This window comes from Lathyrus oleraceus, chromosome 4 (assembly GCF_024323335.1).
Source record: "Lathyrus oleraceus cultivar Zhongwan6 chromosome 4, CAAS_Psat_ZW6_1.0, whole genome shotgun sequence".
In the NCBI taxonomy this organism is placed as follows: domain Eukaryota; kingdom Viridiplantae; phylum Streptophyta; class Magnoliopsida; order Fabales; family Fabaceae; genus Lathyrus; species Lathyrus oleraceus.
In genome coordinates, this window is record NC_066582.1 from 16,414,110 (window position 1) to 16,475,217 (window position 61,108).

General features: G+C 40.1%; 2 protein-coding genes and 1 pseudogene across 2 annotated transcripts; all 3 read left to right on the top strand.

Annotated features, from left to right (window-relative positions):
- Positions 1-12,745: 12,745 nt before the first annotated feature.
- On the top strand, positions 12,746-13,231 carry LOC127135773 (uncharacterized). The gene has a single exon (XM_051062412.1). It carries the CDS (start codon positions 12,746-12,748, stop codon positions 13,229-13,231), a length of 486 nt encoding a protein of 161 aa, XP_050918369.1.
- A 20,256-nt stretch (positions 13,232-33,487) lies between these two features.
- LOC127135774 (uncharacterized) lies at positions 33,488-34,897 on the top strand. Its single transcript, XM_051062413.1, has 2 exons — positions 33,488-34,325; positions 34,500-34,897. The coding sequence occupies exons 1-2, from the start codon at positions 33,488-33,490 to the stop codon at positions 34,895-34,897; spliced, it is 1,236 nt and encodes a 411-aa protein (XP_050918370.1).
- A 23,484-nt stretch (positions 34,898-58,381) lies between these two features.
- LOC127077152 (uncharacterized) lies at positions 58,382-58,481 on the top strand (annotated as a pseudogene).
- The last annotated feature ends 2,627 nt before the right edge of the window (positions 58,482-61,108 follow it).

The following is a 61,108-nucleotide window of genomic DNA, read 5'->3' on the forward strand; positions in this document are numbered from 1 at the left end:
TCCCGATTCGGGGGTTGATTATGGCATCTAAGTGGTTTAAGCCCCCTCCTAAATTGTAATCACGGGGGATCGAACCGTAGTCCGCCCTACCAAGTTTAGGGCCAAATACCACTAAACCAACTACGATTGGTATTTTTAATTCATATTTCATTCAATATCACTTTTTTTCTTTTTTTTCTTTGGACCAAACACTTATTTGCATCAATCTCCTACGTAAAGCATGACCAAGATGATGTTGGCCGTCTGAACTATTTCATTAGGTAAGGATACAAGGTTTTTGACATAATGAATATTCAAATTAATTTTCATGTTTGGGAGACTCAAGGCGTTAAAACGATACCGATCTTGCACACAAATTTCCCCAGATTTTACAATCAAACCTCAAAGTCATTTGTAACTTAGAACTTTATAATTGTGAAATAATTTTCATGAAAGATTTTTTTTTTTGTTATGGCTCAAGAAAACGGGAAGATCAATAAATAATGGAAACCACACATAAAGACTCGACAACACATGCATTGACTCAATTAACACTAAACAATTAAATAAACTTGGAAATGGATTAAGTAGTAAACCTACATAAGAAAACTGTAAATAAAAGCGATAAAGTTCCTCCCCCACACTTAAACTGAACATTGTCCTCAATATTTCGATAAAAGGAGGAAAAGGAATATAGAACCTGGATGGAGTGCTCAATGACGGCCTCGGCCTCGGCCATACATACCATGGTGAGGAGATGGTATACCTGCGTGCTGTATATACTCCAGCAGGTCCTCAATACCCACATGCATGCCCTGCATTTCTTCAATTAGGACCGCTAAGTTTTGCTCGGTCCTTCCTGTGTAGTCGTGTTGCTGCTCTTGTATCTGCTGGATCTGTTCCATCATATTGATCTGTTGTCTCTGTATATCTCGCAACAACTGGTCGCATTACGGTGTCGCGGCTCACAAAGAACATCGTCAAGTGCGGTCCTGATGCCGACATAATCATATTCCTCTCGGGACTGTTGTTGGGGAGAGGTACCTACAAAAGTGTTAGAAGGGCCAGGTGCGGTGTGTTCACGTGTAGGTATGTCAGAAAAAGTAGGAGCATCTTTCTCCATCTCATCATATTCATTATCGGTCTGACCACCTTGGTTATCTTACACAGGTATCTCGTTAGGGGCAGGATGACCGGGTTCAGGGGCGGTCGGATCATAAAGCCAATTGTTCCTATTACGCAGATTTGTGCGTGTGTGGTTGGGTGGGATGATACTCCTAATCTCGCAGTTGCCAACCATGAGAGAGTATTGTCCTCTCGCCTGGCCTTAATTAAGTGTTGGGCTCGACAGGAATCGATATCCAGGGAGGGCGTCGGAAGGGGTTGTAAAGTTGTAAGCTCATTATCTAAGCCTAGTGTGCGGGCTATAAAGGTAACTAAACCTCATATACAGAAAGGGGTGGCCCCTCTCGCGCAAAGAAACTGCAAATGAGCCAGTATGAAAGGATTCGCATTGACTCGTGTCGATACGATTGCGGCGTGTAAAAAGAAAAGCTCTTTGGAATTCACCTTACTATTGTTTATTCAGACAAAAATTGTGTTGGCTAATATGCGATGCACATAGAGTATGGAAGAGTTATGGATATGTGAAGCCTTTAGACCTTCCCAATTGGAAGTCCTCTCACCTGTCAATTGTTCTAAAAAACGGAACGCTTCATACTGCCATTCTTCTTCCGAGGGACAGGCATAAGTTATATCGTCTCCATGGGGAAAATGTAGCATGTCCCCAAGAGTATCTTGGCTCAATTTGTAATCCCTATTAAACATTCTAAACCTCACCGTGTAGGAAGAGTATTGTTCTACCATAGGTGTATAGTAAGTGAAAGATTTTGAAAATTCCAAAGTCATCCTCTCATAAGTAGCATCATTTAACGAACAAAAATGCGTTAAATCTAGTTTATCTAGTATCCATCGTACACTACCAAATAGTCCTAACTTACGTAATCAAGATTCGTCGGTATACCTTGTTGGAGTTACTGAGCGTTCGTAGAACTTCAAGTACCTCCCCTTTTGTAATTCTCCAACTTCACCTTCTGAAGATGAGGTTTGACAAGTCTGTTGGTGGCCTTTTTGTTCTAGCTTGGACTCTTGGAGACATGATGTGTGTGTGAAGAATACTTTTAGAATGGGGTTCAAATAACATTTTGCAATATGGTTGAATTTAGGTGATGAGAGTTTAAATAAGTGAAATAGATAGGGGATTTGAAAGGTTAAGGATGAAGAGTGTGGTTGTGGAGTGGTTAAGGTGAGTTTATGAGTTTTGGAATTTTAAAAAGTGGGAAAATGTGTGCGTTTAAAATTGTGTTTTTGCGTTTCTGAGGTTTGTGGCGAACGTCATAGGGTTATGGCGAATGCCACAAACCTTAAATAAGGAAATTTCCTTTTGCCTGCGTGGCGCACACCATGAGGTTTGTGGCGAACGCCACAAGCTTCAGAAACATAATTTTTGTTTTGTTTTGTGATTCAGGAAAAAAATTAAAATGCATCAAATAATTCAATATAAAATAATACATGATAGAAATAAAATAAAATGAAATAAAATGACATTAATAAAAATATTAAATATTCGCTATGTTTTACGTCGATAACACGACATAATAAGAAAAAAAATCGACGAAGAATCATAAAATAAAAGTCTTGAAAGGAAATCCTAAATGGAAAGCATGAAATGGTATCCTCCCCACATTTAAACAAAGCGGTGTCCACAGTGCTTCAGTGTCAGGCAGGAATGTCAGAAAAAGTCTTGTAGATCAGCCACTACAATGATCGGTAGGATCAGTAATATGGAGCCTGGAATACACCACTTGGTGAAGATGATCAAATTATTTGTTAACAATGTCCATAAAGTCGTAAATGTCTTGGCAAATGGTAGTAACATCAGTTCTTATAGCATCTACTTCGGTCTGAAGGGTTTCTAGTGCCAGATTATAGTTGTTACTAGAAGTGGCATGAGCAACGGAAAAACAAGCGTAGGTGTATCAGAGAGAGGGAGAAGACTACGATATTCATAAATAGGAGGTGTTCTAGGAGGTGAAGGTGACTCACCATGGCCTTCTAAATTATAAAGCCAGTTGTTACGGTTGTGTACACTGGTTCGCTCAATGTTGGGCAGGGTGAAGTGGTGAACTACCCCATGGCTGATTAACATATGGAATTCCCTAGGTCCAAGGTTTCTTATTAATCTTATATTAAAACAAAAGGTAATGTCCATTGGTCGGGTGCCTCCTAGAGGGGTTATGCGGGATAGTGTTGTTCTTAGGGCTAAGGCTGCAACAACCATGGTGACTTATCCACCAATCAGGATGGGACCATGAGTAGCATGGGCAATCTTATTTAGGTTTGCGAGCATGAAGGTTGCAACATTAACTAGCCTGGACTAAAAAACACAGAAGAAGATGAACAATTCATCTCTAGACACATTGTTACTGCTTTTCGGTTTTCCAAAAAGGGTGTAAGCTAAGATCATATGGAAATAGAGGATAACAGGGCTATGGATTTGGGCGGAGTGTCTGGAATCAGATTCAATTTGTGTCTCTCCAGAAATTTTGGTCCAGTAATAGTCAAGTTCACGGGGCATGGATGCATCCTTTTATGTTATAGCGAAAATGTCGGGTCCATTAGGAAATCCAAATAGATCATCCATTTCACGATGGTTAAAATTATAGGTATACCCAAAAAGCCTAAAGGACACTCATCCTCTATTGAATCCCCTCCATTGGTTAGGTTCATATAGAAAGGAACTTAGGAATTCTAGTGTTAGCTTGTGGTACATTGAAAATCTTCCTAGTAAAGCTCTCCCACCAAAGTTGGTTGAACATAAAGTTGATGCTCTCTCCTATACTTAAGGTAGCCATGGTATGTCCATCAGGGTATTTGGTCAGTGCCACCTACCTCTGAAAAAGAGTTTCATAACGTTGCATTTGTGCCACGTTTCTAAAAGTAACAACCATATTATCTACTTTCTCCATTTCTAAAGTTAGTAGCCTGGAAGGAGACATGAAAATAGTTAGTACTGATCAAAACAAGTAAACCGCTTATTGGGGAATTAGTAATTAGTAACTATGGGTTGCCTCCCAGCAGCGCTTTTTTTAATGTCGTAAGTTCGACACAAATTAACAAATCATTAAGTTGTTGAGAGAGACAGCAGCTCGGCTAGCTTTAGACTAGTATAAAAATCTTTATTGTTAACATAATGATAGTGTTTCAGACGTTATCCCTTCACGACAAAGGCTACATTAAATTTATCTTTTATTTCTATAGCTCCATTTTGAAACACTTTGCTAACTTCAAAAGGGCCGGACCACTTAGAACGTAATTTTCCTGGAAAAAGTCGTAGTCGGGAGTTAAATAGCAAGACTAAATCCCCCTCGTTAAACTCTCTCCTTGAGATACGTTTATCATGCCGTTTTTTGTTTGTTTCTTATAGATTTTGACATTCTCGTAGGTGTCCAATCTCAGTTCCTCGAGTTCATGTATCTCTAAGACTCGTTTTTCACCCGCGGTTGCATAGTCCATGTTTAGGGCCTTAATGGCCCAGTAGGCCTTATGTTCTAATTCAACCGGGAGGTGGCAAGACTTACCATAGATTAGTTTAAACAGTGTGGTTCCTATGGGGGTCTTATAGGATGTACGATATGCCCATAGAGCTTCGTGAAGCGTGGAGGACCAATCTTTCCTAGAGGTTGCAACTGTTTTTTCTAATTTTTATTTGATTACCCTATTGGAAATTTTGACCTGTCCACTAGTTTGTGGGTGTTATAGCGTTGTTATGTCTAACTCCATATTTAAGTAATAATTTTCGAAGATTTTGGAAATGAAGTGGGAGCCTCCATCACTAATGACGAGTCTCAGTATACCGAATCTAGGAAAGATTTGATTCTTAAAGAGCTTTATCATAACTCGCGCATCGTTTGTAGGTGAAGTTATAGCTTCAATCCATTTTGACACATAGTCTACAGCGACGAGCATGTATTTGTTACCAAAAGAGGATGGGAATGGGCCCATGAATTTAATTCCCCACACATTGAAAACTTCTACTTCCAAGATACCTTTTAGAGGCATCTCATCACGTTTAGAGATGTTCCCAGTGCGTTGGCACCGGTCGCAGTGTATAACCGCATAATGGACATCTTTCCACATATTAGGCCAGAAGAATCCAGATTGTAAGATTTTTGCGCAAGTTTTCGACGTGCTAGCATGCCCCCCATAGGGTGCAACATGGCAATGATGTATGATGTTGTCGACTTCTTCCTCTAGGACGCAGCGATAGAAGATACCACCAGCGCCTCCTTTGAAAAGAAGTGGTTCATCCTAGTAGTAGTGTTTCAAGTCGTGGAAGAATTTCTTCTTCTGTTGGTAAGTTAGCTCTGGAGGAAGTACTCCGGTTACTAGGTAGTTGACAAAGGCAGCATACCACGACACGGTAGTTTTAGTAATTATGGCCTCCACAACCTCATCAGTTTCTGCGTCTTTAAAGGTTAAAGGGTACTCAGTCGTGTTACTCTCGATCTGAGCTATAGGTCGATCATATGGGAAATCATCGTTGATTGGTTATTACTCGATTTTCATATTCTCGAGTCTAGACAGATGATCGACAACAACGTTCTCAGTTCCCTTCTTGTCTTTGATCTCCAAGTCAAATTCTTGCAATAGAAGAATCCATCTTAAGAGTCTTGGTTTTGCGCCTTTTTTATTCAATAGATACCTGATTGTGGCGTGATCAGTGTAGATAATTATTTTAGCTTCCACTAAGTAGGAACGAAATTTATCTAACGCGAAAATGATGGCTAGGAGCTCCTTTTCAATTCTGGCGTAGTTCATTTGTGCTTGGTCCAAGGTTCTACTTGTGTAATAGATCGCACGAAGCTTTTTATCAGTTCTCTGACCCAAGACCGCGCCTACAATATAATCACTCATATCACACATTATCTCAAAAGGTTTGCTCCAATTAGGTGGTTGCATGATGGGCACAATTATTAGGGCGTGTTTCAATAATTCGAACGCCTCCAGACATTTTTCGTCAAAGACAAATTTTGTGTCTTTCATTAATAAGTTGGTTAATGGTTTTGTTATTTTATAGAAATCTTTAATAAATCGGTGTTAAAACCGGCGTGTCCTAAAAAGCTCTGTATTTCTCTAACAGTTTTCGGGGGTTGAAGGTTTTCTATAACCTCTATTTTTGCTTTGTCGACTTCAATCCACTTATCGGACATTATTTGTCCAAGTATTATCCCTTGTCTAACCATAAAATAACATTTCTCCCAATTTAGCACGAGATTAACCTTCACACATCTATCAATTACCATTTCTAGGTTTTTTAGACAACCTTCAAAACTCTGCCCACAAACAAAAAAATCATCCATAAACACCTCTATGATGTCGTCTATATAGTCTACGAAAATTGACATCATGCATCTTTGAAATGTTGCGGGAGTATTACAAAGTCCAAACAACATTCGTATGTAGGCAAATTTACCATAAGGACATGTGAAAGTTGTCTTTTCCCGGCCATCAGGATGGATGGGAATTTGAAAGAATTTTGAGTAACCATCTAGATAGCAAAAATGAGAGTGCCTAGCTAATCGTTCCAGCATTTGATCGATAAAAGGTAAGGGGAAGTGATCCTTGCGAGTGGATTTATTTAATTTTCTATAATCAATGCACATCCTCCATCCGGTTACTACACGTTTAGATACAGTCTCTCCCTTTTCATTATTGATAACCGTAACACCACCTTTCTTAGGTACTACATGCACTGGGTTGACCCATTTACTGTCAGATATGGGATATATAATACCTACCTCTAATAACTTCAACATTTCTTTTCTTACAACATCGCTTATAACCGGGTTTAGTCGCCTCTGGTGTTCTCTAGAGGTTTTCGAGTCTTCTTCTAGCATAATGCAATGCATGCATAGAGAGAGACTAATTCCTTTTAAGTCTGAGATGTTGTAGCCTAAGGCATTAGGGTATTTCCTTAGGATATGTAATAGTTTTTTAGTTTCTATTTGTCCTAAATCGGCCTTGACTATTACTTGTTGCTTAAGTTCTGTGTCTAGGATTTCATATCTCAAATTTTTTGGTAGTGTTTTAAGTTCTATAGATGGTTTCTTCGGGCATGGCATTGGATTTGGAGTTAATGCTAGGCATTCCCTTAAGCTGTCATCTATGTATGTTTCTCTGTATTTGTCGTCCTCAAGAATGGGTGGTGCTTGGATTTTTAGGATTTCAGTATCCTCGGATGGTTCCATTTTTATTTATTTTATACACTCATCAATGATGTCCATAAAACAACACATGTCGTCTATGGCAGGTGCTTTTAGAAATTTTGATAAAATGAATTCGATCTTCTCCTCTCCCACTTCGAAAGTCATTTCTCCTCTTTTCACATCTATAATGGCCCCGGCAGTTGCTAGGAAGGGTCTTCCTAGGATAATTGGGATGTTAAAATCTTCTTTGATGTCCATTATTTTGAAATTGGTAGGGATGAAGAATTGACCGACTCAGACGAAAATGTTCTATAGCATTCCTATGGGATACTTAACAGAATGATTTGCTAGTTGAGAGATATTCTCGTTGGTCTTAACTCTCCCAATTTGATTCTTTCGTAGATGGAAATGGGCATCAAACTCACACTAGCTCCTAAATCGCAGAGGGCTTTGTCTATTACAAACTTCCCTATTACACTGGGTATGGAAAAACTGTCAGGATCTCTTAGTTTAGGTGGCATGTTATTCTGGATGATAACACTACATTCTGCGTTAAGCGTCACTGTCTCATCATCCTCAAGTTTCTTCTTGTTAGATAAGATTTCTTTTAGGAACTTGGCATATGAGGGCATCTGTGTAATATCTTCGATGAAAGGGATGGTAATATTAAGATGTTTCAAGAGTTCGACGAACTTCCTAAATTGTCCTTCGATTTTGGACTTAGCTAGTCTTTGAGGGTAAGGAATTGGTGGTGTATATGGTGGTAGAGGCACGTATGGTTTCGCCTTCTCAACTTCCTCTTTGGTTTCATATTTTTCCTCTACTTTATCAGGTTGGCCATTTTTCTGAGTCATCGGTGGAATTTGTGTTCTGGGATTAACTGGTCCGTCTAACTCCGTCCCACTCCGCAATGTGATAGCATTAGCTTGACCTTTCGGGTTAGGTTGAGGTTAACCAGGGAAAGTTCCAGCTGGAGCTGTGGTAGTTGCTTGTTGCTGGGCTACTTTTGAAATTTGTGTTTCCAACATTTTGTTATGAGTAGCCAAAGCATCTACTTTAGTTGCTAATTGTTTCACTAATTTTGAGGTATGGACGTTCTGGTTCATTAACTCCTTATTTTGTTGCATTTGAGAAGCAACCAAGTTTTCCATCATTAACTAAAGATTATATTTTCTAGGCGTTTGAGGAGTGGATTGAGGTGCACTCTGACTTGGATTCTGACTAGGAGGTGGTTGATTTGGAGCATACAAAGCGTTGTTATTCTTATAAGAGAAGTTATGATGATTTTTCCAACCTGGGTTGTAAGTATTGGAGTACGAGTTTCCTTGAGCATAGTTTAAGTGGTTAGGTGTGATGCCTGCTAGTAATTGGCATTCGGAAACGCTGTGTCCAGGTACTCCACATATATCGCAGCTTAGGGCTACGGCAGCCACGGTGGCCGCGGGAGTTATGGTTAAACTTTCAATCTTTTGAGTCAGGGCGTCTACCTTAGCATTGACGTGATCTATGCCACTAACTTTGTACATGTCTCCTTTTGGTTGAGGTTTCTCTATAGAAGTGTGCTCTCCTCCCCATTGGTAGTGATTTTGTGCCATATTTTCTATGAGTTGATAAGCCTCTTCATATGGTTTGTCCATTATAGCGCCGCCAACTACAATGTCTAAGTTTAATTTGGTGTTATAGGAGAGACCACCATAGAAGGTATGGATAATAAGCCATTGTTCAAGCCCATGGTGCAGGAAAATTCTCAGCATGTCCTTATATCTCTCCCATGCTTCGAAAAGCGATTCGTTGTCTTTTTGCCTAAATCTGTTGATTTGGCTTCTTAGCATAGTCGCTTTAATAGGTGGGAAATATCTGGCTAAGAAGACCTTCTTTTAATTCATCCCATGTAGTTATGGAATTGGACGATAAAGACTGGAGTCATGCTCTAGCTCAGTCTCTTGAAGAAAAGGGAAAAAGACATAATCGTATTACTTCAGGATTAACACCATTAGCTTTTACTGTATCTGCATATTGTACGAACACTGACAGATGGAGATTCAGGTCGTCTATAGGACTGCCAAAGAATTGGTTTTGCTGTACATCTTGTAACAGCGAAAGTTTCAACTCGAAATTATTTCGGTCGATGGCAGGGGAAACAATGTTGTTGTGTGGTTCATCCTGAGATGGGGCAACATAGTCCCTTAAAGGACGGTTAAAGGGGGCAACCATATCTGGTTCAAGTATATCAAGATCAGGAAGGTTGTACTTTAAACAAAATTGTTTAAGTCGGCGTCTTAGTCTAATACAACGCTCGACTTCGTCTACCGGTTGTTCTAACTCGTCTTCTTGTGAGCGAGTGTTTGGCATGCAACAGAAACAAATAAAAGTAAAATAGTTACCTTAGTCTATACCGTGCAACAGTGAAGTTACGATATTGACTTAATTGGTCCCCGATAACGGTGCCAAAAACTTGATCGCGACTTAGTATGTCTATCGAAATGGCTAACTACAAGTGCACGGTCGTATCGCATAGTTTTAAAAAGATATCGAACCCAAAGGACCAAAAATCAAACTATAGTTATCTAAAGTTACTGTGTTAAGCTAAGGCTAATGATCACTTTGTTATTCTTAGATTGATTAAGAGAGATTGGGAAATAAGATTTAATCGGAAATAATAATATAATTAAAATATTCAATAAAGAGGCATCGATATGTAAATCACATCATTCTTCGAGGCATCGGTAAACAATTCACATTAAAATAAAGTAAATCACTTTTCAGTAGAAAATATCAATTTAAAAGACTTTGCCTCACACTCTCGTGGTCTTGGCTCAAGCTATACTCTTAAGACAAAATGTTTTTCTCTCGCTTACCCACCTGAATTAAAAGTAATTTTTCGAAATTAATAAATCCTAATTAATCCTAAAGAGATCTCGATGTGTTTAGGATTAATGCCTAGAAACCACTATCCAGTTAAAATCTCAAACTCTCGCTCTGTTGATTTATAACCTTATTGACTTTTCACTCTCGTGCAAAAACCTTTTTTAAATTAGAATTGGAAACCAGAGTCAGAAAAATAACTCATAAAAATTACCATTAATTATTACCGAATCCTATCGAAATGACGGTCCTTACATACCGATGTAGAAAGGTTTAGCCGGACATGGTTTTAAACTTAATCATACACATACAATTATTAACATAAACATAATCAAAATTCAAAATTGGAAATTAAAGCGGAAAATAAAGAATTAAGAAATTAAAAGAAACCTGATGAATAATAGTAATTGGATTAAACTTCGGAGGATTCTTTGAGTACAAATAATAACTGCAAAATTATAACGATGTCGGCACGCTTGATCCAAGCAACTTGTAAAAGTAAAAACAATGGTGCAATAGCCTCCCGATGTGAAAGAACTATCACTATTTAGAGTGTTTCTGCTTAAAGCTAAAAATAAAATTACACGATGAAAAACTTGGATCCAATTTTCTTTTGATTCAGCCTTTTTATAATGGTGAAGTAGGGTTGAACTTCCCTAAATTCGTGTGGAAGTGGTTGAGAGAAAATAGGGAGCATTCTTGACCATATTCTGTGCGGTTGGTGAAAAATAGCATTGCGTGTTCGTGGCGAACGCCACAGAGCCATGGTGAACGCCATGGTACTTAAACTCTGAAGTGACGTGGTAAGGGGCGTGGCGAACGCCACAAGCCCAGAATTTTCATTTTCAGGATTTTCTTCTTTTCTTCCCTTTTTCGTCCCTTTTTCTTCGTTTCTTCTCTTTTCTTTACTTTTTTCTCACACATGAGTTTTGCATCAACAAATATCTGAAACAGGGCACCAACACCGACATAATACAATAAAACATACACAAAATAATACTAAAATGCATGCGAATCGAGTAAAATAAATGGTATGGTTTCACGTTATCATGGCCCAATTAGTAGATCGAGTTCGAAAGATAGAGCGTTTATAAGTTGAAAAGGCTAGGGCAAGTAAGAACAACAGAAGGGAAAAGGTAGCATGCGTAGAAATGGATGAGGATAATCAAAAGATATATAGTGATCCTATAGGTTTTGGCGAAAGCAAAATCGATTTAGCCGAGTTGAAATAAGGGTCACCTTACTCTTGCAAGGTTCTTGCACCTTCGAATGGAAAAACCCTATCGAAATAGAAAAGAATGATAAGTTCCCTAAGAGAACATACACGTTCTATGTGACTAAGTGTGATGATATCTTAATTTACTAGTCAAATATGGACAAATGATAGTGCCACCCGGTGCTAAAACACCACCGTTAGAATAATGGAAACGTCAAGGGTTTTGCAAATATCATGATTTTTTAGGCCACAAAATCTCACAATATTTTCTTTTCAGGGATCTTGTGCATAATGCTATTAAGGACGGAAGGTTGAAGTTTGGTGACAAGGGAAAGTCCCAGATGAAGATTGACTCGCATCCCTTGCAAGTGGTAGATGCACATTACGCCGAACCTGCCGATGTCAATATGTTCGAGGCTACTGAAGGTCTTCATAATAAGGGCCCCATGGTTGGAACTACTGAGGGTTTCAAACAAGGTGTCAAAATGATTGAGGCTATTGAAGGCCTCAGAGTGAGATTGCAAAAGATTAGGATTGCTGATGATCCCAACATGCAAGTCAACATGGTCGAACTGGGTGAAGATGCTAACATCAGGAAAGATGAGGAAAGCACCCAACGAAGTGAAGGTCAAGTGAAGATTGCTTATCCTAAGAAGTATGAAAGCTTAGTCGAATTTCTCCACCATTTATAGAGGAAGAAGTCTAAAGCGATGTTATGCCCAAGGTGCAGTTTCGTCTTCGACAAAAAGGCTGTTGAGAATATAAAGAGAGTTCGAATTGCCTATCACAGGGGCAATTGGAAGGACGCTCAAAGCCAGTGTGTCTTCGATAAATAGGGAATCCCTCGAAGACAACAACAAGGAGGCCAAAATCTCCATACGAATAGGCAAGCCTCATTCAAGCCCACTGTTGATTCCCCTTGGGACAAATGGGTGAGGCCCGCAAAAAAAGGGCCAAGGTAAGGATAAGTGTATAAGCTTTGAATTCAGTCGAGGATCTGCCATTGCTTATCGAAAAGAGTTCCAGGTGACAAAACAACAGGTTTATGGATATGGGAATTACAAAGGAAAAAAATCTTATGTCAAGATCCCAATTGAGGAGACAACAAAAGAGAAAGAAAGATGAAAGAGATGTGGCTAAGAAAGACATGGCAGATTATAGCACTAACCAACCTCAATTTAACAATGCGACCGAGTACAAAAAGCTAGTAGGAAGAAGGCTTTTCTCTCATAGAGTGAAGAAGCCCAAACAGAAGACGTTGGAGCAACCCCCAAGAGATGATGATATGTTAACTAATAAATTTGACTTAAGATCATAATCATCTCTGAACATCAATTGCAAAGTGGTCTTTGTGTTACCTATAGAATATGATCAGGTAATAGAGGTCGAAGAGACTGAAGCGATAGATGAAGCAGAAATGGCCAAACACAGGCCAATGTGCTATTATATGATGAATAACGATTGTGTTGAGGAGCAAAATGCATTCTTCGAAAGTTCGGACGAAGGATTGAAAAACCATCTAAAGCCTTTGTTTATTAGAGGAAAGGTGGAAGATGTTGGAGTCAACAAGATTCTAGTAGATGGTGGGGCGACAATTAACTTAATGATGCAGTTCATGTTAAAAAGGATTGGTAAATTCGACACTAACGTGAAACCATATAATATGGTTTTATCGAATTATGAAGCACAAATTGGTCATACTCTAGGAGTAATTCACGTTGACCTAACAATTGGCTTTATTATAAGGCCAACTATGTTCATTGTCATAACATCAAGGGCCAATTACAATCTACTCTTGAGTCGTGAGTGGATTCATGAGATTGGAGCGGTACCATCTTCGCTCTATCAAAGGATTTCAATATGGAGAGATGACGACATTGTGAAAAACATTGAGGTCAACTAAAGCTATTTTATGGCTGAGGTTAACCATGTGGATAAATGACATTTTGACAGGAATTTGGCAAATAATGCACCTTGCAGCCCTATTGGTTTCCCATGCATGCCTTCTGATAAGGCATTTTATTCTCTAAATCTACACCCAACCCATGGTTTCAAATGGGATAGAGATATCATGGGGGAAGTAGACGAAGTTGAAGGGGTTCCAGGACTCCGACCTACTGGTTAGGGAGACAAAGACAATGATTATGTCTGAATCCAGCACACTGGAAAAGATTTCGGCTTACATAGCTGAAAACAAGTTAAAAGAGTCCTTAAAGGCCAAAGTAAAGTACATGGCATCAAAGTTGATGGTGTTTTTGTTCATATCGTTTGGGTCAAAGACTTCTCCAGTTGGTCAAAAACTAGCGATAACAGCAATGTCGAAAAGGGTAGGAGTCAACATTTTGCAAGGGAAATGGAAAGTAATGTGAGTATTATCCCAAAAATATAAAGAGGCTATTAACATGTGTTTGACTATATCCTGACCCTACTTTCGATAGCTGAATCATGTCATAAATGCCCATTTCTTTCCAAAATTGGGCTTTCTCCTTCTCAATCTTGGTGAGCCAAGCGAGATAGGGTTCAAGGTCTTTTGACAAGGGGCAAGAGTGAAACGCTCTAAGAGCGTCACTCATATAGTTTAGATGGATAGGCTTTTCTATTTTTAAGGATTCAGTCAAAGACTTTGCCTGATTATCACCGACGATTTTCACTTGGGAATTAGATTTAACATTATCTTCATCATTAGTTTCTGGCTTACTAGCTAAGGGGTTTGTACGATGATAAGTAGGGAAAAACTTTTTGAGTTCTTTAGCATCAACATTAGCGTCAGGCAAAGGATCCATATACGCATGAGTTTTACCAGCAATAGTGAGAGGAATCAATACCTGGGATTGATAAATTTTTTGCTTTTCTACAAGGAGAGGAGGCTCAAGAACGTATTCCTTATTTCCTACTAGTGATGGTTTTGCAATCTGGTTTATAGGTGATAAGAAATCCTTATGTTGCTTGCCAACTTTGTTATTCTTGGTTTTTGAAGACACCATTGTTGAAGATTTGAATTGTGGAAGAGGAAAAGCTTGTGTGAGTTATTTCTGAGAAAGAATCACAAGAGAATCAAAGGTTATAAGCTCAAGAATGGAAAAGTTTTCAAAGGAGGAAGGTGAAAAGTATTTATAAAGGGAGAAAAAGTTGTTCATATTTCCTAATTAATGACAAGTGGAACGAGTAGTGGAACACATGTATGCTTTTCATTGGTTGAGCAGGTGGTTGCCCTTTTAGTTGTTACACTACTCCTACAATATAGGAATGGTGATGGTGTTTTCAGTTCACACGTCCGATGAGACGTTTTGTAAAAGTGGTCATGATGACCATGATGTCACAACAGTAAGTCTTGTCGTGTCAAAGCTTTCAAAAAATGTATATTTCTCCATTTGGTCGAAAAAGACATTTTTTGGGCGCAATTTGTTAGTTGTAATTTCGACGCTCAAAAAGATATAAGAAGTCAAGTATAAAACTTAAGTAAATATTTGGAAATTCCAAACTGACTTCAACGGGAAGTTAGGCAAAACCTTTCAATTGGGACTTGGCAAAGAAGTTGTCATACTGTCGAAATAACAATATAATAGGACTTAGAAGTTTCTGAAACGATTCGAAGATGTGCTCGACGAAGATAATTTAAAATGAGGCTAATAACCATATTTTGTCCTTATCAGTTCCTTTAAAGGACGCGTAGAGGTCTATGAAAGACGAAACACATGTAAGCGAGAACATGTCATTTTTTGGAGAAAAAACCGTTTGTTACCGTTATTGTCGACCTAGTATAAATACGAGTCTTAACATTATGATTTAGGGTGTTCAATATTGTACCAAACTCAAAATTACTCAAAGTATCTAGTGTTATTGAGAAAATAGTTTCTAAGGTTATGTACGTATGAAACACCATATTTTCATTCAATGTCAATCTATTTACATTAAATTCATTTTCATTCCATTGACATTCCTGTCGAAATTACTTTCCTTCTTTATAATTTTCATAAATCTTCTTTGCATTACTTTTAAATTCAACATTATCGTCGAAGAATTTACCAGTAAGAAAAACTTTAAACAAGAATTATACACATATGTCCTAGGATCAATCTAGTTAATCCTGTAAGTAACCAAAGTATCAATTTTGGAAGACTAGCGCTTGTTTACCAAAATCTAAGGTAAATAGGCATCTGAAAGGAACAACTGATATAGAGTTGCTTTATAAAAAATCCCTAGATTACAAGCAAGTTGGATTATATGATGCTGACTATGTCAGCGATATAATTGAAAGGAAATCCACTAGTGGAAACAGTCAATTCATATGATAAAACATAATATCTTGGGCTAGTAAAAGACAATAAACTATTGCTTTATCCATAGCAGAAGCAGAATACATCTCAGCTGCTAAATGTTGCACATAACTCCTCTAGATGAAATATCAGTTGTAAGATCATCATATTAGTGGAAACGATATTCCCATCTTCTGTGATGAGACTGCTACCATCTATTTAACTAAAAATCCAATTCAACAATCTAGAACCAAGCACAGAGAGATAAAACATCATTTTATTAGAAATTATGTTCAGAAAGGTGTAGTAGATATACAATTTATTGATACATATCATCAATGGGCTGATATATTTACCAAGCCTCTTACAATAGAAATATTTGATTTCATTAAAAAGAATATGAACATGCATTTTATGGAAGATTAGTGTTTGTTTCTGAATGAAGGATCAGAAGCTACTATGTTTAGAACCTTTTAACCAACTTCTGATGTGTGGAATCCTCTGAAGCATCTCAGCCTCTGATGCTCAGAACTTGATTGGTAGTTTCTGTGGCATATAAGCGATTTTCCTGCTAAATTTTTTATGTTGTCCATTTATGTGTCACAAATCTGAAACAAAATCATATTTTAATTATGGTAAAACAAAATCATGTTTTGATAATCCTCAGTGATTATGCTTATTTGCTCATACTCTGAGCTATATTGACAAGGACTTCATATTTTAATTATGGTAAAACAAAATCATGTTTTGATTCTCCTTAGTCAAAAATTTGTGTTTCATTTTTTTTTCTGGCTAAAATAGTTGAAACTGCTCTAAAATCTTAATATCAATGGTTAAATAAAAGTTTATTATTGTCTAACAAGCATTAATATAATAAGCTTTGAGAAAAGAATATGTTATATTGATCAAAGTAATTAAGTACAAGATTCAAAATCAGTTTGTCGAGACTACAGATCCATGATAAAAGGGTACAATCTTCAATGGGTAGTTCTTTGGTAGTCAACCCAGTCCTAATCAACATCTGAGTTGTATTCAAATTCTTTAGCAGGCTCCTTTTTCATTTTGGTATTCTTCATTGTTGTCTCTGAAGTTTCCCTTATCTTGAAGGCCTGCCAGATGTGCTTGAACCTTCTACTTCGTCAACTTTCTGAGCTTTAGCAGATCTTATTTTCTTTTCCTTCTCTTGCTTCTTCATGAGCTTGATAATCTCCATAGTAAATTCTCTCCTTAAATTCCTATCCTACTTTGGACTGCCCATACCGGTTGAAAAGAGGAGTTTGGAATAAAAGGAAACTGATCTTGTTGATAATGCAAATCTGTTCTATCATACAGTGAACTGACTTTGGTGTGTTTTTGCTTTGGAAAACAAATGTCGCGGTTAGCAAGAGTCGCCACCGACTTTTCTTTTATCCCATAAGGAAAGGTGGAAAAGAACAGGAAAGACCTTAATTAGATTTTGGGTTCGGGGGGTACATTATACAAAGGGAAGGTGTTAGCACCCTTTGTATCCATGGTTATCCATGGGCTCTTAATTGCTTGATCACTTATGTTTGTCTGAAAAAAGTGTTTGTGAATGGCTTAAAAAATGTTTTGAAAAGAGAGTTTAACTTTGTAATGATTCTTGTACGAATGTATACAAAGTATTTATCTCGTTTAATTTTGAAAGCGGTTTAGAAAAATATAACTTGGCAATGATTCTAGTACGAATGTATACCAAGTGGTGATTTTCTAGTATTTGCAAAGTGTGAGGCATGAAAAATGTTTTAGGTTGTGAGCCAGCAATTAAGAGTTATACCCACCCAAGGTCTTTATGGGCATTCCTTATGAGGGTAAAACTGTCCTTACTATTGAGAAGTAAGTAGTTTTATCCTTTGGATGTAAAAGGGTCATCGTAGGGTCATCGATTGGTCATTGAAGGCAACATTTGCAAGGATACCTTAGCATTCGAAGGGACGATCATCATTAACCGTAGGCTACAACGACGGGTCATCGAGGGACAAAATCATATATTCGTAAGCAACATCCGAGGGACAATGATTTATTTTATAGGGACATGATGATTTAATCGAAGGGTCTTTGCTAGGTGTATCCCCACATTCACGGGACATGACCGTAATACCGTAATACCGTAAGGCAACAAAGAGAGGTCCAAGATCACATATTCAAAGGCAACATTTTACAATCAATTAGGTAGTTATAATTAATTAGGTAATTAGGTCCACATTATAATCAATTAGGTAATTAGGGTGAATCTCCACAAGGGTATCCCACAAATAAAGTGGAATACCTAGCAAGCTACTTTCTCCGGGAGTATGTGAACCCTTACAAAATTCAGCAAACAGGTCAGAATACCAAATCAGGGTGCAATCGAGAATTATACCACAAAAGAAACACAGCGGTAGGAATGTCAGGCAAAATAACGCATGGTTAGAATAAAACAGATCAGATAAGCATATAACAGAACAGAAAATCAGCGACTGTCGCGTTCGCCCCTGCCTCGCCTAGCGAAGGCTTAGCGAATACTCGCTACATGCTCGCTTAGCGATGTGCTAGCGAGCGGCTGCGAATTCTGGTTTTGGTAACAGTATAATTCCATAAAGCTCCAAACCCTATGGCATCCATTACAGAAATTACATGGTTAAACGTTCAAGATATTCATACATACTTAAATTCACATGCAAAAACTTAAGATATTTTTATGAATTCAAATTATGATATCACATGTAAATTAAGAATATAAAGCGGTAATAGTAACGCAAACCTGTTTGCAATTGAATTGCAACCTTGAATTGGCAAGTCGTTCTTGGAGTTGGCTCCGGATCGAATTGGGCGGAGGTAACCTTTGTGCAGATGAGTTTCCTTCAGGGTTTCCTTTAGGGTTGCTCTGAGTTCTCTGGGTTAGCCTCTAGGGTTTGCTGTCTGTGGGTGTTTGCCTTTCTCCTCTGTTTTTTTCCGTCCCCCTTTTCTGACCGATGTGCTGGTATTTATAATGCTTTTTGTGACCTAATGGGCTCAGAATGAAGCCCAAAAATTATGGTATTCGCAAGCTTCGCTAGGCGAAGGATTTGCTCGCCTAGCGAGCAAGCCAGTTTAGGCCATTTTCTGGATTTGGCCACCTGTATGCTGGGTCTTTGTTCCCTTAAGATCAATGTCTTGAAAAATAAGTCGGAGTGCTTTGAAAAATGCCTTGTAACATTAATGGGCAAATTTTGGGGTATGACAGCTGCCCCTGTTCAATATTCTTGAACCGAGAGAGTTAGAATGGTATGTACGCCATTCGTGGTCTGGAGGTGGAAGATTATTGAACACTTAGAATGCCCCAAAAATTTGCACTTGTCAATTAGTCTTGACGGAGATGGGCTTAAAGATGCCATCCATGAGGTTTGATGAGGAGAGTTTCAGAGTGCGTCGTACATCAGACTAATTTGAAGACATGGGTGCCACACCGGGTCGTACGCTAGACCGTATAGTGAGTCATTCGTTAGGCGATATTAGGGTGAGCTGAACCTGATGAGATAAGGATCCGAATGAGTCATACACTGCTGGGGATAAAGGATCAGAATGGATCATACGCTAGATCGTATCTGAATGGCAGAATGAGTGGTCCATTAGGCGGGTGACTTCACTGGGGATGAAAGATCAGAATGGATCGTACGCCAGATCGTATCTGAGTTGCAGAATGAGCCGTCCGTTAGGCCGTATCTGACGAAATAAGAATCAGAATGGATCCTACGCTAGACCGTATCCGAGTTGCAGAATGAGTCGTACGTTAGGCTGTATCTGACGAAGTAAGAATCAGAATGGATCGTACGCTAGATCGTATCTGAGTTGCAGAATGAGCCGTACGTTAGGCTGTATCTGACGAAGAAAGTAGTCGTGCGCTAGACTACACCTCGGAATGTACCGTACGCTAGGTAGTATCTGAGGATTTGAAGATCAGAATGGATCGTACGTTAGATCGTATCTGAGTTGCAGAATGAGCCGTACGTTAGGCTGTATCTGAAAAAGAAAGTAGTCGTACGCTAGACTACACCTCGGAATGTACCGTACGCTAGGTAGTATCTAAGGATTTGAAGATCCAAATGGGTCGTACGCTAGACCGTATTGGAGTTGCAGAATGAGCCGTACGTTAGGCTGTATCTGAAGAAGAAAGTAGTCGTACGCTAGACTAAACCTCGGAATGTACCATACGCTAGGTAGTATCTGAGGATATGAATATCCAACTGGGTCGTACGCTAGACCGTATTGGAGTAATTGAAGGAATCATATGTTGAGCTGAATCAGAATGAACCGTACGTTAGGCTATATCTGATAACATTTGTATATGTTGTACTTGCAATAAATGTCTGGGATGGGCTTAAAGATGCCATCATTAGGAGGATATCATAATGCTTGTCAGAATGAATATTCACATGGATTATATCTGAAAGATGTATCTGAATCTCGAATGTAACCGCTGAGGGTGTCTGTCTGAATGAACCTTTATTTTGACTATATCCGAAGGATAATTAACCTGAAAAATAAAGCTAGCTTTATGCCATGTCATGATGCATGAGATGTTTTATGCTTTTGAAAATTGTATGCATGCGTATGCTATGAAATGGTGTAATGAATGAATTGTGCGTCTGAAAAGTTTTTCCAGGGAAGATAAATCCCGAGATTCCGGTCGGAGACATTTGTGTTGATGACCCTTTCTCAACTTGGGGTATTTGATTTCTGTCTGATGGTAGAAATACTTCAACAGAAGCCTGGCTGGGGATGGAAGAGATGACCAGTCTGTCTAGTAATGCCAATTTTTCTGGGGAATAACTGGCTTTGCTGGGGAACAGGATTTGTAACCGGACTTGTTGGAAAGCATGGTTAGACCTTATCCTCGATCCTGAAGTCTTTTAGTAATTGCTATTTCCGTTTTGTGCATGTATTTTGATAAACATCGATCATATTCAAATGCATATATCAATTCAAATTAAATCAATGGACGTTTACGCAAACAAAACAGAGAAAGTAAAAGCATCTTTTTGGGAGTAAAGTTGTATTGATTTTGAAAGAGGGCCTATAAACAGGCAATTTGAATACACGGGGACAGAAATCCTAGTAAGAGGAAATTGTCGAGAACATAAAGAAAAAGCTATGAAGGAAAACTCCTATTGATTTTAATTCTGCTACTGTCATTATGTCTTCAAGCGTCTCATCTCCTGCTGTCGGATAGAAGTGATTGGCTTGTTCAGTCCCTTTGACTTGGGTGAAGCTGACTGAGAATGGGACATAGTCATACGCTTTTAATCCCTAATTTTTGCCTGGACCGCCTTTTCAGGTTTTCAGTCCACCAGGATACCCTTTTTTGCCCAAGCCGCCTTTTCAGGTTTTCGACTTGCCGGGTGTACATTTTTATATGTTTATCCCTAATTTTTGCCCGAACCTTTTTGGTTCGCCGGGATGCCCTTACTTTTGCCTAGGTACGTCGACCTAGCGGGTCTCTTTTATGCGTAGTATTTTTTAACTATGTTTGCGTTCACGGGATGTGGGAAGTCCTCGCCATCCATTGTAGCGAGTATCATGGCTCCACCAGAGAATACCTTCTTAACTACAAATGGCCCTTCGTATGTGGGAGTCCATTTGCCCCTGGGATCACTTTATGGTAGAATGATACGCTTGATCACCAAGTCGCCGATTTGATACACCCGTCTCTTGACCCTTTTGTTAAATGCCTGGGTCATGCGCTTCTGATATATCTGCTCATGACAAATAGCCGCAAGTCTCTTTTCATCAATCAAATTTATCTGATCGAGTCGAGTCTGAATCCTTTCATCCTCGTCTAAACCTGCCTCTTTCATGATTCTTAGAGAGGGAATCTGAACTTCCACTGGTAAAACAGCTTCCATTCCGTAGACCAAAGAGAAAGGAGTTGCCCCTGTCGAAGTGCGCACCGAAGTGCGATAACCATGAAGAGCAAAGGGTAACATCTCATGCCAGTCTTTGTATGTTACTGTCATCTTTGGGAGAGTACTGTTCATTCTCATAATCTTCATCTTCGTCCTCCTGGCTGAAAGGATCAACATTCTCATCTTCTGAATCTATCCCCTCTTCTTGATCCTTCGGAAGTCTAATCTTGACTCCTGCAGCCTGTCCTTTACGCCTTCTTCCCGGGTTAATGTAACTCACAGGCTTCTTGTCTTTTTTCTTCTCGAGCAATAGAGCCTTCAGTTCCTCCTGCCCCTTGGATAAGTTCAAGATCATCTCCTGGAATTGAACATTCTGAGCCTGGAGATCTTTGACAGTTTGTTCGAGGTCCATTTTTCTGTTTGGAGGAAAACCGTGAGAACATTGATCCCTTTAGAGTACCTGTTATGCAATGTGATGTTATGCTATGCAATGTATGAAATGTTTTCAATGTTTAAAGTCCTTGAAATGGTTAGTACAATGCCATGATGTCATGATGTCATGATGTTATGATGTTAAATAAGTAACAAGCACAAACAAGTCACACAACAATCATTCTTAGGTTTTAAGGCCTGCATGAGTTCCATAGGTAAGTACCCTCCCCACTGAAGTTTGGTTGGTTCCACCTGTCCTAGAATAGTAACCGGTTTCTAGAAGGATCTCAAATCATTGACTTTCCTTTAAGTCCACTTCAGTGCAACACCAAGTGGTTGACCGAAGCTTCCCTAAAGTCCAATCTCAAAGAGTGTAGTATCGAGTCTCAACTAACCCTAGTCGGAATCGAAGTCAGTTATCTCACTACTTTCTAATGGCTAGGATGAGTCAACTAGGGTTCTAAAGGTCTGGTTAATGCTTTGATGACACCACGCGGAAGCCAAATTTTTCCTCAAGTAAACATGAGGAACATCAGGACATCCAAAGTGTCACATTAACCGTAGCCATCATTTTGACCATTCCAGTATACGCCGGATAGTCGCGATGATCTTTTGCTACTTACCTAAGGTACACTAGATCCGGGTGTAGGATCTTTCACTCAAGCATAAAATACCCAAGCAATCCCTTAAAAGTAAATCAGACAATTTAAATAAGTGATCTTGTTTTTAAGGTAACCTCTCTTTAACTTTCCCCAGCAGAGTCGCCAGTTTTGTCATACGGTGAACTTTCTTTGGTGTGTTTTTGCTTTGGAAAGAAAATGTCGCGGTTAGCAAGAGTCGCCACCGACTTTTCTTTTATCCCATAAGGAAAGGTGGAAAAGAACAGGAAAGACCTTAATTAGATTTTGGGTTCGGGAGGTACATTATACAAAGGGAAGGTGTTAGCACCCTTTGTATCCATGGTTATCCATGGGCTCTTAATTGCTTGATCACTTATGTTTGTCTGAAAAAAGTGTTTGTGAATGGCTTAAAAAATGTTTTGAAAAGAGAGTTTAACTTTGTAATGATTCTTGTACGAATGTATACAAAGTATTTATCTCGTTTAATTTTGAAAGCGGTTTAGAAAAATATAACTTGGCAATGATTCGAGTACGAATGTATACCAAGTGGTGATTTTCTAGTATTTGCAAAGTGTGAGGCATGAAAAATGTTTTAGGTTGTGAGCCAGCAATTAAGAGTTATACCCGCCCAAGGTCTTTATGGGCATTCCTTATGAGGGTAAAACTGTCCTTACTATTGAGAAGTAAGTAGTTTTATCCTTTGGATGTAAAAGGGTCATCGTAGGGTCATCGATTGGTCATTGAAGGCAACATTTGCAAGGATACCTTAGCATTCGAAGGGACGATCATCATTAACCGTAGGCTACAACGACGGGTCATCGAGGGACAAAATCATATATTCGCAAGCAACATCCGAGGGACAATGATTTATTTTATAGGGACATGATGATTTAATCGAAGGGTCTTTGCTAGGTGTATCCCCACATTCGCGGGACATGACCGTAATACCGTAATACCGTAAGGCAACAAAGAGAGGTCCAAGATCACATATTCAAAGGCAACATTTTACAATCAATTAGGTAGTTGTAATCAATTAGGTAATTAGGTCCACATTATAATCAATTAGGTAATTAGGGTGAATCTCCACAAGGGTATCCCACAAATAAAGTGGAATACCTAGCAAGCTACTTTCTCCGGGAGTATGTGAACCCTTACAAAATTCAGCAAACAGGTCAGAATACCAAATCAGGGTGCAATCGAGAATTACACCACAAAAGAAACACATCGGTAGGAATGTCAGGCAAAATAACGCATGGTTAGAATAAAACAGATCAGATAAGCATAGAACAGAACAGAAAATCAGCGACTGTCGCGTTCGCCCCTGCCTCGCCTAGCGAAGGCTTAGCGAATACTCGCTACATGCTCGCTTAGCGATGTGCTAGCGAGCGGCTGCGGATTCTGGTTTTGGTAATAGTACAATTCTAGAAAGCTCCAAACCCTATGGCATCCATTACAGAAATTACATGGTTAAACGTTCAAGATATTCATACATACTTAAATTCACATGCAAAAACTTAAGATATTTTTATGAATTCAAATTATGATATCACATGTAAATTAAGAATATAAAGCGGTAATAGTAACACAAACCTGTTTGCAATTGAATTGCAACCTTGAATTGGCAAGTCGTTCTTGGAGTTGGCTCCGGATCGGATTGGGCGGAGGTAACCTTTGTGCAGATGAGTTTCCTTCAGAGTTTCCTTTAGGGTTTCTCTGAGTTCTCTGGGTTAGCCTCCAGGGTTTGCTGTCTGTGGGTGTTTGCCTTTCTCCTCTGTTTTTTTCCGTCCCCCTTTTCTGACCGATGTGCTAGTATTTATAATGCTTTTTGTGACCTAATGGGCTCAGAATGAAGCCCAAAAATTCTGGTATTCGCAAGCTTCGCTAGGCGAAGGATTTGCTCGCCTAGCGAGCAAGCCAGTTTAGGCTATTTTCTGGATTTGGCCACCTGTATGCTGGGTCTTTGTTCCCTTAAGATCAATGTCTTGAAAAATAAGTCGGAGTGCTTTGAAAAATGCCTTGTAATATTAACGGGCAAATTTTGGGGTATGACATGTTCTTTATAGACTGTCCATGATAAAAAGTATTTAATTTTTATCTATGTGCACCAATGGATGCAAGAAAGAGAAGTTGATATTGGTCTTCAGGCATGTCTTCATAGTTCTGATTCTCGCTTATCTATGCTCAGTTGTCAGAATAGAGATTTGACCTTCTTGAAAATTGAAGTTACTTTTAACAACCATACTAGCCTAATTTTTTTTCAAAAGCTTCTTTGACTAACTAGAAGTAAAGACTGATTTTACCTCATTTTATTCATAATTTTTTTTCTCCCATACATTACTTCTATTCAGTCTCTTTTCTTTCCCTTATCTTTTATAACTTTTTTTTACGACAAAAAGGTAGAGAGATAAAAGATTATTTAAGCACCTAAACCTTATGATTATTCTACTAATGCTTAATTTAATTATGAAGATTAATGTTATTTTGTTGCTAAAATAATTTAATTAACCTGGATAGTATAGTCGTAAATTCATGACCATTAGGCTATGGATAAACTTAACGTCAATAAAACCAGAGTCGCCACCGCGTTTTTATTGTTTCCAAAGGAAAAAGGGAAAAGTACGAACAAAACCCAAAGATGAGAAGTTTTCAAATCAAAAACTAATAAAATACCAGAGATTACAGGTAAGGGGGTTGGTTACACAGAGGGAAGGTGTTAGCACCCAAAGTGTCATAGGTACTCCTAGGTGTTGTACCCCTAAATTTGCCCTCCCCTTTCTCACCTATGCATCCAATCACTAGATCAGGAGATGACTTGCACACATTCATAATCCATCCACATGCATCATCCATCATGGATTCAGAAGAAACTTGGGCTCATAAAGCTAGGGTTTACACAGATATCAAAGTCCAAAGGCATGGTTTGATCACATCATCAACATAGGGGATGTGAAACCCTAATGATAATGGTAAAGGTGATTTCAACAAAGGTGTGGCCAGACAATCTAGGGCCTTCAAAACCCTAATTCCTCAAGACATGATCTCATGAAGCTTCCCTAGGCCTTGTCTTGGTCTTCAAAACCCTAATGCAGGTTCACACACTAGAGGACTGATGGTTGGAGCTTATGGCTTGATTCAAAAGACTTGCTTGAGGGGTAAGCGTCAGGGAAACCCTAATCTGGGAGATGGTGAATCAGATAAAGTTGATGGCCTAACTATGCATCCATGACCCATCAATCTTCACCCTTTACCAATATGTTTGGCCTAACCCTACTTTGGTCTTCTATGGGCATGGGTCTTGGCCTAAAGTCATGGCATTGCTCAGGTGTTTGTTGATACACCTATGGCCTTGGTCATCTAAACAACCAGTCTTCTTGTGACACATGCCCATTTCTAATCATGCCATTTGATTCATGGACATCCCATTCAAACCCTAATCTTATACCCTCATTTCATGGCCTTATTAACATATATTGTCAGGTAAGTTATGTTCTTTTTCAAAGTCAAGCATTCAAGTAAAAAAAATCTTTTGTAAAACCAATTTCAAATCATTTTTCAAACAATTTCAATCCATTTCACATCATTTTAAACCAACACATGTGATTCTACACAAAAAAGTACAAGTCTTAGCATTTTTGACCAATTGTTGACTTTGGTCAACAGTTGACTTTTTAATCAACTTTGACCAAAGTCCACCCAAAATCCTAAAACCCTAAATTTCACCCTAACCATTGATTCAATGTCCATTTACAAATAAATTACAAAGAAAATACAATTTTGACCATTTGTTGACTTTGGTCAACAATTGACTTTTTGGTCACTTTGACCGAAGTCAACTTTCACTTGCTCTTGACCATCAAAACTTGACCTAGCCTTTTGCTTTGATGTGTCACCCAATCTTCATGCTTGGTTGTGCTTTCTCTCGATTGCTTCATTTCCAAGTAAATGACATTGTGTATACCATGCTTATTTTGACATTTTGACTTACTAACCCTTGTCCTTGGTCTGCCCCAAATCAACTCCAAAGAGCTCTAACACATCACAACGCTATCCCTTGTGATCCACCATTCATTGTTCAAGCCAAAGACCACAGGAAAATCCAATGGAGTGCATGATTTCACTACTTGAGAATCCATGGCATAATAGTTCTGGCCCTGCTACTGCAGCAAGCCATTCAACATCTTGCAGCACACCATTACCTTGCTCTGTTGCCACTGAACAAGGTCATGAGGAACTTGTAAAGGACCCTGCAATGGACATTAGCACCAAGCATCATCAAGCATAAGCTGAGCCAAAATCTGAGTAGCAGCCTGCTGCATAAATACACCAATGCGCCTATGAACCAGCTCACCTGTTACCAAAATGGCCATCAAAGCATTAGTGTCATGTACTCTTTGCAGCACCACATCATGCTGCAATAATCCAAATGAGACCACATCAAAGAAGTGAGTTTACAAGACTTGCTACCATGTTGAGCATCCAATGCATTGGCCATAAACCTACCGACAACCAAGCCAAAATCATAATAGGGCGGCAAGACTATGATTAAGGAATTTGGAAGTGATTTATGAGCATTACCCTGCAAACTGGTATAGCAAGGTGCAATTGGCAATACACTGATCCTACATCCTGCAATAGTCAAAGCAGCAACATCACAAACTATCAAATCACCATGAGCTTTACACAATCAACCAAGCATCCAACCATAAACCTACTGCAGTTGTCCTTTGACCAAAGCCAAAACCAGCCTGCTATAATGGTCCTTCTTGGCCTGTACCAGTTCATAACACCAGACCTGACACTACTTAATATGGTCCTTAATCCTGCCAGCCAAGAACCATCATGAACCTACAGCCAACACACTTGGAGCCATGCCTAACATAAGCAGGAAACAGAGCCATAATGGTATAGGATAAAGGGGAAATACATGTTACAAATCCAGAGTTGGAGCTAGCTTCATCATGCTACAGGTGCACAAGTCTTGACATAGCAGACCTGTGAGAGAAACAAGGTCATACATGCAAAGTCATCCAAAAGTTAACACTGAAAACATCCTGCAATGCAAAAGCCAACCAGCAATTAACTGAAAGCTCACCACAAGCCAAACAAGGCAGTCCTATAACATGAAGCATGTCAACCCATGAGTGGAACTAGCTATGCACAACATCAGACATGAGGCAAACCAAGACCATCCTGCAGTGAAGCCAATTATAAGTCAGTGGCATCATGACCCAAAACCAGTCCACAAAACATCAAACATAACCACCTGCATGATGCCTATCAAGCTTGTACATCAGAGTTGCAGACCTATTGCAAAACAAGACCATAAGAAATACATAGTTGTCACATACCTAACTTGGTCAATGCAACTCAAAGCCCATTCAAGTATGCTGCAACAAATCCAATGAGGCCAAGGTAAGCAAAGCAATCGATTCTATAAACCATAATTCATTTCTCAACAAACATCAATTCAAAGCAAACAAAAATCTGCAACCACTCTACAAGTCAGAATACAAATACATAAACAATTCTACAATGCATATTATGGTTCAAAACATGGTCAACACGAATATATACAAGGCATTAATCACATAAACCCAATTGTAGAACCGTCCTGCAACAATGTGAAGCTTGCATCAAGCCACAAAAACCTGTCATCAAGCAATGCCAACCACAATTTCACAAACCAGCACAGTGGACTTGCAATGAATTTGCTTGTGTTGCAACAATGTACATTGGTCATGACATTACACCAAACTGAATACAAGTCCTGCACCACCAAACCCATAACACAATGTCTAAACAAGTCACAACAAGCTAATGTTGTTCAAAGGAAACAAAAGCAAGCATATGAAAAACAGTGGAGACCTAAACCTGTATGGGCTTGCAATGTATACCAGCCAAACTAATAACACTTGCCTAATCCAATTCACTAACCAAGTCGGAACCTGTTCTACAAGTCACCAACTACGTTGCAAGGCCAACCCAAATCATAATGTAACCTGCAATAGCCAGTCATAAGCATAATTGGATTTAACACTCAATGAGCTAACCAACTAATTTGGATTCATTAACTAATTCCCTAACTAACTGAGTTTGGAGTTAACTCAGTGAGTTCATTCTAACCAATTCCAAGCCAACACTAACTAACTCCAAACCTGAGTCAGAAGCTACCAAATTCCCAAACCTAAAACCTATTTAAACAATGCATCACTCTCATTTTCAGAACCCTTGGAACCCTATTGAATTGGTGCGAATTCTCTCTGCAACTTTTTCCCTCACCCTCACCAAAGCTCTCTCATTCTCTCACAAAAGCCATTGAAGCTTCACATTGAAGCTTTAATTTTGCTTAAGCTAAGCCACACTGTTCTTCATTTCCGTTGTTCTAAGCCAGAGAAAGAAAAAGAGACGAAGCAAGGAGAAGAAGAAGAAATCAAGGTCAGAAAACTCACCGGCGAATTATTCTGATCGTCTTCTCTGGTATGTAATTTCAGTTTCAATCGCATTTTCTTGATTTGCGCTCACCAATAGGTAGTGTTTGGAATAAGGAGTGAAATCCCCATGGTTGTGATGTTTGATTCGTAGCATACGCCGTTTAATTTAGTTCATAACCTTTAGGGTTCTTCCCTTTAGAGGCGCGATTTGGCCAGTGCAAGGAGCGTCTCTCCGATTCACCTCCATTTCTGTGTTCAGCATGACTCAGTGATTAAATTGAGGTAGGAATTAGGGCCTTACGCTGACACCGGCATCGGCGACGGCCGCCGGTGCAATGAACCAAGGCGGAGAGCGGCGGTAGTTGAGCGCGCGTTTGCTTTGGGTTTAAATTCTGTTGACTTGTACAAGTCAACAGAGGTGAATGGTTTGGGCTCAGCCATTGAGGCCTATAGTAATTCATTCCTTACACCATCCAATATTCTTAATACACCCCCGATAGTTTTTAAAGGAATTGAAAACGGGCTTCATGAGGCCCATTAGTGTTTTCACTAATTCACCACAGTTTCACTACTACACCCCTAGTGCCTGTTAGAAAGAAAGTAGATTTGGGCTCAACCGAGCCCATTAGCACCTTTTACTAACGTCGCGGGTGTTCCTAATGCACCCCCTGTAAACGATAGAGTTGGCATTGGGCCCAGACGTGGCCCATGTTTGTTTTTGTTACATACACCATTTTTTGGGACTTTGCTACCTGCACAAAAAAGGTATTGGGCTCTTTCTGAAGCCCATCAACCCAATTCTGTTTTACACTCCATTTCCAGTTCCACACCCCCTGTTATTTTGTTTTCTTAATTGTTTTACATAGAATATAATTAGGATATAATTAGGATTAATTCATGTTTTAGAATATAATTAGAATATAATTAGGATTAATTCACATTTTAGGTTTTAATTAGGATTTAATTAGGACTTTTTATTAGAATTTTAATTAGGACTTTTAATTAAATTTCTATTAAAGACATTTAGGTTTGATTAAATTTAGAATTACCTCATTTTCTAAACATTAGGTTAATTTCTCAACTTTAGGCCATGAATAAAATTAGACATATTTTAGGAAATGACCATTTTGCCCCTTTTAGGCTTACTTTGGTATTTTTGTGTTAAAATTGCATGCTCCCCTTAAGAGTAGAATTCAATCATTCCCTAATAATTGTAGGGCTTAACATAAATTTTTAATCATGATTTTAATCAATATTTTGACATGCTCCCTTAGGATTTCCAACTTCTAATTTAGAATATTCAATCAACTCCTAATGCATGATCCCTTAGGATAGTTTCTAACAAGTATTAACTTCAATTAGATCCAGAATTAGTTCCCTTCAAAACTAAAACCAAACCCCCGACTAAATTGATCAAAAGCAATTTTGATTAATTAAATCCTTTGAACTAGTATAATCCCCCAATCTAAATTGAGTGACCGAAAGACCCTTGGTCACTTAATAAGACTTTTCTTCTAAGTTGTGGAGCTCAAGGCCTCAAGACAGGATCTTCAATCAAGGCATCCTCAGTCATACCAAGCAGCGGATTATTCAAGCACATCAAAGGTGGCATCTTCAACACTTGTTAAATCAAAGTTAGAAGAGTGTGACACGAGCCTTAAGCAGTAGAGAAGGAGTGGAACTGGAGTATTCCTACCCCCATTCTGAGTATCTTTGGGTATGGGACGTATGACCCAGCGCTCATCGTATTCACTTCTACTCATAAAATTTAGCACAATTCTAATCATACAATTGACAAGTCTCTCTTCACAAAGGAAAAAATAACAAAAGCAAGGACAACGTCAACAACTTATCAATCATGAATCAAATTGTACGATACGAGCCTTAAGTAATGGAGAAGGAGTGAGACTGGAGTATTCCTACCCCCATTCTGAGTATCTTTGGGTATGGGACGTATGACCTAATACTCATCGTATTCACCTCTATTCATAGACTTTAGTGCAATTCAAATCTAACGATTGATAAGGTCTTCATCATCACTACAAGAAACAACTACAAAGACTATTCTCTCTCCACTTGAAAGTTAGTGTGATTCTCAATCATGCCATTCTAATCATTTCAATCTCAATCATTCATTTCTTCTTGCCTCCAATCAATTTCTTTTCAGCCCTAGTGGGCTGAACTACGAAAGCTCTGATTTCCTCATTGCACGACGAGGGTACGTAGGCAGGAGAACCCGGTTTCTTCGCGAGCTATCTTATTTATCCAATTCAATATATACCATCTTTTTGAGATCAATCATACTTCTCCTTGGACTCTTTGTCCATCCTTTTAGGACGTCCTAATGACAGTTCACCTCCTCAATCGAGAGTTATTTGGGCAAACAACCCCACACACTTAATTGAGTCTTTCTTTTTGACTTTACCTTATAGTGGCGGCCTGCTAGTCCACATATTGGTAAATGCCTACCTTGCTCTTAAATTAAGAGTCTATCCTTCTCTTGGATCCAAGATACTATCCTTATTTGATCTCGAACTGTTGATTCCCCAGCAAGTGACCCACAACTCCTTGCACTCTAATACTCCAATCATTCCTTGACTTAGTGTTTGTCTTGTGAGACCCTGTTGTTTAGACAAACATATCTCTCCCTTTATTCTCGTAGTTCCGAACTACGATTGCTCTGACTTTCTCAATGCACAATGAGAATACGTAGGCACGAGGATGCGAATCCTTGGCGAGCATACTCCTAATTATTCCTCCTTCGCCTTAGGGCATCATTCATATCTTTCATGATCCATTATCTTTCCTTCGATCATAAATCATTCATCCAGTGACATATTGTCTCTTTGACATCAAAATACACCTTCTTTGGAATTCCATATACATCCTTTTAGGACACCTGATGTAGTCCGTCTTTCTACCTAGAGTTGTTTGGGCAAACAACCCGAAACACTTAATTCCTTCCTTTTTAGCCAAAACCCTACAATGGTGGCCTGCTAGTCCACGTATCGATTAGCGATGTTTCCCTCTATGGTAGAAACTCCATTTCTCTTATGGATTCCAATACACTTTCACTTTTCGATTTCAAACAATATTTCTTCAGTCACGTATCACGAGATACCCAATTCTATGACTTTAGTCACTTCATTCCGTTCATCCCATGATACACTCATACTACTTTCTTTCACTCCATGTGATACCTATTCTTTGAGCCAAATACACTATACCTTTGTGCTCTATCTTGATCCCTTTTTCTAAACCAAGAGCCGATTTGTTCGTCTTGTCAGACCATGTAGCTTAGACAAACATCTCCTTACTTACTTTGCAGCCGTACTTAGGCAACCCCTTTCTTTTCGGTTATTCCAATACAGTGATACAAGTGTTATACGCCCTCACTTGTTGGTTCACACCAATTTTACTCTTGGGTTCACATTTTCTCCCCTTGTTGGAGTTCAAACAGCATTATCCTTTGGCTCAAATCATACCTTCTATCACACTTCTTTCCACCTCCTGCCTCTAGTTCCTTGAACTACGAAGCTCTGAATTCCTCATTACACTATGAGGATACGTAGGCATGAGGGCCCTAATCCTCACTGAGCACTTTATCCATTTCCTTTCCTTTTCCCATTCTTTTGCAAGTAATATTTAGTTATAATACCTTTTCAAGCGAGAACAATCCAAACGGTTCCCATGGAGTACCATGGATGTTTGGGGTTCTAATACCTTCCCCTTGCATAACCAACTTCCTTACCCAACATATCTCTTTTCCCCCAGGTTTTATCGATGTTTTCCCTTCCCTTTGAGGATAAATAAAGTTCGATGGCGACTCTGTTGTATATTCGAGCGTGCGATAAGTTCGGGTATATTTCTGCTAGGGACACTTCGTTACTGGGAGTATTTCCTAGTCGCTAAAAGGAGTCGAGCCTAGTTTAGGTTGTTCCCTCGCTAGTTTAGGTGCTTAACTCTTAGCTTTACTCGCTTTTATTTATCGTAGTTCGTATTCGCTTTATATTATGGATATATCTGTTACGTTGTTGTTGGGATGGGTTAGACTACATGAGAGGAAAACTCTATACCCAAGCTTAGTATACACATAGGTTAGACTCGTGGATAGTTGTGTACACCTGCGTTTCGCGCGTTGGGTGTCACGAGAATCACACCCAGACTAGATTCACTTGGAAGTACTTTTGTCCTGTGAGTATTCACTACGGCAGGGTATTTTCATTTCGAGTCGATGACTCTGGGAGACCTTCTAGGGACCACCTTGGAGCATAGTCCACACCTGTGAGGGGGATATGGGTTTTTATTGCAGGAAACCATAAACTCTACCTACCTTGATACTCATGTTACGTCGAACTTTTGAACTTGCAACATGTGGCACTTACAGATTGTCCAAGACTTGCCAGAGTTTCGAGTCCATGTGACTTATTATCATCTCATCATTACATTATCATGCATCATGACCAAATTTTTGCATATGCATGTCTTTTCCAGGAATCCAAGAGTCCGGTCTATTTACCAAGCAATTGAAGCGAAGCATGAATCCCGAGAGAAAGAGCATCCACATTTACAAGTTTGTGGAACCTCCATTGGCTGTATTGAGAGGACTTGGGGCATGTTTAGACCTGACTCACAAAGACGCCTTTAAGGAAGCGTATGGTAACCTGTTGGGTATTCTGAACACCGAGGTCAACATCACTGTTGTGCACACCTTGGTGCAGTTCTACGATCCACCACTAAGGTGCTTTACTTTCCAAGATTATCAGCTAGCGCCAACATTGGAAGAGTACTCTCATATTCTGGGTATTAGGATTAAGAACCAAATGCCCTACATCCGCACTAAGGAACTTCCTGAATATCGAGAACTTTCTGAAGCTCCACATATAGGAGAGAAGGAAATAGAATTGAAGCTGAAACCAAAGGGTGGAATCGATGGCTTCACCTCTAAGTTTCTCGTAGATAAAGTTATCACCTTCGCTGAAGCTGGAAGCTGGACGGCCTTCAACGCCCATCTAGCTTTACTTATCTATGGGATGGTCTTGTTTCCGAATATGGAGGAGTTCGTAGACTTGGCTGCCATTCACATCTTCTTGACTCAGAATCCGATTCCCACTCTTCTTGCTGATACTTACTATTCCATCCACGTGAGAACCCAAAAGAAGAAAGGGACTATCGTCTGTTGCACCCCTTTACTGTATAGATGGTTTATTTCGCATCTACCCAGTGAAGGTCCTTTTGTTGAGAACAAAGATAACTTGAAATGGTCCCAGCGGATCATGTCCTTAAAAGTCGAAGACATTCCTTGGTATTGTCGAGTATACGATGGTGTCAAGATCATCCTCAATTGTGGAGATTTTCCTAATGTACCTCTTCTTGGTACAAAAGGAGGAATCAACTACAACCCGAGGTTAGCGTTGCGACAACTTGGATATCCTATGATGGACAAACCAGATCTCTAAAGTGTAAAGGGTTTTGTTTTATACGAAGGGGTCGAAGAGCCAGAGTTGATCAAGAAGATTGTCAAGGTTTAGGGGTCAATTTATCCTTAAGGAAGAGCAGAGATGGGTAAGAATAACGATATCGCCAAAGAGGCTTACACCAGTTGGGTCAAGAGCAGAGTTAGTGAGGTCTTATTATCATTCCCGCCCGAACCATCCATGAACCTCCAACCTCCTGAGCCAGAGAACCGGTCAAATTCTGAAGTAGATGAATTGAAGAAGGTTGTCAAGACTCTAGAGAAAGAGAATGTCGGTCTCAAATCTAAGCTTGCTAAGATCTCATTGGAGAAAGAAACCTTGAAGTTCAATCTGAATCAGAAGAGAGACCGAGTTCGTCAAGCAGATGATGAGGTACAGACAGAGGTTTTCAAAAGACTCAAAGTGGGTAACACCCTCAAAGGGACTTATGCCAGCCTGACAACCAAAAAGAAACAGTTAGCCGAAGCCTAATACCGAGCCGGTAAAGCAGAACTAGAACACATGGAGCAGATGAAGAAACTTCAAAGCTTGCTAGAAGCTTGTAAGAAAGAGTTGAAGGATGAGAGAATCCGCAACAAACAGCTAGAAGTCACTCTTCTCCAAAACCAATACGAGCTGAATCAGAGACTAGAAGAGATCTAAGAGCTGAAGGAACAACCACATGGGAACTTGAAAGATAACAACATATAGTCGAACAAGCATCCTGAAGACCCCTCCGACCGAGGGAAGACAATTGTGAACAACATTCCAAGCAAGCCAGATCACAACCCCCCACCTGAAGGGAGCGCGATGTTAGGAAAGTAGGGCACTTGCTTGTCCCCCAAATCTCAGGCTTACTACGAAAAGTTGTTATCCAATTGCTTCTAGTCGCTTGTAATTCACTAGATTAAGGTCTGATAGGACTAATGTGATCTTCTTGTAGCCGATGGGCATTTCCTTGATGTATTCTGTTTTATTGACATTGGATAAAAGAGTTTCTCGATTATTGGCTTCTTAAACTATCTCTCTTTATTCGCTTCATAATTGCTTGTGTTAAATGAACTCGCGGATTCCCTGGAATTGTTTCCTTTACAATAATAATAATAATAATAATGTTGAATGCACATATCAAATCTTTTTGCATACATACATGCATCCACGCATTTACTTGCCAAAAGCCGTTAGAAAACAAAATGCTTACACTCGCCATTTGCTGCAACAACAACGACGACTCGTCATCCGTACTACACACGTTCCAGCAAATCCAGAATCATGGCCGAATACGAAGTCGACAACACTGTTGTCCGTGAATCCCTTGCCCAGGTGCAAGGAGAGATGAATCTGTTCAGGGGCAACATGGAGACCAACCTCGAGATCCTCCTACCTCAGAGGAACCATGCCTTTGCTGCTGCCAACGTCACCCGTGCTGCTGGGGTGACCATTTCTGATGCTGCTACTGGAACTACCGTCGACACTCCGGCGAAAACTGTGGTGCCTAACTCGGGGAACCGTCAGGTGGTCCCCACGGACCCTGCTAGGCTTGCTGCTACCTACCCGTGGAGAATGCCCCCATATCTTGCTGCTAGCCTTGCCAATGGGGGAGCTTTCTTCCCTCACTCGACTCTTGTTGTTGCTGTTGGAAACACTGGTTTCCCCTGGGTTCTCCCCACTATCCAAACTACTCCGGTTAATGCTGTTGATCCGGATGACAACCAGGGTCAGGTCCCTGACGACCTCCCTAATGATGAAGAAGACTACCAAGACCCGCGCCTCCACTTTCAACTTCCCAATCAGACTGCTCAAGCTGCGAGCACTGGTCAGGTCCCGACCATTCCCTTCGGTTACCCAGGGGCAACCTCTGTGCCCATGATGACGTACCTTGCATCCCAGTACATGAAAGCAGGGGCACCTCAGGCCCCCAATGCTCAACCTGGAATGCAATACTTTCAGCTTGCTACTGCCGCTCAGACCGTGCCACCGGGTTTCTCCTACCCGCCAATGTGGTTCACTCCAAACATGCCCGCACCAATCGCCCCCGAAGCCTCTCGACCGACAAGTCAGGTCGCTCCTCCCGCTGTTGATCCGGCTAGACCTGCGGATTATCATCTCTTGGACGACAGAATAAGGGCCATTGAGGGCTTCTCTTCCTTTGGCATAGACGCTCGAGACCTCTGCTTGGTCCCGAACATGGTATTGCCCCAAAAATTCAAGGTGCCTGACCTTCCCAAATACAAAAGCCTTAGCTGTCCCCGCAGTCACCTCACTATGTACTGCAGGAAGATGGCTTCGCACATTGATAACGACAACCTCTTGATTCATTGCTTCCAAGATAGCTTGACTGGGGCTTCCTTGGATTGGTACATGAGTCTGGAGCGCCCAAAGATTCGGTCATGGAGGGACCTCTCTAAGGCATTCTTGAAACAGTATAAGTACAACCTTGACATGGCTCCAACAAGGCTTCAATTACAGAACCAGTCGCAAAGATCTAATGAAACTTTCAAGGAGTATGCTCAACGTTGGCGCAAAATCACATATAGGGTTCGGCCAGCATTATCTGATAATGATGTGCTAGACATCTTCATGGGTACGCTGCAAGGGTTGTATTTCGAAAAGATGATTGGCAGTTCATCAAAAAAAATTGCAAACATGGTTACTATTGGGGTACGTGTTGAGAGTGTGCTGAAATCTAGGAAAATAACAGACACGACCACACAACAGACAATCAACAAGAGGCCGTATGGGGGCTTCACTAAAAAGAAGGAGGGGGAGGCAAACGCTGTAATGGCGAAGGCTCGCCCCTGATATCAATATCCGACAACCCTTATGCTGTATTATCCGTATGTTTCCGCAGCCCAATACCAACAGCCGCCTTTCCAGTATCAACCGCAGAAAGACAATCGACAATCAACACCTGCTCAGAAAAATCCAAACCAACAATATAATCGAGCACAGAACCGAGGAAACAATTTTGGGAACCGACCCCAAGTTGAAAAAATCCCGGTGTCATACTCTGAGTTAGTCCCCTATCTAATTCATATAGGTGCGATCATACCCAAAAAATTGCCCGCGACCACTCCTCCATTCCGCACCGACCACGATCTTAATGCTTTGTGCGCGTATCATGCCGTGTTCATAGGGCACTCTACAGAAAATTGTTGGGCACTTAAATACAAGATTCAAGACTTAATCAACCAGAACATCCTGACCTTCTCCGAAGAAAAACCGAATGTAAAGACAAATCCTTGGCCAAATCATAGTGGCGCGTCAGTCAACGTCGTGATTGAAGAGGCAAGTACCGAAGTCATACTGAAAGTTGAAGAGGTGAAGACTCCGATGTCCGTTGTATTACAAAAGCTTGAACAATTTGGGTTTTTAGAAGAGGTGCATGATGATTGCACATTATGCGAGTTCGATCCAGATATTTGCGAGTAGTTGAAAGGGTGCGTGCAGACACTAATGGACCAATGGTTAATACAGTTCTCCAAATCTCAAGAAGTAGAAGAAGTAGACGTGATTGAACCAATAACAATTGTATATAGGAAGAAGAAGGTTGAAGCTCCTCCCAAGAGGATTCAGCCGATTCATTTCCATGTTCCAACTCCGTTTCCGTATCAGAATACTAGGGCAGTGCCTTGGAATTATGAGACCACAGCGTATTTTAGAGGGAAAGAAATCTGCATTCTTGATACAGAAATTGTCAACATCGCTAGAGCGGGAGGCATGACTCGAAGCGGCCGTGTATTCGCTCCTAAATGCACTCCTAGGGTGTCTCTAGCACCCACAATTGTCTCGCCTAAAGAGAAGACAACTCTTACGCCGACTCCGCAGACAGGGGCAACTGTACTCGCCACTCCAACCGTGACGACTGCTCCAGTGTTGACGAAGGTTATTGACAATGATAAAGTTGCCGAGGCCGAAGCATCCAAGGGTAAAGGGCCGATGGTTGAAAAAGAACAGTCTGATGATCACAAGAAGGGTATCACCTTTGAGGAAAGTCAGGAATTCCTCAAACTGATCAAGAAAAATGACTTCAAGATTATTGAACAGTTGAACCAGAAGCCTTCCGAAATATCAATTTTATCTTTGTTGTTGAGTTCTGAGGCTCACCACAAGGCATTGCTGAAAGTTTTAAATACCGCTCATGCGATGCAAGATATCACGGTCGATCAATTCTACGACGTGGTCGCCAACATCACCGCCAGTAGGTATCTGGGATTTAATGAAGCACAGTTACCCCCTAAGGGAAAATCCCACAACAAAGCACTACATATTTCGGTCATGTACTGACTCTCTCTTATCCCGAGTCCTTGTTGATACTGGATCCTCGCTTAATGTACTACCAAAGTCCACATTAAGCCAGTTATAGTTCAAGGGGTCTGAAATGAGGACCAGTGCATTGATTGATCGAGCTTTCGATGGTTCCCAAAGGCAGGTAATTGGGGAGGTCGATTTGCCTATTTGTGTTGGACCACACCAGTTCGATATCACATTCCAAGTCATGGATATCAACCCAGCCTACAGTTGTCTGTTGGGTAGACCATGGATTCACGCCGTTGGGGCAGTCACTTCTACTTTACACCAGAAGTTGAAGTACTTGATAGATGACAAACTGGTGATTGTGTGTGGGGAAGAAGATTTGTTGGTTAGTGAACTCTCCTCCTTCAGATATGTTGAAACAGATGAGGGGATCATCGAGGTTCCGCTCCACTGTCTAGAATTTGAAGATGTCAGTTCCGCCTCCGCCAATAATAATCAATCATCCGCTACCATCCTATCCTCAGCGAAGAGTGCCAAGCAGACATTAGAGAAAGGTCCGCTTCCCGGTTGGGGTAAGGTCGTCAATGTGGCAGAAAAGCGCGACAGGTTTGGTATCGGTTATCACCCGGTAACACGCAAGGTGAGTCCGAAGAAAAAGCAATTCAACCCGATCAAGTTCAGCAGCGCCGACTATCAAAGTGAGCATACCGTGGTAGTCACTGGAGAGTCCAGTGGTAATAAGCCAGGGGCATCCAACCTCGTTCGCAGATGTCCTCCAGGATTCAAGCTTCCCAATTGGACGGCCACCGTGATCCCTATGGTGTACTCGGAAAAAACATAATACATTTTGTTTTCTTTGTCCCTCAACCCTGCTCGAGACGAGAGGATAGCTTGTAAGGGCCCCCATGTTTAAAAGTATTATTTGAATAAATAAAAGTACTTTTTGCATGCAAAACCGATGTTCCCTTTCTTTCAGTTATTTTCCGTTTTCACTAAAAACAACGAAATGGAAAAAGTTTTCTCTTTCTTTTTCCACTTTTTCTCAAAAAAGAAGCATACTAAAATAATCTCATCATATGCAGAGCAAATAAAACCATTGATTACGACATGGCTAAAATCAACTATGAATCTGGACTTCCAATCAACCAAGCTGAAGACAGCAGTGAGGAAGATTGAGAATTACTAGTTGAACTAGCACGACTCCTTGAGCACGAAGAGAAAGAGATTCAGCCATACAAAGAACCAGTGGATGTCATTAACTTGGGTTCTGAAACTGACAAAAAAGAGGTAAAAGTTGGGGCATCTCTTGCCAAGCATGTACACTCCGAGTTGGTAGAATTGTTGCGTGAATATGTTGACGTCTTCGCTTGGTCGTATCAAGATATGCCAGGGTTAGACACCAACATTGTTGAACATCACCTACTGCTCAAGCTCGAATGTCCTCCAGTCAAACTGAAGCTCAGAAGGACCAGACCCGATATGGCACTCAAGATCAAGGAAGAGGTTAAAAAGCAGCTAGATGCTGGCTTCTTAGCCATTTCTGAGTATTCGCAGTGGGTTGCTAATATCGTTCTAGTTCCAAAGAAGGATGGTAAAGTCAGAATGTGTGTATACTATCGAGACCTCAATAGAGCCAGTCCAAAGGATGACTTTCCTTTGCCTCATATTGACGTTTTGGTCGACAACACAGATCAATTATCCGTCTTTTCTTTCATGGATGGGTTCTCCGGGTACAATCAGATAAAGATGTCACCAGACGATATGGAGAAGACAACTTTTAGCACGCCTTAGGGAACTTACTACTACAAAGTCATGCCATTTGGCTTGAAGAATGCAGGGGCAACATATCAGCGCGCCATGGTAACACTCTTTCACGACATGATTCATGAAGAGATTGAGGTTTATGTCGACGACATGATTACCAAATCCAGAACTGAGGAAGATCACTTGGTAAATCTGAGAAAGTTATTTGTCAGACTCCGAAAGTTTAAACTGCGTCTGAATCCGGCAAAATGTACTTTTGGGGTCCGATCAAGTAAACTTTTGGGTTTCATAGTCAGTCAGAAGGGTATTGAGGTTGATCCCGTCAAAGTTCGAGCCATCCAAGATATGCCAGCCCCCCGAACAGAAAGAGAAGTCTGAGGCTTCCTTGGGCGACTTAATTACATCTCCAGATTCATATCTCACCTGACAGCTACCTGCGAACCGATTTTCAAATTGTTGAGAAAGAACCAATCGATTGTGTGGAACAACGATTGCCAAGGGGAATTCGATAAAATAAAAAAGTACCTGCAAGAACCACCAATCTTGGTGCCACCGGTTCCGGGTAGACCGCTCATTATGTATCTCACAGTGCTGGATGAATCCATGGGTTGCTTTTTGGGTCAACACGACGACACAGGCAAGAAAGAGCACGTTATTTACTATCTTAGCAAGAAATTCACTGAAAGTGAGACCCGATACTCACTTTTAGAGAAGACTTGTTGTGCTTTGACTTGGGTTGCTCGACACCTGAGACAATATATGATTTGCCACACTACTTTGTTGATATCCAAGATGGATCCAGTAAAGTATATATTTGAAAAGCCTGTTGTTACTGGAAGAATTGCCCGATGGCAAATGCTGCTAACTGAGTATCATATACAGTATGTGACCCAAAAAGCAATAAAGGGAAGTGTTCTGTCTGACTATCTCGCTCACCTTCCTGTCGAAGGTTATCAACCGTTGAGGTTTTACTTTCCAGATGAAGACATCATGTTTATCAGAGACTTTACTATGCCAGGCTTCGAGGTAAGCCCTGAGGAAGGCCCCGAACCAGGATCGTGATGGAAGCTCGTGTTCGACGGTGCTTCCAATGCCCGAGGTCATGGTATAGGTGTTGTTATCACTTCTCCAACTGGTTTCCATATTCCCTGTACCGCTAGATTGTGTTTTGACTGCACCAACAACATGGCAGAATATGCAGCATGTATCTACGGTTTAGAGGTGGCAATCGACTTGAGAATTAAAATACTTGAGGTATTCAGTGATTCAGCTCTGGTAATCAGTCAGGTGAAAGGCGATTGGGAGACTCGAGATAGTAAGTTGATACCTTATAAAGGGTATATCAGAAAACTGATACCCTATTTTGATGAAGTCTATTTTCATCATATTTTTAGGGAAGAAAATCAGTTAGCAGACGCTCTAGCCACACTGGCATCTATGGTCAAAGTCAAATGGAAGAGTGAAGCGCCATCCATCCAGATTGACCACTTAGATGAACCAACACATTGGCTAGCTGTCATACGGTGAACTGACTTTGATGTGTTCTTAATCGCAATGTCGCGGTTAGCAAGAGTCGCCACCGACTTTTCTTTTATCCTATAAGGAAAGGTGGAAAAGAACAGGAAAGACCTTAATTTAGATTCTTAGGTTCGGGAGGTATATTATACAAAGGGAAGGTGTTAGCACCCTTTGTATCCATGGTTATCCATGGGCTCTTAATTGCTTGATCACTTATGTTTGTCTGGAAAAAGTGGTTATGAATTGTTTAGAAAATGTTTTGAAAAGAGAATTTAACTTTGTAATGATTCTTGCATGAATGTATACAAAGTGGTTATCTCGTTTAGTTTAGAAAATTGTTTAGAAAAATATAACTCGGCAATGATTCTAGTACGAATGTATGCCAAGTGGTGATTTTCTAATGGAGGTTTTGAAAAGTGTGAGGTGTGAAAAGTAGTTTTAGTTGTGAGCAAGCATTTAGGAGTTATACCTACCCAAGGTCTTTATGGGCATTTCCTATCCTTATGAGGGTAAAACTGTCCTTACTATTGAGAAGTAAGTAGTTTTATCCTTTGGATGTAAAAGGGTCATCGTAGGGTCATCGATTGGTCATCGAAGGCAACAGTTGTGAGGATACCTTAGCATTCGAAGGGACTATCATCATTTAACCGTAGGCTACACCGAAGGGTCATCGAGGGGCAAAGGCAACATTCGAGGGACTATGATGATTTAACCGAAGGGTCTTTGCTAAGTGTATCCCCATATTCGCGGGGCATGACCGTAATACCATAATCGTAGGGTAACAAAGAGAGGTCCGAGATCACTTATTTAAAGGCAAAGTTTTACAATTAATTATATAGCCGTAATCAATTAGGTAATTAGGTCCGCATTAAAGTTAATGAAATCAATACATTAAAATCAGCTAGGTAATTTAGGATGAATCTCCACATTAAAATTAATTGAGTAATTCAGGGTGAATCTCCATAAGGGTATCCCACACATAAAGTGGAATACCTAGCCGGCCATTTCCTCGGGAATATGTAAACCTTTACACAATTCAGCACACGGGTTAGAACATCGAGGTAAAGTACAATTGAAAATTGCACTACAACACAACAGTCATAAAGTCAGACCAAATAATGCAGAATTATAATAAATTATGATTAGATAAACATAAGGTAGAACAGCAAAGAAACAAAACAGCCACTGCCTCGTTCGCTTCTGCTTCGCCTAGCGAAGGCTTAGCGAGTGCTCGCTACGTGCTCGCTTAGCGATGTGCTAGCGAGCGGCTGCTGGTTTTGAGCTTGATAGCAACATGATCTCCGGGACCCTGAACTTTGTGGCATTGAATTACAGGAATAGCATGGACAAACATTCAGGATATTCAAGCATATTTAAATTCGCAATTGAAATCAAATTACATATCCGAAAATTTAATCATGATGCCTTATGTATGTAGAGATTATCGATTAAAAGCATAAAACATTAGAGATACGCAAACCTGTTTGCAACCGAGCTGCGATGTTGAAGGGACTGACCACTCTTGGTATCGGATGGAATTGGGCGGCGGTAGCTTCGGAGCGGAGGAGCGGAGGAGCGGCCTTCAGGGTTTCTTTACTCGGAACTCTCTAAGGTAGCCTCCAGGGTTTCTGTGCCAGGGTTTCTGTCCGTCTTCGTCTCTGTCTTCCCCCCTGGTTCCCCTTTTTCTGACTGAAGCTTGGCTATTTATAATGCTCTTGTTGTGACCTAATGGGCTCAGAATGAAGCCCAAAAATTCTGATGTTCGCAAGCTTCGCTAGGCGAGGGAGTTGCTCGCCTAGCGAGCAAGCTAGTTTGGGCTTTTTCTGGATTTGGTGCTTCGCTGGGGCGAGTGTCATGACGAAGGGTTCGCTAGGCGAAGGAATTGCTCGCCTAGCGAGCGAGTTAGTTTGGGCCATTTTGGATTGAGTCCGTTGTGAGCTGGGCTTTTGTTCCTTTAAGGTCAATGCCTTGCAGAATAAGTTGGAGTGCTTCGAGAAATGTTTTTGCGAGATTAATGGGCAAATTTTGGGGTGTGACACTAGCAATTGAGGCAGATCCTGACGATAAGCCTTGGTTCTACGACATAAAGACGTTTCTGAAGAAACAGCAATATCCCGAGAGTATATCCATTACCGATAAGAAAGCTCTGAGAAGACTCTCTTCCAAGTTCTTCCTAAACGATGATGTACTATACAAGAGGAATTATGATTATGTACTGCTCAGATGCGTGGATAGACACGAAGCTAGTACAATCATAAAGTCCATACATGATCGCTCGACTGTGTGAGTCGAGAATGGGATACAAACTGCAAGTGCACAGTTCTATCGCGTAGTTTTAAAAGATATCGATCCCACAGGGACTTATGAATCGATATACCGTTATCTAAGGTTACTACGTAAAGCTAAGGTGAAAATGCTTGATTGTTTGGGGAAAAACTAAAAGCTAAACTAAGATCTAGATTAAATATTAATAAAACGGATATCGGTATGTAGTTCGTCAAAACTAGGGAATCAAGTCTTTGTCGGTTTCTTGGTTTTAAAATAAATCGTTTCAGTTAACTTTATTGGTTAAAGGTTTTATCTCAAACTCTCGCTCTGTTGAATAAACCATGATTTTATATTAATGTAGCTGTCACTTATAATTAAGTCAAAAACCATATTTTGAAAGCAATAAAGTTGCAGAAACTCTTTTTAAGAAAACACTGACCGTTTTAAACACCCTTATCTCAAACTCTCGCTCTGTTGACTTAGGTTATATAATTAAATCCAAATGCTTAACTCTCGTCCTCACATTCAATCTTTAAAAATACTTTTTGGAAAAGGTCAGAATTTAATTAACTCTAAAACTTGCTCTCGCCCTGATCTAGAATTAATGCCTAACTTACACTGTCCAGTTAAAACCTCAAACTCTCGCTCTATTGATTTTAACTTCTTTATGTCCTTTACTTTTGTAAAAAATCTTGTTATTAAACCTGTAAGTTGAGACCGTAAAAAGATTGATTTTAATTTTAAGTTTAAATAGACCGACTCAGTCTTGATCCCTTATTCTGCTTACTTTACATACCGATATCTAGGCGAATTAGCCAGACATGCTAAATAAACAAGAATACATATCATGCATAAACAGACTCATTCCAGGCAGATAATATAGATAAATAATAAAACAAAACATTAAATAATGATTAAAGAACCTGAATGCGTAATACAATAGTCTTGAACACTCCACCACAAGCCGGTAGGATTTGTTCTTGGAATCTTCAATTAAACAATAAATTAAACCAAGGAAATAAAACTAGAATCTAACGTAAGGTTAGATCCGATAAAAAGTTGCACAATAGTTTCCGGTGTAGAAACTATTATGCGAAAAATATCTAAATGCTAAAAAGGGAAAGGTAAATTGCAAGGGAAAAAAAAGAATGTAGAACTTGCAAAAGAAATAAATAAACAAGGTTAAGTTGCTGGAAAAGAAAATAAGCAAAAGCGTGAAAAGAAAGAAAATTGGCAAAGCTTCGGCAATGTGAGCGTGGAAAAACCGAGGAACCTTTTTAGGTTTTTGAAGTAGCTATTTATATTGGTGCTGGTAACTGCTTTTCGTTTCCCAAGGTCTTCAACGTGGCTAAATGCACGGCGTGGATATAGGACACAAACTCCTCAACGTCTCTTCAAGTCTTCTGAGGGCGTTACTTGCGCCAAAAAGGTAGTGGAATGGTGTGACGCTCGTCACACCATGTGTGACGTCCGTCACAAGGCTGTTTTGCGTGACGCTCGTCACGCACCCTGTGACGTCCGTCACAGGCACAGCATTGGTGACTTGTGCGCTTTGGGCTGGGCTTTGGCATTTGGTTCCTTTTCTCTCCTTTTTGCACCTCCTTTTCTTCCATTTTCACTTGTTCTTCAAAATAGACTACCTGCGACAAATAGGAAGAAAATACCACGTAATATCTCATAAAATGCAGTAAACCGAAATAAATAGTCATAGAATTTAATGGAATTAAGTCCTAAAATATGATATAATTTCGTGTTATCAATACACGAGGGTTGCGAGGGTGTACATGCGAAGGGTCCTGCTATGGCCAAAAAGATTCTTCGGGCTGGTTATTATTGGACGACAATGGAGGTTGATTGCTACAACTTTTTGAAAAGATGCCATAAGTGCCAGATATATGGTGATAAAATATTTGTGCCACCAACCTCGTTGAATGTTCTAACTTCTCCATGGCCCTTTTCTATGTGGGGCATCGATATGATTGGGATGATAGAGCCCAAAGCTTCCAATGGGTCGAGGCTGCTTCATATGCTAACGTCATTCGACAAGTGGTTACCCGGTTTATCAAGAAAGAGATAATTTGCCGCTATGGGATACCTAGCAAGATCATCATTGACAATGCTAGTAACCTCAATAACACTATGATGAGGGAGTTGTGCAAAGAATTTAAGATCGAGCACCATAACTCTTCACCATATCGACCCAAGATGAATGGCACCGTAGAAGCAGCTAACAAGAATATCAAGAGAATCGTCCAGAAGATGGTCAAGACATACAAGGACTGGCATGAGATGTTACCTTTCGCTTTGCATGGTTACAGAACCTCAATCCTCATATCCACTGGGGCAACTCTGTACTCTCTGGTTTATGGGATGGAGGTCGTCCTACCGATCGAAGTCGAGATTCCTTCACTCAGGGTCATCATGGAAGCAGATCTTGATGAAGCTGAATGGGTTCAATCTCAGTATGACCAGCTGAATCTAATTGAAGAGAAGTGTTTGACGGTCGTCTGTCATGGTCAGTTATACCAAAGACGTCTCAAACAAGCTTTTGATAAGAAGGTTCTTCCTCGTACGTGCCACGTTGGAGACCTCGTACTCAAGAGGTATTCCGCCATTCACTCAGACCCACGAGGCAAATGGACTCCCAACTATGAGGGACCTTTCGTAGTCAAAAAGGCCTTCCCAGGTGGGTCTCTAATTCTCACAACAATGGATGGGGAAGATTTCTCGCCAGTGAATGCATACATAGTCAAAAAATATTATGCCTAAAAAGAAATGATGCAAGCCCGCTAGATTAACCGCCGCAAGGTGAATCTAGGCAAAAATGACCATCCCGCTAGATTTACCTCATTTTATTCATAATTTTTTTTCTCCCATACATTATTTCTATTCAGTCTCTTTTCTTTCCCTTATCTTTTATAGCTTTTTTTTATGACAAAAAGGTAGAGAGGTAAAAGATTATTTAAGCACCTAAACCTTATGATTATTCTACTAATGCTTAATTTAACTATGAAGATTAATGTTATTTTGTTGCTAAAAGAATTTAATTAACTTGGATAGTGTAGCGGTAAATTCATGACCATTAGGCTATGGATAAACTTAACGTCAATAAAACCAGAGTCGCCACTACGCTTTTATTGTTTTCAAAGGAAAAATGGAAAAGTATGAACAAAACCCAAAGATAAGAAGTTTTCAAATCAAAACTAATAAAATGCCAGAGATTACAGGTAAGGGGTATGGTTACACAGAGGGAGGTGTTAGCACCCAAAGTGTCCTAGGTACTCATAGGTGTTGTACCCCTAAATTTGCCCTCCCCTTTCCCACCTATGCATCCAATCACTAGATCAGGAGATGACTTGCACACATTCATAATTCATCCACATGCATCATCCATCATGGATTCAGAAGAAACTTGGGCTCATAAAGCCAGGGTTTACACAGATATCAAAGTCCAAAGGCATGGTTTGATCACATCATCAGCATAGGAGATGTGAAACCCTAATGATAGTGGTAAAGGTGATTTCAACAAAGGTGTGACTAGATAATATAGGGCCTTCAAAACCCTAATTCCTCAAGACATGATCTCATGAAGCTTCCCTAGGCCTTGCCTTGGTCTTCAAAACCCTAATGCAGGTTCACACACTAGAGGACTGATGGTTGGAGCTTATGGCTTGATTCAAAAGACTTGCTTGAGGGGTAAGCCTCAGGGAAACCCTAATTTGGGAGATGGTGAATCAGATAAACTTGGTCGCCTAACTATGCATCCATGACCCATCAATCTTCACCCTTTACCAATATGTTTGGCCTAACTCTACTTTGGTCTTCTATGGGCATGAGTCTTGGCCTAAAGTCATGGCATTGCTCAGGTGATTGTGGATACACCTATGGCCTTGGTCATCCAAACAACCAGTATTCTTGTGACACAGGCCCATTGCTAATCATGCCATTTGATTCATGGATATCTCATTCAAACCCTTATCTTATACCCTCATATCATGGCCTTATTAACATATATTGTCAGTCAAGTTATGTTCTTTTTCAAAGTCAAGCATTCAAGTCATAAAAAAAATCTTTTGTAAAACCAATTTCAAATCATTTTTCAAACCATTTCACATCATTCTAAACCATCACATGTGATTCTACACAAAAAAGTACAAGTCTTGGCATTTTTGACCAATTGTTGACTTTGGTCAACAGTTGACTTTTTGATCAACTTTGACAAAAGTCCACCCAAAATCCAAAAACCCTAAATTTCACCCTAACCATTGATTCAATGTCCATTTACAAATAAATTACAAAGAAAATACAATTTTGACCATTTGTTGACTTTGGTCAACAATTGACTTTTTGGTCAACTTTGACCAAAGTCAACTTTCACTTGCTCTTGACCATCCAAACTTGACCTAGCCTTTTGCTTTGATGTGTCACCCAATCTTCATGCTTGGTTGTGCTTTCTCTCGATTGCTTCATTTCCAAGTAAATGACATTGTGTATACCATGCTTATTTTGAAATTTTGACTCACTAACCCTTGTCCTTGGTCTGCCCCAAATCAACTCCAAAGAGCTCTAATACATCACAACGCCATCCCTTGTGATCCACCATTCATTGTTCAAGCCAAAGACCACAGGAAAATCCAATGGAGTGCATGATTTCACTACTTGAGAATCCATGGCATAGTAGTTCTGGCCCTGCTACTACAGCAAGCCATTCAACATCTTGCAGCACACCACTACCTTGCTCTGTTGCAACTGAACAAGGTCATGAGGAACTTGTAAAGGACCCTGCAATGGACATTAGCACCAAGCATCATCAAGCATAAGCTGAGCTAAAACCTGAGTAGCAGCCTGCTGCATAAATACACCAGTGCGCCTATGAACCAGCTCACCTGTTACCAAAATGGGCATCAAAGCATTAATGTCCTGTAGTCTTTGCAGCACCACATCATGCTGCAATAATCCAAATGAGACCACATCAAAGCAGTGAGTTTGCAAGACTTGCTACCATGTTGAGCATCCAATGCATTGGCCATAAACCTGCCGATAACCAAGCCAAAACCATAATAGGGTGGCAAGACTATGATGCAGGAATTTGGAAGTGATTTATGAGCATTACCCTACAAACTGGTATAGCAAGGTGCAATTGGTAATACACTGATCCTGCATTCTACAATAGTCAAAGTAGCAACATCACAAACTATTAAATCACCCTGAGCTTTACACAATCAACCAAGCATCCAACCATAAACCTTCTGCAGTTGTCCTTTGACCAAAGCCAAAACCAGCCTGCTACAATGGTCCTTCTTGGCCTGTACCAGTTCACAACACCAGACCTGACACTACTTAACATGGTCCCTAAATTCAACCAACCAAGAACCATCATGAACCTGTAGCCAGCACACTTGGAGCCATGCCTAACATAAGCAATAAAACAGAGCCATAATGGTATAGGATAAAGGGGAAATACATGTTGCAAAGCCAGAGCTGAAGCTAGCTTCATCGTGCTACAGGTGCACAAGTCTTGACATAGCAAACCTATGAGAGAAACAAGGTCATACATGCCAATTCATCCAAAAGTTAACACTGAAAACATCCTGCAATGCAAAAGCCAACCAGCAATTAACTGAAAGCTCACCACAAGCCAAACAAGGCAGTCCTACAACATGAAGCATGTCAACCCATGAGTGGAACTAGCTATGCACAACATCAGACATGAGGCAAACCAAGATCATCCTGCAGTGAAGCCAATTATAAGTCAGTGGCATCATGACCCTGAACCAGTCCACAAAACATCAAACATAACCACCTGCATGATGCCTATCAAGCTTGTACATCAGAGTTGCAGATCTATTGCAAAACAAGACCATAAGAAATACATAGATGTCACATACCTAACTTGGTTAATGCAACTCAAAGGCCATTCAAGTATGCTGCAACAAAGCCAATGAGGCCAAGGTAAGCAAAGCAATCGATTCTACAAACCATAATTCATTTCTCAACAAACATCAATTCAAAGCAAACAAAAATCTGCAGCCACTCTATAAGTCAGAATAGAAATACATAAACAATTCTACAATGCATATTGTGGTTCAAAACATGGTCAACACGAATATATACAAGGCAGTAATCACATAAACCCAATTGTAGAACCTTCCTGCAATAATGTGAAGCTTGCATCAAGCCACCAAAACCTGTCATTAAGCAATGCCAGACACAATTTCACAAACCAACACAGTGGACTTGCAATGAATTTGCTTGTGTTGCAACAATGTATACTGGTCATGACATTACACCAAACTGTATACAAGTCCTGCACCACAAAACCCATAACACAATGTCTAAACAAGTCACAACAAGCTAATGCAGGCCAAGCGGCTGGATCGACAGTAGCTGATATCCATAGATAGGGGAGGTAGGGATTCTAAAGTTTGAAGTTTATCCCCTAGGTGTAGGCCAAGTCTATGGTGGTGATTAATCCACCGATTATAAAAGGTTGCCTGCCTCTAGCACATAAGGTGCGGATATGATGAAAGAGAAAGGAGGCGGCGTTTACCTGAGTATCTGGTTCGAAGACGCACTGGAGGAAAAATAGTTCCTTTGAGTTGACCTTGCTGTTGTTTGGCCTTCCAAAAACTGTGTTTTGCAAGATGCGGATAAAGTACCGGATAGTGGGGTTATGTATATGGGAGAGAAGGAGCTCTTCCCAGTTGTAGGTATCTATACCGGAAATTTTCTTAAAAAGGCCGAAAACACCAACTGTGTTCCAGTTTGAGGTTGGAGGGATTCTGGCGTGCAGCAGACCTTCTGTGGGAAATTGTAGCATGGTACTCAATTGGTTTTGGGTTAGGGAGTACTCGGTGTTAAACATCCGGAAGGTTGCGGTACCGGTTAAAAATTCGTCTTCACCGGCGGGAGTGGTGTAGTCGTATGAACTTAAGAATTCTAAGGTTAGGGATGGGTAGGTGGGTTGATTATGAGTGCAAAGGAAGGTTAAGTTGGCTTGACGGAGCATCCATTCGATACCTTGGAGTAGGCCTAATTGTTGTAAACAAGGTAAATCGGGGTACCTGGTGGAAGCGACGCCTCGCTGTTGGAAACGCTCGAATTGCTCCCTTTGATAATTGTCATCTTCGGATCGGAAGATGATATTTCCGAAATTCTGATTTCCCGCCATTGTGATGAATGAATTTTGAGGGGGTGATTTGGAAAGAAGAAAAAAAATGTATTTGATAGGAGAGAATTGTTTGTGGTGAATGAAGGAAGGTTTGGTGGGTATTTATAGGAGAAGAATTTGGAAGGTGGAAAGAAAAAGTGGTTGAAAAGTAATTAAGTGTGGTTAAATGAAAAATGAATGGGGAAGGTAAAAAGTTAAAGATGTAACGTTCGTCTCCAACGGCTCCTTAACGTTCACTAGTCTGAGTAGTGTTACGCTCGTCACAGGGGTGTGACGCTCGTAACAGGCAATAGGCGTGCCGTCCGTTATGGATAGTGTGACGCTCGTCACACATTCCTTTTTGGAAAGGCTTCAGTGGCGTTTCACAAAATCACTTTGGTATAGGATTTAATTTTTGTTATTTATTTTGTTTTGTTTTGCTTATGATCAGTTTAGTCTGCAGTTTAATTTATTGTGCACGCTTAATCTGCTTTGTATAATAATAATTCATAGGTAGCAACAGTAGAGCATAATAGCTATTGCATAATAAAATTAAATAAACAGCTTCAATAAAAATGATCATAATGTAATACAGGAAAGGAAAACAATGAAATGAAAGAAAAAAATAAATGCGAACACGAATTCAAATAACATTAATGAAAAATCTAATTTAAAACTAAATAACTTAGAAAAATAACTAAACTCTATCCCTCTGTACGATCTCTGGCCGGAGGAGCAAAAGAGTTAACATGATGTAGCAACTCGTGAAACTGATTCGTCATACTGCTCATGTATCCTAGAACTTCGTGTCTCATGTTAGTAAATTCTCCTCTGAGGGCGTCTTGTTCTGACATCAAAGCTTCAATGGCGGTGTTATAATCAGTTCCGGGCATATGATGTCGGAGGTCAGGTATGGCTGATTCTTCGGTCTGAACAGGCTGAGGAGGAGGGTCAATATCATGATAGCCGGATGGTGTCTGAGGGTCAGATTCAGCATGAGGGATCTGGTCAACATAATTCTCATAGTCATTACAAATCTCATAATCCTGGATGGATTCAGTGGATCTAGCAGGAGTTGGGGTTTCATTCAGGTTATAGAGCCAGTTCCTTTGGTTATGAACACTAGTCCTAGGATCGGGCATGGTGAATAGGCAGAGAACCTGGTTATCAATAATAAGCTCAAACTCATCAGTCCCTAGGTTTGCTATAAACATAGTGTTGAAGAGGAAGGGTATACTCATAGTAGTAATGCCACAAAAAGGGTTTAGGTCAAGCATAGGCTGACGTAATCCAATAGCATTACCTATCATAGTTATCAAACCGCCTATTCTAATGGGTGCTCGCTCATCCTGGATAAGGTGGTCCAAATTAGCTAACATAAAAGTGGCACCGTTTACTGGACGGTTCTGGGAAGCACAAAATATGATGAAGAGTTCATCACGTGAAACTGAAGTACTATTTGGCTTCTTCCCAAATAAAATGTGGGTCAGGATCTTATGGAAATAGCGAAAGGTCGGGTTGTGTATGTTTCTAGAGAGAAACTCATGTTCTTCGGGCTCATCATTTCCAGTCAGCCTACCCCAAAAGTGTTCAAGCTCTCTATATTCAAAAAGTTCTTCCTGGCTTACAGTGAATGTATCAAAGGAGGTAGGGAAACCCAAAAGGTTGGTGAAGTCTCTAATATTAAATTGGTACTCCATATTGAACATTCTGAACTGGATAAAACCTCTGCTAATTCCTTTTCCATGGCTGGGTAGATAGATTAATGAGCTAAGGAATTCTAGTGTGAGTCTCCGGTAGGTGGTGAAATGTCTCAGGATAGGGGATGTCTCCCATCCAATCTGATTCAGCAAATACAGGACACTCTGTCTCAGTCCAAGGGCAGTCATAGCCCAATCATCAGCATATAAACTAGGTAGCATCTCTCTAGCGGCTAGTTCTTCAAACTTTTGTTTCTGAGCCATTCCTCTGAACTTGATACCCATACGATCAATATGTCTCATCTGGTTAGTGTTAGCTAGAGAAAAGAAAACATGAGTTTAAGTCAGGATTTGGCCAAATGCCGAAAGAAGAAAAAATTATTATTATTATATTTTTTTTCTTTTTGAATAAATCAAGAATGAATGCTAAACAGAAATTAAAAGAATAATTAAGAAAGAAATAGGGAAATGATAATAATAGAATAATAAAATAACAAACTAATTTGTGGGTTGTCTCCCACTAAGCGCTTTGTTTAAATGTCGCAAGCTCGACAAAGAAACTGTTAAATATAATCTATAGGTCCTGGGGGCGTTTCGTCTAAGTGTAGGATTTGCGAGTCCTCGTTGGTTTCCGCATAGTGATAGTGTTTCAGACGTTGCCCGTTTACGGTGAACGGTTCTGTAGATTTTCCTTTTATTTCTACCGCTCCACTGGGAAAGATTTTAGTGATATGAAAAGGCCCTGACCATCTGGATCGTAGTTTTCCCGGGAATAACTTTAGTCTAGAGTTAAATAAAAGTACTGCGTCGCCTTGCTTGAAGATTTTCCTCGATATACGCTTGTCATGCCATTGTTTTGTTCTTTCTTTATAGATTCTGGCATTTTCATAGGCGTCTCTTCTGAGTTCCTCTAATTCGTTTATGTCAAGGATTCTCTTTTCACCGGCGGCTTTATAATTCCAATTTAGATTTCTAATAGCCCAATAGGCTTTATGTTCTAATTCTACCGGGAGGTGACAGGATTTTCCATAAATGAGCTTAAATGGGGTCGTCCCTATGGGGGTTTTATAAGCAGTTCGGTAAGCCCACAAAGCTTCTGGTAATTTCAATGACCAATCTTTCCTTGAAGTGGCGACCGTTTTTTCTAGTATTTGCTTGATTTCTCTGTTAGATACTTCCACTTGTCCACTGGTTTGAGGGTGGTAAGGTGTTGCTATCCTATGTCTTACTCCATACTTAAGTAGTAGTTTTTCGAGTACCTTGGATATAAAGTGTGATCCATCATCACTGACTACTATTCTTGGGATGCCAAATCTCGGAAATATTATATTTTTAAAGAGTCTAGTTACTACTCGGGTGTCATTTGTTGGAGAAGCTACAACTTCGATCCATTTTGATACGTAGTCAACTGCCACGAGTATGTATTTGTTACCGAAAGAGGATGGAAAGGGTCCCATGAAGTCTATTCCCCACACGTCGAAAATCTCTACTTCCAAAATACCTTTTTGTGGCATCTCGTCACGTCTAGATATGTTTCCCGTGCGTTGACATCTGTCACACTCCTTAATAGCCGCATGTACGTCCTTCCATATAGTTGGCCAATAAAAGCCGGCTTGTAGGATTTTAGAGCAGGTCTTGGATGTACTTGTGTGTCCACCATAAGGAGCGGAGTGACAGTGTTGGATTATATTTTCTACTTCTTCTTCGGGTATACATCGACGGAAAATACCATCGGGGCCTCTTTTGAAAAGTAAGGGATCATCCCAGTAATAGTGTTTTATGTCGTAGAAGAATCGTTTCTTCTGCTGGTAAGATAAAGTAGGTGGAACTATTCCGGCAGCTAAATAATTGACTAGATCAGCGTACCATGGTGTGACGGATATAGCTAAGGTGGTTTCTACTTGCATGTCGGAGTTGCTCTCTTCCAAAGTAGCTATAAGTTTGTCATACGAGAAATCATCATTAATTGATGTTCTTTCCGGTTCAAGGTTCTCAAGTCTAGAGAGGTGGTCTGCTACTACGTTTTCAGTTCCTTTCTTGTCCTTGATTTCTAAGTCGAATTCTTGTAGCAACAAGATCCATCTTAGGAGTCTAGGTTTAGCATCCTTTTTTGTTAAAAGGTACCTGATAGCAGCGTGATCAGTGTAGACTATTATTTTGGCTCCTACCAAGTAAGAACAAAATTTATCTAGCGCAAATACCACTGCTAGGAGTTCTTTCTCGGTAGTGGCGTAATTAATTTGCGCTTCATCCAGGGTTCTGCTTGCGTAATATATTACGTGAAGCTTTTTATCCTTTCGTTGTCCTAAAACAGCACCTACAGCATAATCACTGGCATCGCACATTATTTCGAATGGTTCATTCCAGTCTGGTGTCTGCATTATGGGTGCGGAGATCAATGCTTGTTTAAGTGTTTGAAATGCTTTTAAACAGTTATCGTCGAATATGAATTCGGCATCTTTCATCAATAGTCCGGTTAAAGGTTTAGTTATCTTAGAGAAGTCTTTGATGAATCGTCGGTAAAAACCGGCGTGTCCTAAAAAGCTTCGTACTTCTCTCATGGTTCTTGGGGGTTGAAGATTTTCGATTACCTCTATTTTGGCTTTGTCTACTTCAATTCCTCTGTTCGAGATGATGTGTCCTAAAACAATTCCTTCTTGTACCATAAAGTGGCACTTTTCCCAGTTAAGTACTAAGTTTACTTTTACACATCGCTCAAGGACTCTTTCTAGGTTTTCAAGGCATTCTTCGAAACTTTGTCCGTATACAGAAAAGTCATCCATAAATACTTCCATGATGTTTTCGAGAAAGTCGGCGAATATTGCCATCATGCATCTTTGAAAGGTTGCAGGGGCATTACACAGACCAAACGGCATTCGTCTATAAGCGAAGGTACCAAAAGGGCACGTGAACGTTGTCTTTTCTTGGTCATCAGGGTGAATTGGTATTTGAAAGAAGCCTGAATAACCGTCTAGATAACAGAAATGTGAATGTTTTGCTAATCGTTCTAACATTTGGTCAATGAATGGTAAAGGGAAATGATCTTTTCGGGTTGCTTTGTTTAGTTTCCTATAATCAATGCACATTCTCCATCCCGATTCGATTCGTTTAGTTATAGTTTCCCCTTTTTCGTTTTCAATAACGGTTATGCCTCCTTTCTTTGGTACAACGTGTACAGGGCTAACCCATTTGCTATCGGATATAGGATATATAATACCTGCTTCCAATAACTTGGTTATTTCTTTTCTTACTACCTCACTCAGGATCGGATTTAGTCTTCTCTGGTGTTCCCTAGAGGTTTTACAGTCTTCTTCTAACATGATGCGGTGCATACAAATAGAAGGGCTTATTCCTTTAAGATCGGTGATGTGGTATCCTAGTGCGGTGGGGTACTTCCTTAAGATATGTAGGAGTTTTTCTGTTTCGAGTCTTCCTAGATCTGCATTAACTATCACAGGTCGTTCAAGTTCTAAGTCTAGGAATTCATATCTCAGATTTTTGGGAAGTGTCTTCAGCTCAGGGGTTGGTTTGTTAAGACATTGCGTAGGGTCCGGTGTTATTGCTAAACATTGGTTAGGTTTGTCTTCTAAAAGATAGTCTGATGATTTGTCTTCTCCTAACTCTGCTTCTTTTATGCATTCATCGATGATATCCATGAAGTAACATGTATCTTCTATTGCAGGTGCTTTCAAGAATTGGGAAAGAATGAATTCAATTTTCTCTTCACCTACTTCGAAGGTGAGTCGTCCTCGTTTTACGTCTATGATTGCACCGGCAGTTGCTAAGAATGGTCTTCCCAGTATAATGGGTGTAATATCATCTTCTCTAATGTCCATAATTGTAAAATCAGTGGGAATGTAAAACTGACCTATGCGTACGGGAACGTTTTCAAGGATTCCTACAGGATATTTGATGGAACGATCTGCTAGTTGCACAGACATTTTGGTCGGTCTTAATTCTCCCATTTCCAGTTTCTTACATATGGATAAAGGCATAACGCTAATTCCGGCTCCTAAATCGCATAAAGCTTTGTCGATGACAAATTTTCCTATGTGACAGGGTATAGAGAAACTACCCGGATCCTTGAGTTTAGGAGGCATGTTTTGGGTTATTGCGCTACATTCGGCAGGGAGTGTAACGGTTTCGCTATCCTCAAGTTTCCTCTTATTAGAAAGGATTTCTTTTAAGAATTTAGCATATGAGGGCATCTGCGTAATAGCTTCGGTGAACGGAATTGTAACGTTTAATTGTTTAAGGAGATCAACAAATTTTCTAAATTGGCCCGCATCTTTGGTTTTAACAAGCCTTTGAGGGTAAGGTATAGGTGGTTTGTAAGGTGGTGGAGGTACATAAGGTTTGTTCTTTTCTAGGGTTTCCTTATTACTCTCTTCCTTTTCCTTAGGTTCACTTTCCTCAGTTGATTTCTTAGGGTTTTGGTTTTCTATCCTTGGATCAGACGGTCCTTCCACTTCCGTTCCACTTCTTAATATAATTGCATGAGCTTGGCTTCTCGGATTAGGTTGGGGCTGTCCAGGGAATGTACCAGTTGGGGCAGCAGTAGGTGCTTGTTGTTGAGCTACTTGTGATATTTGTGTTTCCAGCATTTTGTTATGGGTAGCCAAGGCATCTACTTTGCTTGCTAGTTGTTTAAGTTGTTCGCCAGTGTGTACATTCTGGTTTAAGAAATCTTTATTGGTTTGTTGTTGGAAAGCTATAAAGTTTTCCATCATGATTTCCAAGTTGGATTTTCTAGGGGTATTATTGTTAGGCATGGATGGGTTCGGTTTCTGATATCCCGGAGGTATAGATGGGGCTTGATTTGGAGACTGTCCAGGTGCGTACAAAGCATTATTACTCTTATATGAAAAGTTTGGATGGTTCTTCCAATTTGGGTTATAGGTATTCGAATAGGGGCTTCCTTGAGCATAGTTTACTTGCTCTGCTTGGATTCCTGTCAAGAGTTGACAGTCCGTAGGAGTGTGGTCTTGGATTCCACAGACCTCGCAATTCTGAGTTATAGCAACCACGGCGGCTGGGGGTGATACGTTTAAACTTTCAATTTTCTGGACCAAAGCATCCACTTTTGCATTAACGTGATCAAGGTTACTTATCTCGTACATGCCAGTTTTCGTTTGAGGTTTTTCCACCGTTGTTCGTTCGGTTCCCCACTGATAGTGGTTTTGGGCCATGCTCTCGATAAGCTGGTAAGCATCAGCATAAGGTTTGTTCATTAGTGCACCACCTGCAGCGGCGTCTATTGTTAACCTTGTGTTGTATAAGAGACCATTATAAAATGTGTGAATTACTAACCAGTCTTCCAAACCATGGTGTGGGCAAAGTCTCATCATGTCTTTGTATCTTTCCCATGCTTCGAAAAGAGACTCGTTGTCTTTCTGTTTAAATCCGTTTATCTGGGCTCTTAACATAGCTGTTTTGCTTGGCGGAAAGTATCGGGCAAGAAAAACTTTCTTCAACTCGTTCCAGGTGGTGACTGAGTTGGAAGGGAGAGATTGAAGCCATCTTCTAGCGCTATCTCTTAATGAGAAAGGAAAAAGACGAAGTCGAATTGCCTCTGAAGTGACACCATTAGCTTTAACAGTATCAGCGTATTGAACAAATACAGATAAATGAAGGTTTGGATCCTCGGTAGGATTTCCAGAGAATTGGTTCTGTTGCACAGCCTGCAACAGCGAAGGTTTAAGTTCGAAGTTGTTTGCTTCGATTGCGGGCGGAGCAATACTTGAATGCGGCTCATCTTGCGATGGAGCGGCGTAATCTCTAAGAGCACGAGCTGGTTCTGCCATCTCGGGTGAAAGAAGAAGATCTTTGAGGTCAGGAAATTCGATAGGAGGGAGATTGTTTTCAGCACGGTATTCCCGAATTCGTCGTAAGACTCGGAGATACAGTTCGATATCGTTGATTCGTAAATAGAGCGGTTCGCCTTGTGAGCGAGTGCGTGGCATACAAATCAACGAAAGAAAGAATAGAAGAAAAAGAAACCTTAGTCTCTACAGCGTAACGGAAGAGTTACGATATCGATTAAATAAAAGTCCCCGGCAACGGCGCCAAAAACTTGATCGCTCGACTGTGTGAGTCGAGAATGGGATACAAACTGCAAGTGCACAGTTCTATCGCGTAGTTTTAAAAGATATCGATCCCACAGGGACTTATGAATCGATATACCGTTATCTAAGGTTACTACGTAAAGCTAAGGTGAAAAATGCTTGATTGTTTGGGGAAAAACTAAAAGCTAAACTAAGATCTAGATTAAATATTAATAAAACGGATATCGGTATGTAGTTCGTCAAAACTAGGGAATCAAGTCTTTGTCGGTTTCTTGGTTTTAAAATAAATCGTTTCAGTTAACTTTATTGGTTAAAGGTTTTATCTCAAACTCTCGCTCTGTTGAATAAACCATGATTTTATATTAATGTAGCTGTCACTTATAATTAAGTCAAAAACCATATTTTGAAAGCAATAAAGTTGCAGAAACTCTTTTTAAGAAAACACTGACCGTTTTAAACACCCTTATCTCAAACTCTCGCTCTGTTGACTTAGGTTATATAATTAAATCCAAATGCTTAACTCTCGTCCTCATATTCAATCTTTAAAAATACTTTTTGGAAAAGGTCATAATTTAATTAACTCTAAAACTTGCTCTCGCCCTGATCTAGAATTAATGCCTAACTTACACTGTCCAGTTAAAACCTCAAACTCTCGCTCTATTGATTTTAACTTCTTTATGTCCTTTACTTTTGTAAAAAATCTTGTTATTAAACCTGTAAGTTGAGACCGTAAAAAGATTGATTTTAATTTTAAGTTTAAATAGACCGACTCAGTCTTGATCCCTTATTCTGCTTACTTTACATACCGATATCTAGGCGAATTAGCCAGACATGCTAAATAAACAAGAATACATATCATGCATAAACAGACTCATTCCAGGCAGATAATATAGATAAATAATAAAACAAAACATTAAATAATGATTAAAGAACCTGAATGCGTAATACAATAGTCTTGAACACTCCACCACAAGCCGGTAGGATTTGTTCTTGGAATCTTCAATTAAACAATAAATTAAACCAAGGAAATAAAACTAGAATCTAACGTAAGGTTAGATCCGATAAAAAGTTGCACAATAGTTTCCGGTGTAGAAACTATTATGCGAAAAATATCTAAATGCTAAAAAGGGAAAGGTAAATTGCAAGGGAAAAAAAAGAATGTAGAACTTGCAAAAGAAATAAATAAACAAGGTTAAGTTGCTGGAAAAGAAAATAAGCAAAAGCGTGAAAAGAAAGAAAATTGGCAAAGCTTCGGCAATGTGAGCGTGGAAAAACCGAGGAACCTTTTTAGGTTTTTGAAGTAGCTATTTATATTGGTGCTGGTAACTGCTTTTCGTTTCCCAAGGTCTTCAACGTGGCTAAATGCACGGCGTGGATATAGGACACAAACTCCTCAACGTCTCTTCAAGTCTTCTGAGGGCGTTACTTGCGCCAAAAAGGTAGTGGAATGGTGTGACGCTCGTCACACCATGTGTGACGTCCGTCACAAGGCTGTTTTGCGTGACGCTCGTCACGCACCCTGTGACGTCCGTCACAGGCACAGCGTTGGTGACTTGTGCGCTTTGGGCTGGGCTTTGGCATTTGGTTCCTTTTCTCTCCTTTTTGCACCTCCTTTTCTTCCATTTTCACTTGTTCTTCAAAATAGACTACCTGCGACAAATAGGAAGAAAATACCACGTAATATCTCATAAAATGCAGTAAACCGAAATAAATAGTCATAGAATTTAATGGAATTAAGTCCTAAAATATGATATAATTTCGTGTTATCAATACACGAGGGTTGCGAGGGTGTACATGCGAAGGGTCCTGCTATGGCCAAAAAGATTCTTCGGGCTGGTTATTATTGGACGACAATGGAGGTTGATTGCTACAACTTTTTGAAAAGATGCCATAAGTGCCAGATATATGGTGATAAAATATTTGTGCCACCAACCTCGTTGAATGTTCTAACTTCTCCATGGCCCTTTTCTATGTGGGGCAT

Coding starts and splice junctions, on each gene's coding strand:
- LOC127135773 (XM_051062412.1), top strand. CDS start 12,746: ATGGCCAAACACAGGCCAATGTGCTATTATATGATGAATAACGATTGT.
- LOC127135774 (XM_051062413.1), top strand. CDS start 33,488: ATGAATCCCGAGAGAAAGAGCATCCACATTTACAAGTTTGTGGAACCT. Junction 34,326..34,499: donor TCCTAATGTACCTCTTCTTG/GTACAAAAGGAG, acceptor TTTATCCTTAAG/GAAGAGCAGAGATGGGTAAG.